Genomic DNA, 72,089 nt, shown 5'->3' on the forward strand with positions numbered 1-72,089 from the left:
ATCCTTGCGAATAAAAAGCCTCATGACCTCATGACACTTATCAGCTCCCTAATGGAGGGTGCCGCCCTTATCTCCTCCCTGGTTGCCCCTTCAATGAGGCGTACTTCTACCATACAAGGTTAGCTCCTCCCATCCAGTCTTAACAACAACCAGTTGTTTTCGCAGCCTCTTATCCCTTTTACCTATAGGGATTATGGTTACGAGACTGCACCCTAAGTGGGGGTTTCTTCGGGCCGAGTGCAGTATAAGCCAAGACTTGTCAAGAATGGCAAGGTACGCTTCAAACATCTCTGGGACTCTTGACTCAACCGTGTACCTCGGCGCCTTGATCAGATCTGCACTCCTTGGGAGAGTCCTTATTACCTTAGTCGCCCAACCCAAGTCATATGCTTAAGTTGAGAATCCAAGGTGCCTCTCCCGGATGGGCTTTATTGACCCCAAATCTCCACGACTCAGGTTCCGGTGGCGGTGTAGCCTTTCCCTGATCCATGCAACAGGTACCCCCTAATATGAAGTACTTTAGGTCTTACATTTGCCTCTTGCGAAATTTTATTCGCGAACTAGGGTGTACGCCATAAAGTTTCGCCCCTTTCTTTTATGTCATTGTTCTGTGATTATCTCTGCGAAAATTTCGCACATCATGATCTTTTTTTGATATGAGTAATCTTGCAATTATTCTTTCAGAATCCATAACTTCTCAAAGCTTCTTATGGATAATATCTTTTTAAGTACAACCTGTTCCATGGTCTGTCTAATCTATGACCAACATCTCTTCCTTCTGGATCCATTAATCTATAAGCTCCTGTTCCAACTATCTCCTTAATGATGTAAGGTTCATCCCATTTTTTCGCTAATTTTCCACCATTTTCTCGCTGATATATTGGTGTTTCTCACAAAACTAAATCTCCTGGTTGAAATTCGCGTATTTTGACACGTTTATTATATTCTCGGGCTAATATTCGCTGATAATTCTCCATATGTTGTAAAGATTTTTCTCTTCTTTCTTCTAATTCATCAAGTTTATTTAAAATCAAGCCCGCACTAAGATTTTTCTCCCAAGCTTCTCTTTTTGTTGTCGGAATAACAACTTCTGTTGGTAACACCGCTTCAACTCCGTATGTTAAACAAAAAGGTGACATTCTAGTAGATTCTCTTCTAGTTGTATTATAAGCCCATACTGCATTATGTACTTGTTCGCACCATGCTCTGTGATGTCCTTCCAATTTCTTCTTTAATATATTTGCAATTATTTTGTTTGTTGCTTCTACTTGCCCATTAGCTTGTGGATACAAAGGAGTAGACTTTCCACATTTTATCTTGAATGCATTAAGTAGCATTTCTATAATCTGTCCTTCAAATTGTTTCCCATTATCAGATACCAACTGTGTAGGAATTCCGAATCTGCAAATGATATTTTCGAATATGAATGTAGAGATATCTTTGTCGCGAATATGCTGTACTGCCTTCACTTCTGTCCATTTTGTGAAATAATCTGTTACGACTATTAAGTATCTTCTTTGTCCAGATCCTGGAAAAAATGGCCCCACAATATCTAAACCCCACTTTCCAAAAGGCCACACACTGGTTGAAGATGACAATGGTGCTCCAGGTGCATGTATTTTCTTTCCATGACACTGACAATCTTCGCAACGTATTGATATTTGTTTTGCATCTTCATGCATGTATGGCCAGTAATAACCTTCCATTTTTGCTTTATGTGCCAAAGACCTTCCTCCACTATGATTGCCAGCATCCCCACTATGTAACATTTTTAGCACCTTTTCTCCTTCCTCTCGTGTCAAACATCTGAGTGATGGTCCATTAAAGGATTTTCGGTATAACAACCCATCTCTTAATTCATAATTCGTTGCATGGCTTTTTAACTTGTGTGTTTCCAATCTATTTCTTGGTGTTTCTCCTTTCGCCAAATATGCATGAAGTTCCATTCTCCAGTCTGCGATATTGTTCATTTGTTCTTCTTCTTCATTGTCTATTATCATCACATCCACGTATTCTTCTTCTTTATTGATTGATGGTAACAGAAGTGTTTGTATTTTTATGCATCTCGCAGTTGGATCTGTCATCATGCTTGAGATGAAAGCAAAAGCGTCTGCGAGTCTGTTATCCTTTCTTGAAATGTGCCTCCATTTTATTTTTGGGATTTTCGCTGAAAATTCTTCAACCAGCTTCTTGTATTTCTTCAAGGATGGTTCATTTGTAGTATACTCTCACTTTATTTGGCGAATAACTAGCTGCGAATCACTAGTGATCCTGGCATTTTCTAGTTTCATTTCTATTGCGAATTTTAAGGCATGTATCACAGCTTCATATTCTGTTTCATTATTAGTGGATGCAAATTCCAATCTGAATGAAAAAGCCATCTTTATTCCTTCTGGAGAAATTAAAACAATTCCAACTCCATTTCCTTCTCCATTTGATGATCCATCTACCAATATCTCCCATCCATTTGGTTCTGTTAATAAATCTTTTGGATCTCCATGCTCTTCTTCTACATCCATCATTTCATCTACTGCTTCATCTTCTTCTAAAGGAAATTCTGCCAAGAAATCTGCAACAACTTGTGATTTTGGTGAAGACAAAATTTCATATTTAATATCAAAGTGGCCTACTTGTGCATTCCATCTCTCCACTCTTCCTGATCTTTTAGAATTCTTCATCACTGATTCAATTGGTACTTTTGTTAATACCTTTATCTTGTGTGCTTGAAAGTATATGCGGAGCTTAAATGATGCATAAACTAATGCTAAGATTAACTTTTCAATCTTTGAGTAATTCTTCTCGGCAGTATTAAAATTTTTGCTAATGTAATAAATGGGTTTCTCCACTCCTGCGTCTACTCGCAATAACACAACACTTAATGCATGCGACGTCGTTGCAAGATAGATCAATAATTCTTCTCCTGATTCTGCTTTTTGTAAAATAGTTGTATTCATAAGATGTTCTTTGATCCCTTGAAAATCTTTTTCACATTCATCAGTCCATTTAAATTTCGCACCCTTCTTGAGTATATCGACAAAATATTTGCATTTGTCTGATGATCGCGAAATGAATCTCCCCAACGAAGCTAGAAGCCCATTCAACTTCTGTACATCTTTTATTGTTGCTGGTGTTGGCATGTCACGAACTTCTTGTACTTTTTCTGGATCAACCTGTATTCCTTCCTTTGATACAATGTAGCCTAAAAAATTTCCCGATGCAACTCCAATAGTACACTTCTCAGGATTCAATTTAATGTTATACTGCCGCATTTGTTCAAAAATCTCCCTCAGGTCTTGTACATGGTCTTTAGCTTCTTTACTCTTTACTAACATGTCATCCATGTATACTTCTAATGTTTTGTGTATCCATTTTGCGAACACCTTCTCTACCATTCTTTGGTATGTCGCTCCCGCATTTCGCAAACCAAATGGCATTTTCGTGTAACAATATAAACCTCTAGGGGCGAAGAAAGCAGTATGTTCTTGATCTTCTTCAGCGAGAGGGATTTGGTTATACCCTTTGTACCCATCTAAAGATGATACCCTATCGTTTCCCGCTGCGGATTCCACCATTTGAGGAATATCTGGTAACGTAAAATTATCTTTGGGGCAAGCTTTGTTTAAATCAGTGAAATGTATACAAATCCTGATTCCTTTGTTTTTCTTTGGGACAATGACCATATTCGCTATCCATTCTGGGTATTTAGCTTCTCTTATGATTCCCGCATCAAGCATTTTCTGTAGTTCTTCTTCTATTTGGGAATGGTAAGTTGTTGTAATTTTTCTTATTCTCTGTTTAAATGGTCTCACATTTTTGTTAATCTCCAACTTGTGGCATGCAATTGATGGATCTATTCCCGGTATCTCATCCATGCTTCCTGCGAAAACATCTTTATATTCTCGCAACAAGTTAACAGTTCTTTCTTCTTCTTCCATATCCATTTTGGTTCCAATTCTCAATATTAGAGGTACCTCTATAGTCCCAACGTTTATTTCTTTTGTTGGTTCTGCGGCAGTGTAACTGGGTTTAGGTTCTCCCATTGGTGTTGGTTCTTTTATTGTTTTCATAGGTCCTTCTCCTTCTTCCGAAATTTCGCTGGGTATTCCTTTGCCTTCTTTTGCCCTTATCATATATACTCTAAATTCTTCTTCTTTCTTTGCTTCCTTTGCTAACTTTCTGCGAAATTGTTTCTTTTTTGCTTGTCCTTCATAATGCTTTACTTCAATTTGATGACATAATTTCGCATTGTCAACATCTCTTCTGATTTCACCTATTCCATTTGGTGTGGGGAATTTAATACATTGATGCAACGTTGATATCACAACTTTTATCGCATGTATCCATAGTCTTCCTAATAACATATTATATGGCGATTCCATATCCACCACGCACAATGTTACATGTGTTTCGATTTCTCCAAGTGGAATTCGTACCACTATCTCTCATTTAGGTTTTGTTGTGGATTTTCCAAAGCCGTGAACAAAATATGTTGAACTGGTCATTTCTTCATCTTTAAATCCCATTCCCCGGAATGCGTGATAAAATATTATATCTACTGAACTTCCTGTATCGATTAAAGTTATGTTCAATATCCATTCTCATTTGGATTTTGTCGTTGTCTCCTTCTCTTTTCGCGTAATAGGCACTGTGATAACCAATAGAGATGTGTGGTTCAAATTTTCTTTTGGTATTTCTGCCGCCATGAATGTAATTTTTTGCTTTTCCCAATCTTTCAAGGGTGATGTCTTTTCTACCGCCATAACTTTCCTTCCTTCAAAATTTCGTTTATGTATTCTTCCTTTGATGTTTTCATGGAATTCATTAACCATCGTTTTTGTTATCATATTACACTCCAATCTTTTGTCATCTTCATTAATTCTATTCATCTTTCTTTTAACTGGTTCACTGATTTATTTAATCACTTTCTTGATTTGAATATTCTCAACAACAATCTTCCCTGTTTCTAGCACCATTATGTAGTTGCAGGAAATCCTACACTACACCCCTCATATGATTTCATTATTAATCAACTCATTTTTAGGTTTATACTCTTAATTTTATTGATCAATCTTTGAATGATCTTACAAGAAAAGATAAAGAAATCAAGAATGATCTCTGCTCTAGATTTTCTCTCTCCTATTTACTTGTTTCTTACTCAAAAAAGATCTCTCCTCTTTCTTTACAACTTGAACGACTATTTATAGGGAAATACATAGTGGATGACAGCTAATCTGTCCTTTATTTTCGGGTATGATCTGTAACATTCTCGCAACCTTACAAATATTAATTTCGCAAGCTCTCTAATTTTCGCAGGACTATCACATCTTTCTCGTGATCTTAGCTGACGTCATTTATTATATTCTTCCTGAAATTGTTCTGCGACGCTGTTGTATTGTGTTGTTGATAATTTCGTTGAAATGTTGTCGTTGCGAGATTCTGATCCTACAATATTTGTTTATATAATTGAAAAATTACAGATTGTGCATAGTTCAATCGATTGGTAAATCCAACCTTTGGTTGTTGATTAAAATTGTTTGACACTTGAACATTGGTCTTTGGTACCGTTGAAGTTGTTTCTCATATTAATAAGGCTCACGGATTCCTATCTGTTTGATTTTGTTGATTACATTGAGAAACCGAGATATAACTCTTGGATATATTTCCTTGATTGAGTCTGACTGTCTAGTTGATTTTTTTGGAATTATATTGGAGTTAGTCCATACAGATTGCCGAACGAAATATTGGGCGTGGTTGTTAGACCCCCACATTTTCAGTTTCATCTCAAACTTTTGTTGCGTTAAGAGGAACATTGGCCTAGAGCCAATATAGCGCCAAGTATGGTGCATCTCGAAGGCATATTGGCCAAGGGAAAATTCGCATCATCATAATGCATCCGGTCGGAACATGCTGGTCGAGTTACTGTACAACTATCATGGTTGTATATGTCGGAATTGGCTTAAGGCCAATATCGTACCACAATGGTGCATCAGGCTAGAGCAGGCTGGCCGAGATAGTTTATACCTATCATGGATGTAAATATTAGAATTGACCCATGAGTAGATCGGAAACACATCCATCATGGCTAGACATTGGATTTGGCATATGGGCCAAAGTTGAAAATAGAGTCATTATGACACTTCGTGAGACTTGGTCGAGACAATGTACAACCATCATGGTCGTACATTACAGTTGGCCTAACCAAATGTACAACTATCATGGTTGGTTATTCAGAAGTATATGGCAACGTCCATAAATGTTGAAGTAAGCACCTCAAAAATGTGACTTGGTGAATGTCACTTTCCTCCCCAACTTTAAGTTGTAAAAACGTCTTAAAAACATATTTTGGGATGGGTAGTTGGTTGAAGGTGCATATGCGGACCATGCACCAAGTACGCTTCATAGCTAAGCCGAAAGAGCATAAATGATGCCTAGGCCTCATTCATAGATGTGTAGCCTTTCCAATGAAATATATTAAGCATGGGAATTATTATGCCATGCCGCGGACTCAATAATGCGCAACCTTTATGCATTTCGACGGAACGGCCTACACTGACTAGGCCATTACCACTATTGCTTGGCCACGTCCTTGCAACACAAGTCGGCTTAAGTTGTTGTCCATCCGTGGATGAACTACGGTCTGTGCTTGATCCCTTTAGAGTAGAGAAGGGTGCGTAGGCAGCCGCAATGAGTTGCAACATTGTCGGTCCAGCACTTTGTCGCTCATATCATCTAATTGCGAGATGATTGTGGCATATTGGCCTCTCATATCATCTGGCTCGGTATTGCCGATGCAAGAGATGATTTTGGTAAAATTAATGAGACAAGTTGCATGCCATTCAATGGATGCTCATACTTCCTATCAAGCTACACAGAGTTGGCATATGCACCAATGGCGCATTGGGCATGTCCAAGAGAGTAGGCTAATCGGTATGCTAAGTAAATAGGTAGAATGCGGCCTATAATGGCCTATGCGAAAGTTCAAGGCATGTTCTATGCCTAGAATGGACTCGAAATCCAGTGATGCATGAAATAAGGCATCGAAACTATCCTCAATTGCTTTAAACCCTTCGTAGAACAAGGGTAAGTTGGAACGTGTGGAAGCTAAGTTAGCTGCACCATGCTTTTCGAGCATGCTTGTAAAGGAAAATGAACGTGCATTTTCCTAGTTTTAAGTCCCAGATTTCGGCATCAGAGTGGCGCATCGTGGATGTTATGGCTAAATTTCCAATCCGCTATAAGTAATGATTAATGGTTCCCCATCCAAATTCTTTCATCCGACAGGGAAATCATACGGGGAAATCCTCTTTCTCGTTATCCGTTCATTATTGTTATTTGTTCATTATTGTTATTAAAACCTTCGTTAGTAGTTCTGATAATTATAGGAAGCTAACTAGTACTGAGATTGCAAGAGCTTCACCTAAAATCAATCATCTACTTTTTGCAGATGATTGTTTGTTGTTCAACAAATTTAATCTTACTCAAACAAGAAACTTACTTCAAGTAATTGCTGAATTTAGTGAATGTTCTGGTCAGGTCGTGAAATTAAATAAACTCTCAGTTTACTTAGCAACAGTCTCGATCCATATGTTTGCCAAGACTTAGCAGGTATTCTTCAGTTTAACAAATAGATATTATGGGGAAATATTTGGGTCTTCCATTCTTTTTAAACAGAAACAATGAGAATCTTTTTTCTGTTCTTATTGAAAAAATAAAGGAAAGTTGGCTGATCGGAGAGATCTAATTTATTTGAAGCTGGTAGAACTGTGATGGTAAAACATGTTCTCAATGTTTTACATGTTCATCACATGTTTTCTTTTAAACTTCACATCAACTTTACAAGCACTAAATATTCTGTAATCTAAATTTTGAAGAAGGAAAAGTATTATTAGACCATTGCTCGGTTGAACCCACCAAGCGTTGGTATGTCACGTGTGGCTGTCAAGTTTAGTTCCAAAACTCGAAGGTGTTTGATTTGATAATTAGAGTCAATTTTTTTTGGGTAAGACTAGGATTACACATGAAGAACATGAAGGCATATCGGCATCAACGAACACATCATCCTTCAGTTTGGGGTTAGTAACAACATACTTGACTTGTTTCAAATCTATCTTTGTTCTTTCAAGTCAATATTTATTGAAAACATGACATACGAAGTAAAGCTTGTTTACTTATTTCTGGTACTGGTGACTTGGTCATTATACTATGATCAAAGTATCAAGGAATGATATACTAGTTGTTTTATACAACTTGAGTATATGGAGTTACGAAGTATTATTTATCTATGGACTTCGTGAAACGACATTACACTAATTGGTAATTCGTTATTATTTAGTGTATTGAATTTCTGGATTAATTCAATCCTTGTAATTATGATTGAAATAAATTTCATAAATATAGTCTAAGGAAGTAAACTTGCGAAACATTGTTTTGTAGTTGAAAGCGGATTCAGGACCGATCCTAAGTTTATGACCGATCATGTACCGATCCCAAGTTATGACCGATCCAGTACTGATCCCAAGTTAGGACCGATCCTGACAGAGTTCAAGTCCAACTAAACATTTTCAATATGTTTATCATCTTCGGGTTTATACAAACATCGATATATACATGGATTGAACTTGGAATGGTCATAAGATATCGACGTAGTGATTTTAACATGTGCCACACTCTTTTTATATCTTAATGTTCAAGTATTTTCCTTTGATACTCAAGGCAAGATCCTGAAACCAAAATTTCAATTTATTTTAGATATTTGAAAATATATGCTTACCATGTCCCAGAGGTTTGCATATCTCTAGTTAGTATAATAGTAATATAAATGGATGTATATATGCTAGCTAATATTAGTTGTCAACTAAGAGTAATTTCAGTTTTTGAGTTGGAATATAGTTGGTATTTGTTAATTTCGAAAATAATATTCTATGCATATCTTTGGGAATTTTAGAAATTGGCAATACCTTGTTTTTTCCTCAAGCCTTGGTCATAACATTATATATAGTAGAGCTTGTATTTTTACAAACTCATCCCTATTCACACTACCTAACTGTTTGTGTGGAAAGACAACTCGTTGATAGAGGAGAGTAATCTAATTAGGTGAAATCTCTTGCGTTGGCTTTGTTTAAAGTCTTCTTTGATATCAAGAAGATTTTTGTAGTATCATTGGTGGGAAACTAGATCATACTTGTTATTCTATGATCCTTCTATTCTGATATAAGGCCTCTCAAGTTTTTTTATGGATTGACTATTGCATGCAAATCTAGTGATTCAAGATCTGTAGATAGAACTATTGATCATCCAACGTTAACAAACTCCGTTCTATGTGCGATCGACCAATAGTGAAATCAAGTTGTTTGTGCACCCGGTTACTCTAAAGATTCAAGGTAGAAGACTTAAAACTTTTTCTTCTTCTGGTTTATGGTATTAATTTGTGATACTTCATGCACAATGATTCTCAAAGATCCAAAAAAGTAGTTTATTTTGATAAACTTTAAGACTTTTTATAAAGATCGAACAAACTGTCGAGTTGATTCTCATTGTAGATTGCTTGGATAGAGATTGTTCACTGAGATAAATTATTTTGATAATCTTTGTCTTGGTTTGATCTTTGATTAGAAGTTTATATTGATAAATAGAAGATCCTTTATACTTTACTTTATCTCTGATCATTGATGGATTTGGAAGATTGATAAGTGAGTCGGTTAATGCAACAGACTTAGTCCTTTTGTTGTTTCGGTTTACGATCCAAAAGAGTTGAGAGCGGAAGTCTTTATAGCAGGTGAGGCGACTCAAGATAATGGACCTTGTCTTGGGATTCACGTACGTAGAATAGATTGGTTGTAGGTGCAGAGATACTAAAGGAACTGAGTAACTTTGGGTACTTTACTTGGTCTCAACTATATGAAGTTGTGGTAATCAATTTGTATAATAGCTTAAATTTTGAGAGTACTTAAAATTGAACTACGTCCAGGGGGTTTTCTGCCTTGCAGTTTTCCTCGTTAGCAAAACTATTGTGTTTCTGTATTAAGTTATTTTAATTGTAAAAGTATTATACCTAAACTCGTATGCTTGAAGACCCTTGGATTAGAAAGATATGTGGGGTACTAGGTACCCTCGTCTCTTCAAGTACTGACAATAGGTTTGACATAATTTCCTGGAGAAATTTATGCAAAAGCAAAGAGGATAGATGGATGGGTTTTAAAGACTTACATCGAAATTATGTACTAGGACTGAGGATATTTGGCCAAAGGATTTGGGTGCTAAATATTATCCAAAATGGGATGTTTTCAGTCATATAATCCAAGAGGAATCATCATATGTTTGGAAGAGTGTTAGTTCTTAAATTCCATTCATTCAAGAGAGTAGTTGTTGGTACCTTGGCAATGGTTCCAAAATAAAAATATGGATTCAAAAGTGGAGCCTAGATTTAAACTCTCCTCTTTATCCAAAGACATATGTTGTGAATCCATATAAATATATTCTGGTAGAGCAATTATTCAACAACACTGAAGATGGATCGAACTTAGAGCTTCTGCATGACTTTTTCTCTCATGAAATAGCTAGATCCATCTCTCAAGTAAGCATTCATCCCAATTTTCCAGACAAGAGAAAAAATGGACACTTTACTGTTAAATCAACTTACAGAAAGCTCAATTAGGAAAAATTCAGAAGTAATACTCCTACTTCAAATATGAGAAACATTTGGAGTCAGTTATGAAATCTGCAAATTATGCCAGGTGTCTTAGTGATATCCTGCCAAGAGAGTAACTTTATTATGCTATCAGAAATACATACGTGTCTTGCATTTGGATGATAGGAATGCAAGAGTACTTTCAGATAAAATTAGCAGTTTAGTGGTGATGGAGAATAAGGTAATTTATTGCTTTTACTGTTATTCATTAGTTGATAAGCATTTTGAAACTGTAAACCATTCTGAGGTCATGAAAAATTGGGAAATCTATATTCTTTAATTTTGTTTATTTAGGATTGGCTTGTAATCCTTTTTTTATAAATGAAATGAAGAGAACTAGTTGGAGCCAATCATACAGATTGTAGGATCAGAATCTCGCAACGACAATATTTCAGCGAAATTATCAACAACACAATACAACAGCGTCGCAGAACAATTTCTGGAAGAATATAATAAATGACGTCAGCTAAGATCACGAGAAAGATGTGATAGTCCTGCGAAAATTAGAGAGCTTGCGAAATTAATATTTGTAAGGTTGCGAGAATGTCGCAGATTATACCCGAAAATAAAGGACAGATTAGCTGTCATCCACTATGTATTTCCCTATAAATAGTCGTTCAAGTTGTAAAGAAAAGGGAGAGATCTTTTTTGAGTAAGAAACAAGTAAATAGGAGAGAGAAAGTCTAGAGCAGAGGTGATTCTTGATTTCTTTATCTTTTCTTGTAAGAACATTCAAAGATTGATCAATAAAATTAAGAGTGTAAACCTAAAAATGAGTTGATTAATAATGAGATCATATGAGGGGTGTAGTGTAGGATTTCCTGCAACTACATAATGGCGCTAGAAACAGGGATGATTGAAGATTATTCTATAAAAAGTTGAAAATTAATATTGAGATTTGTGAAAATTTAGAGTGATTGATTAAGAATTTTCCATAATTTCTTGCAATATTGTTAACATTGAAGAAATGGCTAGAAGAAGAAATACATCCGAACAACCGATTACTGTTAGAAGAAGCAAGAGAATTGCTGGGAGAGAAAGAAGTGAAATGGGAGAATCTACTAGAATGAGAAGTAATAGAGAAAATCAAATTAAACCACCGATTCAACAAACACTAGTTCAAGGGAGGAATACAAATTATGATAGGGTGAGTATACACACTTGGCAATCAAATTCGGCAGAAGAAGTAGAAGAAGAGCAACAAAACAGAAATTATAGACAGGAAGAGAGAAATCAAGAAGCAGATGAAGGAATAATTCATGGAGATGAGGAAATTGGAGCGTTAGAAACATTGAGACGAAGAATACATGAAGAAAGAAGAGCTGAGACAGAAGAACGTGCAAATCTAACAAGGCAAAATCACGAATTAAGGATGGAGAATATAAGACTACATAATAGAAGATCGAGAAGTATTACAAAATCATATTCAAGATCGACTAGAAGAGAAATGAGGCGAAACTCACCCACAATCAATGCTGGAAACAATATTCAAGAAAAAATATCAAATCCTAATGAAGAATATCGCGAAAATAGAGAAAGAGTTGATGATCGTTACGTTCCACAGAATGAAACTTTTGATGATGGGAAAAATGGTGGAAATCAAGAGAACGGACAACGTCAGGGACGAAATGACCAAGATGGCGAAGGAAATCGGGAGGAAGGAAGAAGAATTTTACATGAAAGAGAAAATCAAAGAAATCAACAGACAATTGAAGAAGAAATTGAAAGACATTATGCTGAACAAGCACGTTTAATCTGCGAACGTGAAAGATTGAGAGCGGAAATGGAAGAACAAGATCTTCAGGAGACAATTCTCCAGAACAATCACGACAATCGAGGAAGAAGGCGTATACAAAACCGGAATAACGGTAATCTCAATGAGGAGTATGATAGAGTACAGAGGATGGCTGAAAGACAGCGAATGGAATTGATAAGAAATGAACAAAATCATGGAGGAGAAAACGAAAGGCATCATCATATGCGAATTCAAGATAGAGATGAGTAAGAGAATCGCAGAAGAAGACGAGATGAGGATAATGAAGAAGAAATGCAAAATTTCGTGAGAGAAGATAGATATGAACGCAGAAGAAGAGAGGCGAAATTAAAAAGACCAATAGATCAAGATTCAGATGTAAATAAACAAATCTTGAAAGAATTAGAAGAAATGAGAGGAATGCTAAATAATAGAGGAGAAGTATGCAAAAGACAATTGGATGAAGCAATAGAAGAAGCTGCGAAAACTCCATTTACAAGGGAAGTACAATTAGGAGGAATACCACCGAAATGCAATTTTCCCACATTAACCAGCATTTTTGATGGAACAACTTGTGCAATTCAACACATTAAAACCTATGTGAGGTGCATGTTACAATGGGAAAATCATGATGCCGTATTGTGCAAATATTTCGCATCCAGCTTAACAGGAGAGGCATTAAAATGGTTTGAAGGTCTACCAAAGAACACAATAACATCCTTCAATCATTTGCAGACTACATTCTTGGGGGCATATATAAGTAATAATTCCTCGCGACCTGGTATAGAAGATGTGTTTGGATTAAAACAAAGGATTGGCGAAAGTTTGAAGCACCTGACTAAAAGATGGAGAACTATGTGTAGCGAAATGGTTGGCCGTGTAGATGAGAGATATCTTATATTATCATTTATCAATGTTATATTTGCAACAAACCTATTGTATGTCCAAATTTTCAGAGTCAAGAATACGATCACAATGACTGAATTGCGAGAACTTCAAGAAGAATACATTGCTCTAGAGGAAAGGCAAAATGAAATGGAATCATATCCAGTTGCGAACACCAGCTCACAAAAAGCGAATACAAGCTTATTACCCAAGCTAATAAACACAGTAGCGAATACTTCGCAAGTACAACAAGAGAAGGTGACGAGTAACAATCAACAGAAACTGGTGGCTATGGGAAGCCGAGATCAAGAAGAGTATGAAAGAGAAAGAAATTTCTACAATCGTGGTGGAAATAACAAGATTCAAAGACTCGATCAACCACAAGAAACTTATGGAGGTCAAAGACAAAACTATAATAGAGGACAAGGAGGTCACAAGGTAGTATGGGAAGAAATCAAGATGCCACCTCTAAATGCAAGTGTGGAGAAGATATGGGAAGCTATAATCTTGATGGAAAATATACCAACACCATGGAACATGGGAACGGAACCACCTCCAAACCACAAAAGCCATGAGTTTTGTTCTTATCATCATTTTCATGGACATACAACAAATGATTGCAGAAATGTAAAAAGAATTATTTTGAGAATGATAGATCAAGGAAAACTAAACGACTTTCTGGTAGGGCATCCACAATCTCAACCACTGCCACCACCACCAGAGCATCACAAAGTGAATACGATGAAAAAGAAGGAAACATTCTTCATAGAAGTTGGTGCAAAAGCAAAAAAAATCTATTTTGCCACTCTATCGTACATTCATATAAGACAATTGAATATTTTCATGATAATGATTTGAGTAGAGTTTTCGCAAGAGATAATGATGGAAGAGAAATTATGAATATTGCGAAAATCTCGCCACTAGAGGAATGGCAGAAACAGATCATTTCTTTTACCGTAGAAGAAATTCCGTAAGGAGAAGAGGTGCATGACAATCCATTGGTAGTAAAATTAGAAATTAATCCAAAACCGAAAGAAGATGAGGATGATGAAGCTGAAGATTCATGGGCAATTAATAGAATTCTAATCGATACTTGAAGCTCTGTGAACATTTTATTTTATCATACTTATAAAACCATGGGTGGAAGAGATGATGATCTTATACCATCAACATATAAGATATATGGTTTTAATGGTACTGCTAACAAGCCTAAAGGGGAGGTTACTATGCGAATTCCATTGAAAGGAATATCTTCCGAAATCTCATTATGTGGCGTTGATGTAGAATCACCCTACAGTGCATTAATTGGTCGACCTTGGCTACATGGGATTCTAGGTGTAGCTTCAACTTTCCACCAGTGCATCAAATTCCCTCACCCCAGTGGTGTAGGAATCATAAGGGGAGATTGGGTTGAAGAAAAGAGGTGTTACGAAACTGAGATAGAATCTTGCGAAGGAAGAGCAAACAAGAAGGAAAACTGGCGAAAAAAATCAAGGATACACAAAGAAGTGAGAGGTTGATGGTGGATGCAATCGAAAGGAAAGGAGAAGAGATGTTGCGAAACTAATGCTAGCTCAGAATAAAAATGATGAACATACCACTACCAAGGAAGCAGTAACAGAAAATAATAAAAAAGCAGAGGATGACAAAGGTAATAAAAACAAGAAATGTATGAATGATTAAGTTGTTGCGATACTCTCGCAATAAGTAAAATTCTCAAAAATACATTTGATTGAATGGAAAAATTGAGATTGCGAAATTCAGATACAATATGATGATTTGCGAGACCCTCGCAGAGATAATGAATTTTACAGAAGACAATCAGAGAAAAATGACAAAAAAGAAAGGGGCAAACCTTTATGGCGTACACCCTAGTTCGCAAATGCAATTTCGCAAGAGGAAAATGTAAGACCTAAAGTACGTCATATAAGGGGGTACCTGTTGCATGGCTCAGGGAAAGGCTACACCGCCACCGGAACCTGAGTCATTGAGATTTGGGGTCAATAAAGCCCATCCGGGAGAGGCACCTTAGATTCTCAGCTTAAGCATATGACTTAAGTTGGGCGACTAAGGTAATAAGGACTCTCCCAAGGAGTGTAGATCTGATTAAGGCGCCGAGGTACACGGTTGAGTCAAGAGTGCCAGGGACTTTTGAAGTGTACTTTGCCATTCTTGACAAGTCTTGGCTTATACTGCACTCGGCCTGAAGAAAACCCCACTTAGGGTGCAGTCTCGTAACCATAAGCCCTATAGTTAAAAGGGATAAGAGGCTGCGAAAACAACTGGTTGTTGTTAAGACTGGATGGGAGGAGCTAACCTTGTATGGTAGAAGTACGCCTCCTTGAAGGGGAAACCAGGGGGAGATAAGGGTGGCACCCTCCATTAGGGAGCTGATAAGTGTCTTAAGACGCAAATGTCATGAGGATTTTTATTCGCAAGGATATTAAGGCTTGTCATATTTGTGCAACAATCCTGAAGAGGCAATAATACAAAAGAAAAAAGATAAGACGAGATCAATGGGTTTTCGCATGAAAGTGGGGCAGGAATATTTATGCCTGTCATATTGTCGCAACATTCCTGAAGAGGCCATGATACAAAAGGAAAAGTTAAGGCAAGATCAATGGGTTTTTGCATGAAAGTGCAAGGACGTCCTGCGATTTTGTCGCAATGACAAGAGGTGGCATAATAAGACCTTTAATTAGGAAGGCAAAATACGACCACACAGGAATGAGATTTTGAAAATAATCAAAATTCACTTCGCACAAGATTGCGAAATTGAGACATAAAATAAGAAAAAAATTATGAAATTTCTCATTTGGATTCAAATAACAAAGGCAAGTATGGGAATGTATGAAATTAGAAAATGTTATTTGTCTCCATATGATAGATTCACTCAAAGATTCAAGAATTAACGATTATATTGATTAACTGTATTGCAAAGAAGAATTGTTTTAATGAATGCAGGTCAAAATGAAAGAAACACAAATATACAGAAAGAAGAAATAAATGTACAAGTATTACAAAGAATCAAAGAAAGAAATAAAGACTACTTCTTAGTTGATCCTTCATTATCTTCATCATACTTGTTCCCTTCTTTGTCTGCATCAGAATCTTCATCACCATCAGAACCTCCATCACTATCAGATTCTTTATCGTCAGCTTCGCTATCAGAGATAATCAAACTGGGAGTATTCTGTGGGATTTCTTCCAAGAGACAAGGATAATCAGAATGTGGGATATTATGATCGTCACAAACCATTTGGATAGTTTGATTGCGAAAATGCATAGCATCATTCTTAAAATTCGCAACAGTGATCTTGATTTGATTCTTTAATCTAGAATACTTGTTGTTGCGAGAAGAAAGATTCTTTGCGAGTTCCTCCTTTTCAGCTTCGAGTTTTTCAATCTTTTCACGATATCTATTTTCAGAATCTGCGAGCAACAGACAATCAATTATTAACTTCATGAAAATTCATAAGAAGCAAAAGATTAGTAAATAAGAGCAGTTAGTAACCTTCTCTGTCAGAAATCATATCTCTAATCAAGGTTGTATGCTCAACTTGGAGACTAACATTTACACCTAAATCTTTTCTAGCATCATCTAAGATTTTCGCAGCCCAAACAAATTCATCCTCACTACTTATAAGAAGACGAGAACGAATTTGATTTTCCCTTTCGCAGAGTTCGATGTTCTTGCGGTTAGCTTCATCTCGTTCAAGTTGAACTTCAAGAAGAGCCTCTTGGAATTTCGCCAAATCCTTGGCACCTTGATCAGAGATGCGATCCTTATCATCTATGAGACCGCTAATTTTGGTTCTTAACTCATTGGTTTTCTCTTTAGAATCAATAAGGAGACACTTAAATCGGTTGGCTAAGCCTAAACTAGATCTATTGTCAATTTCTAAGAGGCGAAATTTAGGTCTAAGCTCATTTAGAGAAAGAGATGAAATTCTATCATTTGAGAAGCTATTTAAGGAATTGTTAAGACGCTCAAGAAGGGTATCATTATCCAAGGCATTAGGAAATGAACGAAGAAGGGTAGCTTCATCAGAAAGACCATAAATGTCTGCAAAAAGGATCATTTAAATAAGATAAAACAACAGGATGAATGAATGAAGGGAAAAGAGAAAAGTAACATACCGTAAAGCTGATTATTAGCTTGCTGAAGGCTAGAGATTTTGTTCTTATACGAAGAAGAATCAATTTCTAATTGTCTATTTTTCTCGCGAAGACCTTTAATTTCAGCTTCCAATTCTTCATTCTTTGTGTGAAATTGAAGATTCTTCTTTTCAAGATTTTCGCGTCTTCTCTCTAGGTCTGAGGCAACAACAAAAGAAGCTTTTCCAGCCTGCGAGAAAATATAAAAAATATTAATATAGAAATAAATTTTGAGTTATGACAATAAAGAAATAAAGGGATAAAAATATACCAGACTATTGAGGGAATGCAAGAAGTCGGGAGTCACTGATCTAGAAACTACACGAAGAGAACTATCACCATCCAGTAAAGGGTAATCGCAAAGTCTAGCGAGATCCTTGCAGGTATTGGCGAATTGGATATCTCCCATTCCTTGCAGAGAATCAGAAAAGAGGCCAGAGAGCTTAGCCATAGAAGATTCAGGTGGAAAATCTTCACTTGCGACAAGATCATCATTGTCCTCATCATCCTTGTCACTTTCGAAATTTTCTTGAGGAGGAATATTTGAAGGAGAAGAAGAACGGACTTTCCTTTTCTTTGAAGGAGGAGTAGTTAATTTTTCTCTGCGAAGAGCACCTTTACCTTTATCATCAGTCTTCGCAACATCAACAGGCTCTTCTATTTCAGCCATAATCTTCACACACACAGATAGAAATAAGAAATGGAAGCAATAGTATACAGTTTAAAGTCATAAGAGAAAATTTCTTACCTCATCTGTGTATGAGCGAAGAGCTAACAGAGTACTAGCTTTCCCAGTCCTGTTATAACTATCTTTCAGTTTCTGGATCTGCGGAATGTCGCAAGAGTTGGCGAACAGAATAATAAAAATCAATAAAGAAATATAAAGTGAGTTAAATGGGAAGAAACATACCTCTTTCTCCTTCTCGGGCCAAGAGAAAACCCAAGGTTGATAAGCAGCGAGATTCGCAGGAAGAACATTTGACCCAGCAATGTAGGGTCCTTTTAGCATTAAAGGAAAAACACACCATTTATCATCTTTGGATTGGCGAGGAGTTTTTTTTTTACCAGAATGCCAGTCAATATCTTGCATGAGAATTTTGGCTTCATCAATGTTATCTTTCCTTTTTAAGCGAATACCCCAGCGATTATTCTCTTTCTTCATGGAGATAAGTTCATAGTTCTCAAAGAAACTCGCTACTGTGTATTTCTCAGCAATTATCTCTAGGTTTGAGAATTTAGGATCCCTAAGTTCTTTGGAGTACAGAGATCCTCTACCAGCGCCACGGTTAGCGAACTCTAGCATCAGACGGATGCAGTCCCCACTCAGTTGGAATATAGCTCGCGAAAATCCCGAGTGAGCGAGAATTTCATAAAATAAAGGAAGATCTGGGTTATAAAGAGGAATAGGGAGACCTGCGAGAATCCGACCTAGCGAAATTATGATTTATTGATCATCACAATACTGATCAGAGAAAAGTTTGATAGAAAGAATTGATTTGGCATTTTCACCAGGAATGGTGGAGAGTGTGAAACCTTCATCAGCAAGATCTTTTTGGACATCTTTTAAACTCTTCTCATGTCTATAACCACTTGGAGCCATATTTGAATATAGAGTATGGGAATGAATAAAAAGTAAGAGGATTGAAGGGGGAAAATTACAGCAACAGAACTTGCAGAAGAATAACAGAGTTGCAGAGATGAGAGAATGAAAATAGAAGAGAAAGTAAAAAGAAAAGTGGAAACAAGAGTAAGAAGAGTATATAAAAGGAGATTTTTTTTACTCGAAGAAATAAACACCATTAAGATGAAAAGACGTGAGCGGTTGGAAAGCAGCGGTTACAGAAGACGTGTCAAGAAACAAATGGAAGAAAGAATACGTGTGATAAATGCAGAATATGAAAAGATGAACAACTGCGGCATTTCTCACATCATTCTCTACTTTGCAGAGAAGATATGAGAATAGGCAAGATGTAGGATCAGAATCTCGCAACGACAATATTTCAGCGAAATTATCAACAACACAATACAACAGCGTCGCAGAACAATTTCAGGAAGAATATAATAAATGACGTCAGCTAAGATCACGAGAAAGATGTGATAGTCCTGCGAAAATTAGAGAGATTGCGAAATTAATATTTGTAAGGTTGCGAGAATGTCGCAGATCATACCCGAAAATAAAGGACAGATTAGCTGTCATCCACTATGTATTTCCCTATAAATAGTCGTTCAAGTTGTAAAGAAAGAGGAGAGATCTTTTTTGAGTAAGAAACAAGTAAATAGGAGAGAGAAAATCTAGAGCAGAGATCATTCTTGATTTCTTTATCTTTTCTTGTAAGAACATTCAAAGATTGATCAATAAAATTAAGAGTGTAAACCTAAAAATGAGTTGATTAATAATGAGATCATATGAGGGGTGTAGTGTAGGATTTCCTGCAACTACACAAATATTTGGTGCCTCCCAGATTTTAGGACTTTGGTTTTTACCCCCAATTAAAGAGAGTTTCCTAAGGTCAGGGAAGTTTTTGGATTGGAAATTCTTACAATTGACCTTTTCAAAAGAACTTAAAACAGTTAACAAATTGTCTACTATGGGGTTCGTCTTCCAGGTTGTCATTCTTTGGCCACCTTGCAGGGTGTTATTTAGGTTTATGTTATTGCCTAATAGATTGAAAGTTATGCATTTCAGCATTGACGCCCACTGGAGAGCATCCTGAGCTGCTATGCAATCGCCTTCCTCTTTACTTTGAGCTCTAATTCCTCTCGTGGATCTTCCAATTGTGTCTCATGATGGCACTGTAATGGTAACACCAACACTTGTTAGTCACGTAAGAGAATTAAGATTGGACATATAAGCAAAGGTCACATTCAGGCTACGAGTGTTATCATCATCTCTAGTTGTTTTATTCTCTAATATTATTGGCCCTAGTGGAGATTCTCTCTGATAGGTTCAGATAGTTCATTATGAGAGTAGTTGTGGCTTAAGGATTTGGTTGCATCTTCTGGAAAGCTACATCATATCTGGATTTCCAGACAAACCAACAGAGAGTAGAAGATATAGTCTCCCAAGCTCCCCAATGAGTTTGAGGATGGTTTCTGGAAAACCAAGAGGAGCACCAGTCAACTAGAGAAGTAGAGTCTAGGGTGGAGGCATTCAAGTTTAGGGAACAAGCCAAAACAGCTCTGGTAAAGCTGCATTGCATTAGTAAATGTTCTCCTGTCTCAACATGAGTCATGCACATCACACAAACATAGTTAATATAAGGAATGTAAGTATAAATAATGCCCACTAAAAGGTAAAATATTTTGTTGCAATTTCCAAGTGAAAAAACTGATTCTTGGAATAACATTCATATCCCAGATTTTCCCTGCTAAAGTGTCTTTTTGATGGAACTTTTCTTGTCTAAGATGTAATATAGATATTTACTGGTGAAGATCTCCCGGGGGTTTTCCAGCCACCTTAGAGTATCCACATTATCTATGTTGGGTTTTATACTGAGGATTCTTGTTATAACATCCCAGTCAAAGTAGAGTTGGAGAATATGGATGTTCCAACCAGTATCAGACATGAGATGAGTGACAAGGGAGATCCCACTGTCACTTCCATCCCAGTTCAGAGTAATAGGTTTCCCTCTAAGTCTAGGATCCACCTATCTTTCCATATGTGAACATTTTTTCCATTTCCAATTTCCCAAATATTATTATCTTTAATCAACATTATCCCCTTATACACCCCTTTCCAAGCCCAAGAGGATCTTGTGTTACAGGTGGTGTGGAAAGGGTTTGTATTGGGATAGTATTTACCTTTCATATTCTTAGAGTACAAAGAATCTGGCCGGTGAAAAAGTCCCCACCCGTTTAGCTAAAAAAGACATACTAAAGTGGGTAAGGTCCTTAAGACCATTACCACCCTTATCCTTGGGTTTGCACATATCATTCCAGTTTTTTATATAAAAACCTTTCCTCCCATCATGTTTCCCCCACCAAAAGTCTCTCATTATAGCAGTAGCTCTCTGAGTAACCTTTTTAGGGAGGATAAAAGTAGACATATTATAAACATGTATAGTTTCTAAGACAACCTTTGCCATAATACCTCTACCCGGTGGAGATAGAGTTTGGTCATTCCAGCCTTTAACTCTGCCCTCCATTTTAACCAACATATTGTCAAAGCAATCGATTTTAGACTTATTAGTAAATAGGGGCCCCTCTATTTATCATCAAGTCTAATTTTCTTTACTTGTAAGATGTTGATTATCTCTCTACCAAAGCTGTTACTAACATGAGGGGTGAAAAAAATACCTGACTTAAAGAAATTGATCATTTTCTCAGACGTCTTGCCGTAGTCATCAAGCAATTTTAGCAGGTTGTTACTTTGGGTAATGGAAGCCCTGGTAAAAATTAGGCAGTCATCTGCAAAGAGAAGGTGACTGATAGAAGGACAGTTTTTATGAATTCTAAAGCCAGTTATGAGTCCACTTGACTCAGCATGGGCTATAGTCCTAGAAAAGGACTCCATACACAGAATGAATAAGTAGGGAGATAGCGGATCTCCTGCCTTAGAACTCTAGTAGGTTTGAATCTCCTACCACGTGATCAAAATAGCCGAAGAACTGGTACTTATGCACTGGTAAATAAGGTTGCACCATTCATTATAGAAACCCATTTTCTTAAGTGTTGCAATTAAAAAATCAAAAACTCTCATTCAACTCTATCGAACGCCTTATACATATCAATTTTTAAGCCCATGAAGTTATCATTCTTTTTCTTTTTCGTCATAGCATGAATTATCTCATGAGAAACAAGAATGTTGTCTGAGATAAGCCGTTGTTTAACAAAGGCCGATTGAAAGGGGGAAATAAGCCTATCAAGAAGGGTTTTAACCTATTAGCAATGACCTTAGAAATAATCTTATAAACAATATTGCATAAATTGATAGGTCTATAATCACCTGGACAAACTGGGTGAAGAACTTTAGGAATTAAAGAAATGAAAGTCTGGCTAAGTTGAGTTAACATGTGACCACTAGCAAAAAAAGATTGGAATGTTTTTATAACGTCAGAACTAACAATAGACCAATTTTTTTGGCTTGTAATCCTTAAGCTTTAAAAAAAAAATGGAGAGAGAAGGAGCGGAAAAACCCGCTCTATCTTGAGAGAAAAATCTTCTTCGTTTCTGTGGATTTTGATGGAGTGCGATTATAGGAGAAAAAGAGAGGAGGTTTTAGATCATGGATGGAGTTCTCAGCTGAAGTTGCTAGTTGGTTGACTAGAGTTCTGGAGGAAGCAATGGAGGTAGGTTGTAAGAAGAAACGTTGGCCATTGAGAGAGGGAGAATCTTATTTCCTTTGTGAAATCAGGGAAAACGAAGCAGGCATATATTTAAGATTTTCAAGGATCCGAAGAGGGGACGCTGACAGATCATATGCTCTCTGCATTCCTGGTGGAGATTGTGGATACTATTGGGCAGTTTTGAGTAAGGAAATTAACAGACTATTGAAGGAGAATAATCTGATCAAAAAACCTGCTCAGCCTATTCCAGCAAGATCGGAGTTCACAATGGTTTTACCGAGGAAAGAACCAGTCAAGCAATCCTATGTAGGCATTGTTCGAGTGGAAGGGGACGTTCGTTGGCAGAAAGTAGCAAGAGAGGTGAGACGGCAAATGGAATGGGATTTTTTCATTGACATGGAGATCTTGGATGAGTTCACTGCAAGAATAGTCTTGGATAAGGACTATTGGCTTGATTTATGGAGGCCTCAGAAAATCTTCGTTGATATGGTAGTGGTACATATTACTCAAGCTAAAGGAACTGAAGGGGGTCATTCAAAATCATTCCCAGAGAAGAAGAAGTTGGCCAAGGAAGTCCAAGGAGATATCACAGTTAGGGACAAAGTCATACCATTACAGGCCATGGGGAAGTATGGAAAATGGCTAAAAATCATAGGCATCCCAAATAGATTTTGGATTTCTAAACTTCTTAAGAAGGTGGGAGACATGCTAGGTGGTCTGATGGAGATTTCCACGAGTTCACTAACTTTGGCGAATCATAATTTCTTCAGTATCAAGGTCAAAGGAGACTTTGCAATGATACCAGCGGTAATCATGGTGGAAGATGATGACCAAAGATGGGTGGTTACAACGGAATGGGACTTTCAATTCGATCCAAAAAAAGGGCTTCAATGGAGAAGTATATTAGACTAATTAATGAGTTTGATAACAGAAAATCAAATTCAAAAGATATGACTCCTCTTATTTTTGGAAGTAAATCGATGTCAGCTGCTGAATCAAATACTGAGTCAGGAAATGACGGTCTGAATCAGCGAATCGTTGGTACGGATGGTGGTTTGGGCAACACGTCATCAACTTCCTCGCCTAACTTGGGATCGAATGATAATTTTCCTAGAGAGGATGATCGGGCAGGTGATTATTTTCCCTCTAGCTCCAGAGGTATGAATGATGGGGGTTTCATTCAACCGGCTGTGAGGAAGACTATTAGATCCTCCCGTGAGAATGTATGAGGTGTTCATTCTCAGAGGGATGTTTTGGTTCCCATTGAAAATAGATTTCATGATCTAGAAGTGTGTGGAAGTGAAGATGTAGTTCCCAACGCAGATAAACTTGAGATTATTGACAGTGTGATCGCTGCTGAAGCAATTGGAACACTTGATTTGATTGGGCGAGAAGTGGATGTCCCCAACAGTCCTGTGGTGCCAAGAAACTTAGGCAGCTCTGATTCTTTACCTCTTGGCAGTAGTAGACGTGTAGGAGGATTACCTGCTACTACAATGGTTGATGAATCATCTTTGGACTTGTGTGAGAATAGAAGGTTTGATTCCTCAGTTAATTCTGACGACCTTCAAATGGCCTTACATACAAATCAATTGGATGGTATTGTGGTTCCTGCAATTCCGGTGTTGGTGCACAGTTCATCCTCACTCTTTAATGTGGTGGATGATCAAATAATAATTAATTTGGGAGATATCCAAGGATCTAAGATAGATTCAAATGAGGTTATCTTTTCCACCTCCAAACTGGTAGTGGAATTATGTTGCATGATGGGTGGTATTTCATCCAACGAAGAGGTGAAGGCTAATGTTGTTATTGAAAAATTCTTATTCAAATACAGAGATAGGTATAAGGCCATTGCTGAAGGTCAAAAGGTTATCAATAGCTGTGATTCAAACATTTCGAATTCTTAAACTGACGAGGAAGAAAGTGACGAAGTAAGCTCAGGGGATAAAAAATTTTCTGATAAGAACTAAGATTCTTTCTTTAAACATTAGAGGCATGGACGATTATGGCAAACAAATTGCTATGAGAGATTTGATAGATGAGCATAAGAGTATCCTTTGCTGCATTCAAGAGACAAAGATGACTTCAATGTCTCATTGGTTTGTCAAACAATTGTGGTATGATTCAGATTTTGAGATGGAGATGATACCTTCACAAGGAGTGGTGGGTAATAGTGGAGGTTTATTAACAATTTGGGATGGCACGCAGTTGGAGTTGCTGGATAAAAGATTGGGTTTAAACTCAATTACTTGTCTTTTTAGATTTCGAAACAATGGCTTTAAGTTCTTACTGACGAATGCTTACTCTCCTTGTGATCAGCATAGGAGGGAATTGTTTTGGAATGATTTGGTTGATGTCAGAACATGGTCTTCTGAGGCTTGGTGCTTGACTGGTGATGTGAATGCTGTTAGGAGTGACTCAGAAAGGAATAAGGTGGGAGGAGACACTAGGAATATGAAATTCCTGAATGATTTTATTGCTGAACAGGAGCTTCTTGACCTGCCGTTGCATGGTGGTTTTTACACTTTGAGTAATAAGCAGGCTGATCCACTGCTTTGTCGTTTGGATAGATGCTTGGTGTGTACAACGTTTGACGCAAAGTTTAACAATGCAACTCAAACAGCCCTGGTGCGTACAATTTCATATCATAACCCTTTACTGCTGGACCTTTCTCCTTCCATCAGAAATCACTCTTGTTTCAAGATTGAAAACCATTGGTTGGATCATCCGGATTTTGTTAAATTGGTGGAGGTATGGTGGAGTTCTTTAGATTTTGAAGGTACTCCGGGGTATGTTCTATTTAGAAAACTTCAGAATTTGAAATTCTTTATTAAGAATTGGAGCAGGGAGACATTTGGGAATGTGAGAAAGACGGAGGATGAGCTAAAGGAGAAAATTAACGGGTTAAACATTGTTGAAGAGACTGCAGCTTTAACTTCAACTCAGCATGAAGAAAGGCTAGCTTTACTGAAAGATCTGGAAAGGGTGAAGATTAATAGAGCTAGAATGGCGTACCAAAGAGCGAAAGTTAAAGGGGTCAAAGAAGGAGATAAAAACACACATTATTTCCATAAAATTGCAAGTGGAAAAAAGAGGAGGAATTGTATAACGAAGCTGGAAATCGAATGAGTGGATGTCTTTAACCATGTTATTAAGAATGAGTTACATAAGTACTATACTGGCCTATTTACTGCAGATTCTCCAGTCAATCCCTCTTTCGAAAAATTGCAGTTCAAGACAATTGACGCAGAGCAGCAGTTATGGTTGGAAAGATCTTTTGAAGAGGAGGAGGTTGTTAGAGCTATAAAACTTTGTGGAGCTAACAAAGCTCCAGGACCCGATGGATATAACCTGGAATTCTACAAGGCTTGCTGGGATGTGTTGAAGAAGGATGTTATGGCAGCTATTAATGAGTTTTAGTAATGGGAAGTTGGATTGGAGATTGAATGTCTCTTTCTTGAAGCTCATACCTAAGAAAGAGGATTCTGCAACTGTGAAGGACTTTAGGCCGTTAAGTTTGATCAGCAGCTTCTACAAGATAGTGTGCAAGCTTCTGGCGGAGAGAATGAAAGTAGTAATGCCAGGTTTGATTTCTAATGCTCAGGGAGCTTTTGTTAAAAATAGACAGATTTTGGATGGTATTTTGATTGCTAATGAGTTGATAGACAGTAGATTGAGGCAACAAAATCCAGGGATTATGTGTAAAATCGATATGCAAAAGGCATTCGATAATGTAAGTTGGCCTTCTCTCTTCTCAATTTTGGCAAAGAACGGATTCGGTGTGAAATGGATTCAATGGTTGCGGTGGTGCGTTATTGATGCACAATTTTCAATCTTGGTTAACGGAAAAGCAACTAAGCTAATCAAACCCTCGAAAGGAATTCGTCAGGGTGACCCTTTGTCACCCTTCCTCTTCTTATTGGTTGTTGAAGTTTTGTCTTTGCTTATTAATAATGTTGTTGCTCAAGGAAAGATCAGCGGATTTTATGTGAAGGAAGGTGGAACTGTGGTGTCGCATTTGCAATTTGCAGACGACACAATGATTTTTTTAGATGTATCTTCAGTGGAGGTAAGAAGGCTCCTTGTTATTCTGGTGGTTTTCGAGATATTAACGGGACTTCGTCTAAACCTGGAAAAAAACACAATGATAAGTATAGGGGCGGACCAGGTGGTGAATGTATTAGCCTTGGAGTTGGGTTATCGAGTGGAGGTCGTTCTAGTTACTTATTTGCGCATGCCCATTGGCTCCAACAGACGAAGCGAGTTAATCTGGGAAGTGATAATTCAGCGAATGCAGAAGAAGCTGGCGTCGTTGAAGAGAAGATACCTGAACAAAGCAGGAAGGATTGTTTTGATACGGAGTTCTTTAGAAAGCTTGGTTGTTTATTTCATGTCACTGCATCACATGCCAGTTTCAGTTGAAAAGAGATTAAACACGATAATGCGAAAGTTTTTATGGGGTAAAGATGAGGATCGAAAAAAGATGAGCTGGGTGTTGTTTAAGAAAATATGCAAACCTAAGAAGAAAGGTGGCTTGGGAATTCGTAATTTGAGGCTTGTGAACAAATTGTTGCTAGCTAAGTGGCATGTCAGGTATTGCAAAGAGAAGATGGCGTTATGGAGAAGGATTGTTTGCGAAAAGACGAATGCAGAAGAGAACTGCTTGATTCCTTTGCAGGTCAAGGAGCCAGTGAAAAGAAGTATGTGGTTCGATATTTTAAAGGAGAACAAAACTTTCTATGATTCTGTGACTGTGCAGGTTAAGAATGGTGCAACTCTTAGGTTCTGGCATGATTGGTGGTGTGAGAAGAAAGCCCTCAGAGATAAATATCCAAGGCTATACAAGATAAGTGCACAAAAGATGGCTATGGTCGACATAATGATTCAGCCTAGATGGAACTTTCAATTCAGTAGAGAGTTGGACCCGGCAGAGAGTATAGACCTTTTGGAGATAAAACATGACATAAGATTTGCAGTTTTAACTCAGGGCGAAGAGGATTGCTTGGAAGATACTGTTTCAGCAAAACAAATCTACTTGAAGCTTACGGAGACAAAGCCAGATTGGGAGAGTCATAGAATTCTGTTGAGCAAACAAGTTCCTCCAAAAGTAATTTTCCTATTGTGGTCATCGTTATTGGAAGCTATCCCAACTAGATACATGTTACAAAGCAGGAGAGTGGTGATTCAGTCTAATATATGTCTATTTTGCAATACGGCCGTGGAAACTTTGGATCATTTATTCATCTATTGTGATGTGATAATGCAGATTTGGGGTTATTTTATAGCAGCAATGAAGGTTGGTTGGGTGATGCCAAGGCAGTTTATCACACTCATGCATAGCTGGAGGTTGGAAAGGAGCTCTGCTAGAGTCAAGAAGGTATGGCATCTCATTCCTTTTGCGATCTGCTGGGAGACTTGGAATGAACGTAATAGAAGGGTTCATGGAGGAAGAGCAAAGACGAGATACGAAATGGAGGTGGTCGTAAAACAATGGGTTTACTTATGGAATTCAAATACAGACACCTTTAAAGACTTCTCGATATCTCAGGTTATAAACCATTGGGAGGATGTTATGTATATGTAGTTTCCTTTCCATTACTTAGCTGTGATGGTCTTTTGACCTTGTAAATATTCTGTACATATTTTCTTTTTTTCAATATATTCTTCCTTATTCAAAAAAAAAAAAAAATCCTTAAGTTTTGTTTTTTGTTTCTCCTTTTTCATTTTTATTGGAGATATTATTTCTATTTTCCAATGATCCGGGACTTGAAATGTTATTGTATCCCAAAAGAGAAGAATAAGGCAATAAATATTCTCTCTAAAATAACCGGGACAAAAAAGAATAACAAAAAAATGGGATGGTTTACCACCTAATTGTATTAGGTAATAACTTTTCAACTATATGAAAAGTGTAACTTTATTCTAATTAATTTTTCGTTTCGAAGCATGCTTTATTCTAATTACTGAAATTTCCTTTGTATCAAAGAAAACAATGTTTACACAAATTGAGGTCAGAATGGAATTTGATCCGCATCCGAAACTTAGTTTTACTCATGTTCAGTTGCAGCGCAACAACCTCTATTTTTCTTACTTCCTCAAGTTATTTTTTTCTTTTATCTTTTATTTCCATTTGTTGTACTTGCCTATTTTGGCTTTGTCTATCTATTATCGGTCTTGTTTTCCTATTTGGCTACTCCCAGGAGTTGTGGTAGACTTTTCACCTTTTTAAAGACTTTGCTTATTGAAAATGTATATATATATGAAGCTGGTCTCACATAAATATTTATTAAAATCATAAAATCTTAACATTCAACCCACACAAACCCAAACAAAGCAACCAACATCTAATGATTAGTTGGCCCTTTATATTACCACTAAGCTTTTCAGGGAAAGTGAGCAACTGAAAATGAAGCTAGCAAAGCCAAAACCTTGTCATTTCTCATGTTTTTTCTCCCCTAAATGATTAAAGTTTAAGGACACTTGGGTCTCCCTTCTTTAGTCTTCCAGTTGTTGTAACATGGACATGTCTGTTTGTTCCCGAAGGTTCCTGGTGGTACACAGAGGCATTTGGAGCAACACTTGAGGCAATAAAACATGCATGGCTTTTTATGTGATGTTGCCGAGCAACGACTTGTGCATTTCGGCTGGCAATCTGAGTATACAATAAACAGTAAACAAGTTCAGTTCTCTCGCATTCGTTGCTAAGTAACTGGTGATCTCAAATTCAAAATCAATTAGAATATGCGATATGATATGATCCAACATTGTAAAATATTTCAGCATAAGGAAAAAGGCAGAGCTCGTGTAGATCATCTGTTTTAGTTTTATATGCAGTTTGGGTGGTCGTTGATGGCCAGAAATGTAAGGTTGAAATTTGTCTAGGGGCTATGTTGGACTCAGTTTGACTTTGTCAAAGATAGCTGATTTTAGGTCCCCAAGATTCAACAAAATTTCAGGCACTCTCTTGGAGAGTATCAGCACAGCAGTCAAAAACATACCTGAAGGACGAAGTAACGACAGCCCATAACTCTGTGATTCAACAACAAAAAAGAAATCAACAAAATGAGCTAAAAATATAACAAGTTAATGAGTTAACGTAAAGAGTAAAAGCGCATGTAATGTATATCTAGTAAAGCAGTAATAAAGTCGTTGAGTGCTGATATCAATAATGAAAGTAGAATACCTCAACCGCATGAGATAGCAGAATTGTTGCAAGTAAAAACATAACGCACAGAGGAAACAATTGAGAATTGGAAGTAGCTCTTCTTGCCATTTCTCTCTATTTCTAATCAGCTGAGATCTCTTTAGATGGGAGTGAGAATATTAGAACATTAGAGCTACATTTATAGTGATAAATCTTTACTGTTAATGATTAGAAGATGTCTCACGGGCACTAAATCAAGAATAGTAAACCGTTGTCTGTGGCAGATAATTAGGGTTAAAAAGTCATGTAGGCTAGTAGGGTCACAATTACAAAAGGAGAAAATTACCGTTGATATAGGCGCGTATGCGGAGATTTTAGTTGATTTTGTTGGTTGGCTTGGATTATGGCCGGGATTATGCATTATTCTTTCAAGCTATGATGACGAGTCATGATTTATGATCATGTTCCCTTCTCATCTGTGCATGGAAGTGACCTGAGTTCGAGACTCGCCAGTATCAAATTCTTTACGGATCAAATAAAAAAAAAGAAGTAAGGTTTACCGATCCAACACTCAATTTAATCAGATTGTACGTAAATTTCGGAAAAAAAAACTAATCGGTTCAGCCGAATACCCCTAGTGGTCGTCAAGAATAGTGGTCACAAAATATAAGAGTAGGTAACTTTGATTAGCATTGCATTTCAAAAGTAATATTTTGGCAGTTCTAATTATTACGCCCAACTCCTAAGATATTTTGAGTGGATGTCTTCTTTCTTTTTCTTAGTGCAACTGTTTAGTAGTCATGGTTTGACCCTCGATTTTTTACAATATCAAAAGCAAATTATACTGTATATGTTGGGAAAAAGTTTCAAAGTGGAAATGCACAAGGTACACGTAAAAGATCCGGAATTGGATTTGACTGAATCAAAATTTTCTTTCATAATCGCCCATTGGATTAATGAAGAGTAGTTTCGCCAAGAAGAGTTTTTCTGTACATTTAACGAAAATGATGCAAAAATATAATACAAGCATTTTTAATCATGGAGCATCACAATCAACCACTGTGAAATGCGAACGACATTTAGTTTTCCATTTAACTAACTGAACCCAAGGGTTGGTACAAATTTGCCAAGAGGACACCTACCTACAATGGGAACCGAATTTTCCTTTGCTTTTTGGCACCATTTACATTTTGTACAGACTTAGGAAAAAAATGCTTGAAAAATCCCATTTGTGTTTCTGTCCGTTCAAGCACATAGAAGAGATAAGGCAACAAAATAAACAGTGAGAAAGAGGAGAGGAGGAGGGAGAGAATTGTATCAAACTAAACATGACTTCTTCACTGAGCCTCTCAACTGCCACCAGGTCTCTACCCTCTCCATCCATCCCTCACAAAACCAAGCTTTCTCGCCATCTCTCTATAACTTGTAAAATTACACAACAAAGTGGCAAGCCAAACAAGATACAAACCTTGATCAATCAAATTAGTTTGAAACCAGCGGGGATATTGCCCAAAAATTCAGGTTTAGCGATTCAAATCGGAGCTCTTTTAAGCATTGTAAGACTAAAGTTCACTTATTGTTGTTGTGGCTCCATCAAAGTTTGGCATCTTAAAAAGTCAATATATATTGCATTAATGAATATGTGCAAATGCAGGTTGAGCAACCAGCATTAGCAATAACAGGTGTTAATAACGAAGAAGAATTGTCATGGATATTGATACAACTAGGAATTCTTGCATTTTGGTATTTCCTTATCATGCCGGTATGCCAGCACTTAAATGTCAATCAATTATGGCAATTTTGCTTTATGTGTATATACATTGAGCCAAGTTGAAATAGTTTAACGATGAGACATAATCTGTCTATTGCAGCCTATAATAATGAACTGGATGTGAACCAGATGGTATAAAAGGAAGTTCGTGGAGATGTATTTTCAGTTCTTGTGCACATTCATGTTCTTTCCAGGGTACAAATTCGACAGCTTCTTTTCGCTTCTATGAATTATGATGCCAAACTAATTACACTCTTATTTGAACAGAATCCTGCTTTGGACACCATTTCTGAACTTCAGGCAACGTCCCCAGGATCCAAACATGAAATATCCATGGTCCACGCCTTCTGACCAGTCTTTAACAGAGTGATTGAATGGAAAAAGAGGCTGCTTGTATGTGCATACAATGTCTTGTGTCACTTTGTATAAATACATATAACATTCAGTGTAAACTCTATTGTTTTTCTTCTTCCAGTGTCAGAAGCCAGATCAATAAGCTCGGGTAGATATAGACATGACTAATTAGATTAATGAAACAGCTTCCTATGCTTGAAAAGTACAGTATATTTATTCAATTTCCACTTCTGGGAATTCCCCATTCCCATGCCTACATTGCCAATCGGGCATATTTTTACTGGGACTCGTTTTGAGTCTTTTTTAACTCGGGTTCTTTAGATATTACAGATCTCGCATAATTCAGTACTGTGGAGATTCATATCCCTCTCTCTAGAATTCGATTCCCATCTGTAAAAGAAGGTAAGGTTTTTCGTCGTCCCAAAGATTGCTGACGGTAAGGCATTCAACGTACAAGTTCTGAAGGCATCTTTGAATGTTTCCTTTGAAGCGAAAAGCATTTCCTTTCCAAGAGGATTAATGCTAAAATTCCCTGCATCCCTTGTAGTCCGTCTGGCCCTTCCATAGATGAAACATTAGTTTTCCTGAATTGTTTGTACAACTTTTTTGATTGAAATTTGTATAGAGAATAATGCTCATAAGACAACATGAAGAAAAAAATGAGAAATATGTATTAATGCTCGATGTTCTACATTTATCATTGACAAGCCTTTTACACTGCCTGGAGAATTAAGGCTGATTTAAAATAAGTGACAAAGAAGTTACAGCTGTTCAAGGAAAGAAAATACAGAAGAAAAATTGTTCCAAAAAAGCTAGTCTCAACTTAGATTAAAACATGTCAAGCAATAAGATGTGCTAAAGGAAAAACAGCTTGATTTAACCTAACAGCTCTCAATAAAAAGCTGATCCCAGGCTTAGCCCAGGTTTATACTAGTTTGTATAAGAACAGAAACAGAGTTAGTATAATATAGAAACTTTTGTAAGCCACATAAGATAAAAGTTCTGTTTTTCTAAAACAAGACGACACTTTGTCAAAAAAAAAAGAAGAACAAAAAAGACAACTAAGATAACATGTCCATGAAGGAACTCGAGTGAAAACTGGGTAATGTAGCTATCTTTCATTTAAACGGATCCCAGGTTACCAAGCATAACTTTAATCTTCTCCAAGTCCAATGATACCATCATCTCTGGGGACATCACAAAGGCACCAACAGCAACTGCAACAAGTGCAACGGCCATGCCTTTCAAGCATCCATGGTTTCGAGAAGTTCTTCCTAATAAGACCTTGCAATACTTGTTTGCTTCCCGAATGGATGCATGCTGGCTTGATTTCTCTGCATCGGCAAGCTCTTCTTCATTCTGAAATCAATTGAAACAATCTTTTAGATATGATATCATGCATAGACTTGAGTGGAGCCTTAAAAAAAAATATGTATTTTACCTTCTGCCTGAAACTCTTAAGAGCCTCCCTCAAAGGATCAAGAGATAAATGTTTAGCAGAGTGCTCCTTCCATTCATTTGCCAGCCTTTTAAGAACGGCAGCACTTGCTCCTACATTCTCCAAGTACACTTTTTCCTGTAGTCGCACATATGCACATATTTTAGTGAGCCGGAAACCTTAGGGAAACTAAAACGAAAACACTATTAAAAGTAAAAGAATGATTATGAAGCAAATTGCTACTACTGCTGAGAGCAACAAGAATTCCTCACCCAATGTTTGTAAATATCGGTGTTTTGAGTCAACGACCATATGCAAACACCAGTTGCTTCTTTAGATAATTCCGGAGCACCTGGGTAGCGAAAATTATCAGATTGCAAGCACATAATGCAGATATCCGTACAGTGAAGTTTACCTATTGAAAGTAAGTAACATTAAAAGGAAGCATTTACTCACTTTCTCCGACAGCTTTGAGTGAGAAAGTAAATATCTGCTGGGTAACTTGCTTCATTGCTTTGCTTCCAGGGGAACCAGCAAGAGCCACCTCTTTCAGGACAGGGTATACAGCCTCAAACCTCTCAGTTGCCTGCAAAAAAAAATTTATCTATATGATCATCAGGTTGTCTATATTTGGAAGTTTAGAATAGCATCTTTGAACACGCAACTACAAAACATGATTGATACTGTTGGAGATGCTAACCTTGACTCGAGCTGAGGATGCTGGAAAGGTAAGTCGCATTAAAAGCTCAAAAGCTGAAGGTGGAACCATACGCTCACCCTTTCTGACTGCGCTGTTCAACAAGATAGGGCGGGCTTTTGGGGTTGACAAGATTCTGAAACAAAAAAAAAAACATGAAAATTTTAGGTACATAATAATAATATTAGATAGAAAAAAAAAAACTTTCGACCAAAACCTACCTCTCCGCTAACTGCAGTATCAAATCCCTAGACTGGGGATTACACGATTTTGCATTGATGACAGGTAAAAAGTTATATGCCCATGCAAACATCCCAACAGCCAGGTCTCCCTGACATGCCTACACATTACTATAAAATTCAAAATCTAGCAGGGGAAGGAAATTCAGATTCATCATGTAACAATATTATTCCCGCATGTGAGTTTGTAAAGCGCACCTGAGTGGCTGCCCATACAAGAACTGGCAGTTTATCTTGACCTTGATATTTTGGGTTTTCCCTCAGAGTTGGCAACAAGCTGACAAGAACATCAGGCTTCCGTCGCAACGTCATTGCTAAGACCACAAATATCGCAACCTGAAGTTTCAGCAAGGATCAAATTCTAGTACTTAATTTACAAGCTAAAGAAAAATGGGATAACATGTACCCTATCAAAAGAACCTATGCCAGAAAATTGATAAAAGACATCAACGAAAGACCAGAAAGAACATGTTGTTACGATCTCTAATACAGCTACATGAAGCAACAACTTTAAGAGACAATTTTCATAATAGTATAATACTTTCATTTCTTGGCTAGACTAAATGAGCAAGCACCAGACGCCGAAAAAAACATCTCCACCATGAAAACCAACAACTATCAAACTGCAATTAAATCCTAGAGCAAATCTTGCTACACGGTTAAACTTGCCAGCTAACATAACTAAGCTGGTCAAACTTCTCAGCCATGCTTTGAAAAAAAAAAAATAAGGAATTTGAAAATATTAACATATCCAAAATAGCCACGTGTATAGCGTACGGATATTGTTTCCAAAAGTGACAATTGTTCAAGCATTTACAAACCATAAACAGATACATCCATATATGCATTTATGCTTGATTGCTTTGAAGATAGACTTGAGAGGCAGTGGTCCACTCAGTATGCCAAACAGATTCAAGTAAGGCTAATGACTATTGACGTAGCTAAAGGAAAAGTGAGAAGTTAGACATTCAAGCAACTACTAGTAACTCCTAACTTTGTGACCTTAGTTTTAAGCAGCAAATGAAGAAATGGATTTATTTTCAAAAGCACAAACGACAGATACCATGCAATGGAAATTAAGATTTAAACTCATCGGACTTATTAAGGCTACATAAGAGATTCCTTGGAAACACTACCGAACTTCAAAAGGTATATAACATGCAATGCAGACAAAAATATGTGAAATGGAATTTAAGATTTAAACTCATCGGACTAATTAAGGCTACATAAGGCATTCCTTGGAAACACTATTGAACTTCAAAAGGTATATAACATGCAATGCAGACAAAAATATGTGCGGACAATTTTTATCAAGCATCACAGACTACGGATAGATATGCAGTCGTATAAGATGTTTACCAAATATGAGCTATATAACAAAAGCTACAGGGAAATTTTCGTAACATATCTAGCTTAATAATATAATAGACATTGGTGCTATTTACCTGGGCCTTTGAGGAGACCTGTTGAACAGCCTTTTTGGATCCCTTGGAACCAACTTGTAGATGTGCTGCTAGGTCCGCGAGAATGCTGTCCAAAGACCACAAAACGAAGGAGCCAAGTGCCTCAAGAGATCGTTGGTTAATCCAATCAACTGATGTCTTGTAAACATCCTCGGAGATATAGTTGAGAGGTATCTGTTAATATCAGCCAAATTAATATATAAAAATCCAAAATCTCATGGTGTAGACATATATTAATTGAAAATAGATCAAGACCAAATAATGCATTAATGAAGACACCACTTCAATTTGATCAAAAGAAAGAGACCGACGACTTTTAATGACTAATCAATTCTAAATTTCCCATCTAACAAAAAAGAAAACATTTTCAATTGAAACTCACATCAGCTATCTTTGCAATTGGGGATTCCTTGAAAGTCTTTGTCCACGGGAATTGTGATGCAGCTACATTCGAAAAAGCTCTAGCGAAGTAATCCGCAAATCGCATGAGCTGGATATCTTGCTGAGCTTCATACGATGCCTAGAACAAACAATAACAACAATAACAGATCAGACCCAAACAATAAACCCTAAAAAACTAAACTTTATTCACCAAAATTGAAACGCACCGTAACATCAACAAGGAATGCAGCAAGATCTGAAGCATCAATTTTAGAAGCAGCTTCCTGAACAGTAACTTTAGGTCTCTTAATTTTCTTCACTTTAGGTTTCTTCTCTTCAACTTTACCATTCTCCACAACCTCCTCATCACTTTCATAATCGTAATCATCATCAGAACCACGATGTTGTTTCTTCGATCTAACAACAGGTTCTACATTATTCGCTTTCTGTGCTTCCGTTATACGACGACGTCTATCATCAGCATGTAATTCCACCGATCTAAACACATTAGATTTCGCACCACCACCACCATTTGCTTTTACATCCTTGGCAGCATCCGCCGCTGCAGTTTTCCTCTGACGTTTTGGATAAACAACTTTTTGCCATCCGTGATCTTTATTATTGTTATTGGAAACGGTGAAATCCTCAACATTGAAACCTGATGATTCATGATTCTCCTCCATGATTCGAGATAGATTTGTGTGGTTTTCGTGTGAATTTTCAGGGTTCGTCTGCTGGTTTTGTTTGTTGTTTTAAAGCGAGAAAGGGGTTTTTGTAGTGGCAGAGAAAAAGAAGACCTTGAGTTTGAGATTCAGAAGAGAAGTAGAAGAGAAAGGGAGAAGCAAAGGGCAGATCACAGATTCATTGACTAATTTTATAAAAACTGTCCTATCAATTTATTTTCCTGTTTTGGGGTACCCTACTGATGTGGCAACATCGTAATGGTAAATTTCGCGTCATTGGCAGAATTTATTGTATTAGGATTACGCCACGTGGCGATTAGAAAGGTTGGAGGGATATGGCTGAGCGTCTGAGAGAGTTGTTGATTCACAGACAAGGTTTAGGATAAAATTAACCTTGTTCTTAGGGAGAATTACGTAATAAGCCATTATTAATTTTTGTTAGGATTAGGAAAATTATCAATAAATTTTCCGAAATAGTATAATATCGTAGGATAAGATAAAAATATCTTGATCATTGAATATTCGATGATGCATGTAAGGCGTTGGATTAAACATTGGACGGTTTAAGAAAGTAGGAGTAGTGGATAAAAAGGAAACGGTATATATGGAATTATAGAAGTGAGATTCCAAAAAATGCAAAGAAGGTCAGGACGTGGCTGCCACCAACCAAACCTCACGTGTTTTTAATGATCCCAACTGTCACAGTCGTTGGATTCAATAGATAATAATAATGAAAATAATATTTTAGATTATATTTTGTTGGATATTATAGGGATCGGTGATAAATTTGTTGCCAAATAATGATGTGATTTACTAATTTAGAGCCCATACAGATAAATCCTTCAAAATATAAATGGAAGGAAAAATCTTGTCTTGAAGTGTGGGAAGGGAATTACTAGCTTGTGTAGACATGCGACGTATAAACAAGGGAAACCAAATTTGAGCACTTCAGCTTAGTTTTAACGTGCTGGGCGCGCGCTTATCTGGTCGACATACAACATATGGTTGCAGTGTGGAATCGGAAATCCTACCTAATTTAGGTTTCGTTTACTGAGTTGGAAAACAATAGCATGAAATGAGTTCTTTTTTTGGAACGGTATATTAACAAATGAAATTGGAAAAGATAGCATAGGAGGGCTAGCTAGAACTTTTTATCTATTTAGTCAGTTGGTGGATTTTGTCTTCTTCTCCCTAATGATTTTTTGCGAGTATGAAACGTTAGTCCTACGTCAGGCAATTCTCACTTTGCCACAAATTCATTTTGAGCATGGATAAACAAGAATAAAAATGAATTTAGCGTAACATGTCAAATGTAACATGTCATATTCAACTCGAGTTTGCATGCAAGAACTGAAGATTAATGAAAGCTACAAAACCGTATAAAAGCAAATAGTTTGCGTTAAGTATGATTGAGTTAGTCTAAGCAACAAAGTATAATGGATTAAAAAATTAATTAACGTAACTGTTATTTCGTTGTCACTTATTCACATTCACTTTATTTATTACTATGGAGCGTTGTGTATGTCGACCCCTTGATCGCGTGATCGTGTTTTCCTGTTAGCATATCAGTCGTCGGTCCCAAAAACGCCACAAAGAAAGAAAGAAAAGAAGAGGAAAAGGAAAAGGAGAAAAGTCAATGGCCAGACGCATACTAGACTAGTCAAATTAACAATTATTCAACAGTTCAACTTCATCGGGTAGTGCTGTAGTAATGCTGTGTAACGTCATAAGTCTTTGACCATGATTTTGTTTCTTATGTTATTTCGTCCACCTTGAGTTGCAGTTTGTGTGGTTGCACGACCCAGAAAATCCTATCAATTTTGTAAGCGGATGGATTTTAGGTTAACACCTTGTTTGCTTGTAGTGGACTTGGAGTTTGGGTGTGAGTTAACCTCGACTCGCGCCGAGTCAGCAGTCAACTCTGTACGTATGAAAATTAAATTGTCTATACTGATGAACTTAGGTTTGTTTGCGAACTCTATTTGTGAACTAAAGTCCCTGGATTCTTAACGCTTTAAGGTATGCGAACTCGGTTTACAAACCGTTGAGTTACGTTCATGTATTGGTTCTAGTATACGTACTTTGTACACATACAAACCAAGCCGAATATGTTTCAAATGCTTCACATATATTTCTATGAGATAGTAAACATTTGAACAACTCTCTTAAAATACATTTAGATACATTTGATCATTTATCACAATTGGTTGATTCTCAGATTGAGTCTAGAAGTGTTAGATGAAAATAACTAAGCTAAAAGTGTTCATATGGCTAACTTCGGTTAACTGTTATTGAGCCAACTCGTTATACAAGTTTAGGTACGGTTCATCCATATCTGAGTATAAGTATACTAGAATATGACCCGTGCCGTAACGGCCCGGGATTGTGTTGGTGTGACTATCAAATGAAACATTGTTAACTCATACGACATGGTAATGTTTTTTTATTTATTTTTATTTATTTTTTGCATTATTTAGTAATAAAGTTTTCTTTGTTTTGTTTTCTTTTATAAATGATGGTTTTCTTAACACACGTGATGAGGCAAAATCGGTCTATCATAGTGCATATTCATTCTTTTCATACTGATTTTTTTGCCATTTTATACAGGTTGTTAATATATTTTATATTTTCAAGACTCTTTTGGTGCTTTCCACTTCACATATCAATTTTGATGTAGAGTTCGAAACCCAAAGTCATTTTTACCGTTCTTATATTCACTATTATTCACACATATTCCTATGAATGTAGCTAACTACACATAGATCATCAAACATGATTAATTCATTGATCGTCTAGGTATGCTGGGATATTCTTTTAGCTCTATCGTACAACAGGTGTGATTCTAATATCAAACATATGAAATAAGAAGACCCATGACTTTGATGGAAGCATCATTATCAAAGTGTTACACAACAATCCATAGTATTTCTACTGCAACACTTTCATCAATAAACAATCCATTTAAAGCTGACAAACACACATGTTTATATTCGGCTCCTAATAAGATCTCCACCTGATGATGCAAATTAAAATTGCAATTTCGTTTTGAATCCTTAAATAACGAATGAACAACCATAACACCTAGTGAAATTCGCTCCCCTTTCAAGGTGAGCAACATAATACCAAAGCTTCCTTCTTCGTAGCCACCAGATGTCTAGATTTTCGAAACACATTTCTTCCATGACGGCTGTTGGATTGTCCAGGTTTCAAGCCATCCGATTTGACTATTCCAGCGAGATTATAAAAAATAAAAAAAAAACTTATTCCCTCACAAAGATTACGAATATGGAGATCTAACTCTTACAGTAGAGGCAGATATATTACACACTAACTGGACCTATTTGGTGTATTTCGTATCTGGGTCAGTTTGATCCTTGGCAGATGTGAGCAGTGACCCAAGGGAGGGACTGTTGGGGATGCTATAGGGAAAGGAAATCTTGTAACCGTGTAGCTATAAGAGTGTTTGTTTCTGCAATAGTCTATTTCAACATTCAAGATCTTTTCAAAAGCTGCAACCCTTTACACTTTCCCTCTTCATGCTGCCATTACAATATTTAGTTTGATTACATCAGCACAAAACATAGGTAGAAGTTAGATGTTCCCACAAATGTGTTTGCTTAACCGACATAAAGCTGACTTATTAAGAATTTTTTTAACCGACTCAAGGATGCCTAATTAAGTAAGGATAAATAGATGGTGGTGTACCTATCCCATCATAACCACGTCCGAGGCAGTGGTGTGGACAATACACAGGACTTCACTCACTATCCAGGGCACCAAATATGGTGTTTCCGCTATGGCCTTCAAAGCTAATAAGGCATATTTATTTTTTGGGTGGTCAGTATTTGATTGTACCATAATATTGGATTTCAGTCAAAATTATATACCAAAGTAGTAACGCACTGTGATATAGGTTCCTCGACCTACATTCCACACTCGGTACATCCCTAGTTCCCTTCTTCACCAGCCACTTTAATCGTGCAATATTTGCATCCCAAATAGTGCCACCCGTTGGCGTCAAAAATTCAGTTTGTGCCCGTTTTGATAAAAATTGGATTGAGTACCTGCATTCCAATAGGCATCTGATGTAAAAAAAAAAAAACATTCCAGTTCCACTGTGACAATATGAAGTTACGTTACAACTCTGGCTGGTCCGAACTGTACTTGTTTAGTGGGTCCCATTTAGCATAAAACAGTTGAGAAAAGGTCTTTATACTGTTGGGATCAAATGTCCAGCAGTTATTCTGAGTTGGTAATGTTATTTGACGCGTCTAGGACTCTCTGGGCTCGTTCGTCGGCTCACCCCAAGGGTTATCGATAAACAATGGTGTGAGTTTCAAAAATGCAGTAGTATGTAATCAGTCCATTATTTGTAATTACATAATTGTGGTTCGACAATGTCCTCTTGATAAGCGAAAAATGCCAAAACACTGATTCAATTCTTGATAAGCAAATATGAATGAAAAGTTCTATCTTGGGATGTATCTATAATTTGTCTAACAGGACAAAGTGAGAAGACTTTGAACGGCAAAAGTGTCATTGTCCGCTTTAGATCTTCTGAAAAGGTTTGTTATGGGTAGAAACACACGATTTACATAAAAAAATGATGAATTTAATAAGCAAAAAGTCATGTAGTCATGCTAGCAAAAGGGGATAAGAAATTATATCAACTTCTTCCTGTTAGTGAAAACTCTTCATGAGAAAACTCAAGAGATTCTCCCGCTTTCCCATTGCAAGACAACTTTATCAGCCTTTGTTGTTGAAACTGCAAACATTAGCTGCTGCAAAAGAAATCCATCATTTTAGATTCGGTCACACCCCCTAAAAAGAACCTAATCGTACATAAAAAAAACAATCACGAAAGAATAAGAGAACTTCTGTGAAAACATGATGTCAAAACTTTCTCTGAGTACAGGGAATTGGAAATTACCCATGTTAATGGTTCTTCGAATTGACTCTAGTACATAGCTTGATACAGCTTAACCTTCAGGAATCACCAACTCAAGGGGTTTAAAAATGTTTCATGAACATTTATAATATCAAAATAGAAATAAACCAATACAGTGTCGACTTACGCTAACAACAACGTCTGTATATAAGGGAAATTCAGTGGACATATAAACAAAATTGAGATTATATTGATACCTTCACAACATACCACACAGTCTTTGCGGAGATCGTCTAGGTATGCTGGGATATTCTTTTAGCTCTATCGTACAACAGGTGTGATTAGTGTTAGACAACAATCATAGTATTTCTACCGCAACATTTTCATCAATAAACAATCCATTTAAATCTGACAAACACAAAAATGTAAGATGGGTATTCCAGGTAAATGATTCACCTGAGTATGGATGTTAGCTCTTTTCTCAATATGTCCTCTACAAACAAAGATCTGCAACGATACATCCAAAATTTAGCAAAACAACTAAATCAAAAGAAACATCTCAGAAACATTTACAAATCAAAAAGTCGCATAATCAAACTTAGAGAGTGTGGTGAAGAAAGAAATTGAGAACCTTTAGGATATAACCTCTTTTGAGATTTATGTAGTAGAACATTTTCAAAGTTTGATTAGCAGATTAATCGAGCTTTTAATGGGATTATTTATTTATTTGGAACGTACGAACAATCGATGGAAATTAGGTTGAAGGAGAACTTTCTATTTGGTAATTTGAATGGGCGTGATTGAATGGCAGATATTATTTTTGGCAATTCAACCTTTGATGTGCATAACGTATGAAAATGGGGAGGAGAAGGCGCGGCAGGACGATAAAATCCGCACTCCATTTTTGGCAATTCATATAAATGGGATTAAATGGCAGCTTATCTTTAGGCGTAACGCATGGAAATTCAAGGGAGAAGACCAATATGGGACGTTGGATATGGGCGTCAAACATGGGTTGATTATCAACCACGATTTATCTCTAAACTTTTCTCAACTTTGAGAGCAAATAGTGGTCGTGGATAGCCAAAAAATACCCATCCAGAACCGTCGGATCAGCAAAAACACATTTGTGTTTGTAAGAATGATTTCATTTGTGTATATCAAGCTAAGAGCTTCTCCAATGGTAACGTGGCCAGCTTCACATGTGGCAATGTGGGAAGACATCCTTTATCTTATTTGGCAACCAATTTTCCTAACTATGAGGATATATCAAAAATATTTTTTTTTATCGGTAAAGAATTTGATGCTAGCGAGTTTCGAACTCAGGTCACTGGTATCATCACCCAGTAACTTTACCACTGGTATTTTTGAGGAGATATCAAAAATATTCTCCAACCCTATTTACGTTTTTATATAATTTTTGCGGAGTTGTCTTTTATTTTCAAATTGAACGAAGGATACGGTCTTGGATAATTCCTCTATGTTGCTCCAAGTGATGGTTAACATTTTTTTTACATCCTTCTTCCACCCTAAAGAGAATAAAACAAGTTGCACAATACCGAGTACGTGCTATAGGGAAAAAAATTGATGAGCAGTCAATTATGCAATTTCAAAACGTTTTATGTGTTTTTGCATTTGTCTTTAAAATTTGGAAATGCTTACTTGTAAAACTATGCAATAACATTCAAAAATCCAGATTGATCGTTCGATTCAATTAAATTTCGTGATCAATGATGGTTCAAAATAATCGACAAACAATTTTATTATAATAACATGGGACTAATTGGATAAAATGTATGGACAAATAGTTGATTTGTTACTACAATGAATTTATCAATCACTCTGGTGGAATACGTAACAATGAATTAATCTGTTATGGTATTGATATGGTTTGAGCTTAATTATGGATGGTGATGGATTGAAATTGAGTACATAACAGTGAATGGATTTGTTCTGCTATTGATATACTTACCTTGTTACCCTATTGAATGGATTGTTTTCACGGGAAGTCGCGTGATTGATTACCAGTAATACCAAGTTGATGACTCTGGAAAAAACGAGGGAGAAGGGAGAAAATTTGTTAATCATATTTTTATTTTTAGTTGAAACGTCAATTTTATTTAATTAATATATTTTTAATTTTAAAAATATGACTAGGATGGATATAAATCCTCTTGGTGAACCTCTGAAACAAGAGGTTGGGGAAGAGGATGTCTACCTAAAAGTATGCCATGTCACCTACTTGATGGTTAAAGAGGTTAGGGTTGGAGAATGATTCTAAAAAAATGGTAGTGGATCCTACATGAATGAAGACTTTTCTCTCCATACACGTTCCATTGGAGAAGCTCTAAACCATCTAACGACGGAGATTGATTGCTTATTTCTGAGCAAACTTAGCTTGAATCTTAAGCCAGGTTTTCAGCTAACGGTGAATATTGAATGCTTTGTTAATAAGATATCGTAGTTTTGATTGTAAGCAATTAAAATAATATATAAGGAGAAGCTTTAGCATCTGGGAAACCTAATCCCGACACTTTCGTGTATCCTAGTTGCAAACTATAGTCGATTTTTTCTTAACTTAGGTTTCTAGTTCTTCTGAAAACCATTACTAGGTTTAACGACTTAAAGACTTCGCTAGGGATTCGTGAAGCCATGTCCAACTATTTTATTTGTATTTGCATATCTTGATCTTACTATTCTATCACATTGAGTTTAATCTTCTCTAAGACTATCTCGAGATTTATCTCTGATAAGTAAGATATAAATAGTAATCACAATTGTTATTCGTCTCAGACTCTTGTGATTCCGCAATAACTTCTTCTGTATATCAGTTAGGTTATTGTAAGGTGAATAATATTCTAGGTTGGTCTTCGAGAGACATAAGACCGGATTATAAGTTGTGTTTCCTGTTCACCTTGATCTTTATGTAAAGACGGAAACCAGAAATATAATAGACTTATATGTGGGAGAAAAATTTGTTTATAAGTCTTCGACTTTGGGTTGTAGCAACTTTTAGGTTGTAAAGGAAGTCATCTATGGGAATAAAGTGCACAAGGTCTTGCGAGATTCAAGAGGCGCAAGGAACACAATTGTACCTTAATCGGTGTGATACTTGGTTAGAGCCCAACTACACTCCAGTCTGAAGTTAACTTGTAGTAGGCTAGAGCCTGTAGAGGCTTAATACAGTGTGGTGTTCAAGTCTGGACTAGGCCTCGGGGTTTTTCTGCATTTACGGTTTCCTCGTTAACAAAATTTCTGGTGTCTGTGTTATTTCTTTTCTGCATTATATTTTCTTTATATTATTGAAATATCACAGGTTGTGCGTTGTTCAATAACAGTTGATAAATCTGACCTTGTTTGTTGGATAGAACTTGATTGACACTCAAACATTGGTCTTTGGTACCATCTGAGTTATTCTCATACCAATCAGGTTCACGGATTCACATCTGTTTGATTTACTGATTGTGTTGAAAAAGAGATAAATCTCTTTATATCTTTCCTTAATCGAGTTGTTACTCTCGGGATTATATTGGAGTTTAGTCCATACATATTTCTGAATGAAAAAGTTGGGTGTGGTTGTTGTTGTTAGAGCATGACTCGTTTGAACCCACCAAGAGTTGGTATGTCAAGTTTGGTTGTCATATTTTAGTGAATCAAAACTCATGTTAAGATTCGCTTGATTATGTACTAGATTCAACTTCGTATAGGTTAGCTTGAAAGTATTAGGATATGAGACATTACAAGTATTGCGAAGTCTTGAAGATGTGAAGAAGCAAGGAGCTACAACGACAACAATCATCCTTCCACTTGAGGTTGGTGATATTTAACTTGAACTGTTTCATTCCCTAACATATATTTCAAGTCGTGCATATTGAAAACAAAATTGCGAAGCATATTTGAACTCTAGATAGACATAGTATTAAGGAATACAATACGAGGTTTATTGCTTAACCATTAAACTTTGTAGATAAGACATCGCCATAATCATTTGAATGTTATTGTGATTATGTATGGGTATGAGGTGAGGATTTAATCCTAGGAAACAATGTTTTACATGTGTTCTAAGGAAGTAAGTTCATAAACTTGTTTGTGAACCGAAAAGGAAATTTCCAGGTGTTATTGGTTTTGTTATTCATTGCATATCTTATGAACAACCAATATGTGTGATTGAGTATAACCGCTCACAATTTGTTTGTGTTCTTGGTAGAACTATTCACAAAGGCCTGACTTATGTATTGGTATGGCTTTTATTAGTGAAACCGATCTTAAGTAATCACCTGAGATGGTATGATCGGGTTTGTGATTTTATGTATGACCAAATATGGGAAAGGGGAACCAATCCTAGTAAGAGGTGCAATACATCACAAAGGGAAACTGATCCTTGTATGCGGTGCAGCAAGGTTTATAGCAGAAAGGAGAACCGATCCTATGGACATGTGCAACACGTTTTTAGGCAAAGGGGAACCGATCCTATGGACATGTGCAACGCATATATGTTAGACACCATATATATGTGAGGAACCGATCCTAGTACCTAGTCAACCGAATTTTGGAAAGCTAGTGTGACTATGCACGGTACTCACATGGAAGGTAGAACCGAAAATTGTTTTGGTAAAACCGTTAAACCCATGATTGTGATTGAATGTTTGTTTGATCAGTCGCATAGTTCTTGAAAGTCAGATGAACCACTTCTAAACTTGTTTGGAAGTGTAGCAAATCGGTTTCAAGGTTGTAAGTGTGAAAGAGAACTTACAAAGTAAGGATGTCGACATACTTTGAACACGTGATGTGAATGTTTATTTCTTTAATTGTTTAAAGTTATCCTTAATAGCTAAGGGAAGAGAATCCCAGGATCGAAACATAAGTAAGTTAAGAATCTTTTAATTAAGGTTATTAATTTCATTTCGTAGGGAAATATAAGAATTAGTAATGTGCATTTACTAATTAGATTTTCCGAGAGATTTCGATCGTTATTTTTGGACAGAGCATTTACAGGAATTATGGAAACCGAATTTGTGCTTTAATGAATATCTTGAGAATATTTTCGATTTTGGAAATTCCTTGGTTTCCAAACTTCCTTGTCTATAAATACTTGAAGTTTTCCTTTCTAGCAAACTAATCCTTCGTAACAACAGACTTCCTCTTTTGTTGTTGTTACTGGTGTAGCCGCCTATTTGGAGAGGAGAGTAACCTAATTAGGTAAAATCTCTTACGACCGCTCAGTTTAAAGTCTTCTTTGGGATTGAGAAGCACTAGCGTGTACCGATGGTGGGAAACTAGATAATTGCGGTTTATCTTTTGTTTTCATTGATTAGATTGACTAACGGTGGTTGAAATCTGATTGTACCTAGTTTGTTTATGCTTGAGAATCTTCTCTTCCGATATAAGATTCATTCAAACTAGTTCAGAGTTTCGACAGGGATCTTTAGACTGTTGTTAGTTCTACAGACGATCTTGTGATAATCCATTGTTAACAGACTCCGTTTTGTGCTTGATTGATCGCAAGAGATTCAAGTGATTGTGTGCAAGTTTTTATTGAATATTTAAGAAGATTTGAAGCCAAATAAGATATTGAAGATCTGACTTGGGTTTATAATCTTTGGTGTGCACAATACTTATTTCGGTAAAAGAGGATCCAATTAATAATCGGTTTATCCTTGTGATAGATTGGATTGATTAATTGAGTAGATCGGCATCAACACAATTCTTTGGATTAAGAGTGTTGTTGGCTTAATCTTAAACGATTACTTCGGTAATTGAACATAAGATAGATCTAAGGACCTGACGAAGAAGTTTATGTTAAGATAAACGAAAGAGCCTTTGTCCGACTCATATCACTTGGTTGAAGAGAGTTGATACCAAACAGATTTGTTGTTCCTTTACTGTTTGGAATACGAACCAAAGGAATTGTTCCAAGTACGTGACTTATTTATAAGTTGGAGGCGTGGGAATATAGGCGGAACTAGGTGAATTATAGGTTTAGTTGCTTGGTCTCAACTATACGAAGTTAGGTGTAATTTTGTGTAGCGGCTTAATCCTGAGAGTATTCAATTCTTGACAAGGTCCCGGGGTTTTTCTGCACTTGTGGTTTCCTCGTTAACAAAATCTTGATGTGTCATTTACTTTGTATTTCCGCATTATAATTGTTTTATCATAATTAAAGTAAATTACACAAACGTTAATTCATATTTACTTGATAAGTGAATCCTATTGTGTTTGGTTAAGTCCGAACCTTTTTATCAAGTAACATACTTCGTTGTTGTAATGTCTCGATCTCGTATCCATAGACGATCACACGAAGTGTGAACCGATTAGTTTTATTGTCTCGACTCAGTCCATAGACAATCATTTTCGGAGAAAGAACTTAAAGGTAGGAAAAGTTTTAGCTTGAGGTATATTTGGGTACCCTCGCCTTTTCAGTTGTACGCCCGCGTTTTCACAGTTGATGACAAATTCAAGGTTCTCAAAACCAATGAAGAGTCTGGAAAAATGTAGTTTGTTTTGTTTTCTTCTGTTTTTATCTAGGAAACTTCTTGTAAGAATTTGTTCTTATTTTTTAGAAGGATAACTAGGGTTTGGCATAGAAAAAATTCTGATTACACAAGTTATTTCCAACGATTTTCATCTTGCTTGTTTTTCAATATATGTAATTAAATTCTAAAGTTGTTGGAAGATGAACTTGCAATACGTAATCATTATTGGTTTAATTATTGCAAAGGTTTTATGAAATATATGTGCCTTTACGTTTCCGTGAATCGAGCTGATATTTCATATATCCTCAGAAGTTAAATCTATTATGTTTTCATAAACGGAGAATAGACAAACTCTTTGAGAATTTTTCTCGCAATATTGATCTACTCGTGATCACACTTTTTTGTTTTTACTGCTTGACATACTGCATAAGATTCTCTTATGTTGAGTCATATCGATCAAAATTATCTTTTGTCCGTAACTGGCGTAGAGATTATTTTAAGTCGATTTTCGGATACAAATACATGTGATTTGTTAGTGTCCAACAAAAATCCTTATTTTTTAAAAGAAAGATCACTCATGTTGTTCTCTTGGGAATGACATTAAATGGGGGAGAGTTCTTAAATGAACTTGTGCTTAATTGCTTTATCTTTGTGGGGTATGTGGCTGTGGAATTTGAAGGGGGATGCTTGTATCTTTTTAATCTCCTAGATGAGCGCTAAGTATTTATTACTAATTGATATTATCCAAAAAAGTTGATATGATGAGTTGCATTTTAACTATGTTATATTGTGAAATCTCAAAACTTCCTCCAAACCTGACGTATCTTTTGATTGTATTCATTATGATATCACGATTTTTATACCTTTGTTAATTTTATTGATAAAAAATGGGAGAATTATTTAGTAGTTGCATACTACATACATATGGTTTACGGATCATTAAGTAAGGAGGAGTGAATCAATAATCTATAGTTTTACCTATTATGCAAAAGATGTAGGCATTGATTAAGGGGAGAAACATATCACCGTAGTATTACTTCAGATTTGTTTTCTAAAGTTGTTAACGCTATGGAATCGGTTCTTCAACAACAACGATGCTGAGTTGAACACGTTCAGAATCGTTGCAGCTTGAAATTATGAAGAGTTCAAGGAGTTGAAGATGACAAGATCAAGACATGTTGGATTCAAGAAGTTGTCAAAGCTTTATTTTTATCAATTTGTATTGATAGTTTTGTCACTAAAATTGACAAAGGGGGAGATTGTTAGAGTATTGCTCGGTCGAACTCACGAGTGTTGCTATCTCAAGCTTGTTGTCAAAACTATATCTTGGTTTCTAGTCTACAATTAGTTAAGTCTCGGACTAGGATAGAAAGTAGTTGAGAAACAGTGGATCAAAACAGTCATCATTGCATTCTACCGTTTGAAGGCGAAGATCAACCGAAGATTTTGGAGAACTTCATCAACAAAAGGAAAGTGAAGATTGAACCACATATATCTCAAGTTATATATATTCACTTTCTATCATTTGATACGATTTCGCATAACTAATTAGACTAATATGCATAGACAAAAATTTTGAGTCGAAAACTAATTGTTTAGTTAACGAATTTTTCAAAATATAATGACTAAGCTTAATGAACATTTATTCGTCTTAATGAACATTTATTCGTACTTGATGAATTTCGGTTAAGGACAATTTATTGTTCGGAATCACAATCGTGATTCAAGTTTATCACTCAGAAATAACCTGGAACAATGATATGTATAATTGATGTTATTCAGGAATGTTTCGAATCGATTTAAAGAAATATAGAACTACTATTGATTCGGATACAAGACAATGGTATCGGTTTACTGGGAAAACTGTTGTATGTCTGAACCCGTATTACATGTATTCGTAAATATAGCGTAGTAGCTGTATATCGACGTACAAATTAGTGGTAAACATATTCTTATGTATATATATCATATGAAAATTTGTGTGACTCGTGAACCGGATCGGTATGCATACTTGTATGCAAACCATTTTTGAATTGTGGTTATGGAACCGGGTTTGTATCCAAACCGGTACGCGAACTGAAACAATTATGTGTTCCTGAACTCGACAGCGTTCCCAAACCGGTACGCAAACTACTTTTGTTCTGTGAAACTTCAGAACCGGCGTCAATATTAAGGTTTACAAACTGGTAAGCAAACTTTAAAAGTTCCGAACTCCGGAACTCGGTTTAGTTAAATGTTTACAAACCGGTACACAAACTATGACTGAAATGACTTGCGAACTACTATGTATTTGTACTTTGTGCATTTACTGATCATATAGATTATATTTTCAAGTGTATTTAAATTATTTCTACGAGATAATTAACATTTGATTAATTCTCTAAAAACACTAGACTTAATTGATCACATGTTTGTGACTCAGAGTTAATGTCTTATGTGTTCATGAAAATGAAGATTAAACTTTCAAGTTCAAACCGGTTAGTTTCGACTAACCTTATTGAACATAGTCCTTGTACACGGTTCGGTTATGATTTACCTAACCAGAGTGTATATCTTGTTTATGAGAATCAGATTCACAGATTCATCTAACAATGGATATTGTTTGTTTGGTTCCAAAGCTATCTTATCTTAAACCTAAAGCAACCTATGCTTTGAATATATATAAAAGCGGAACTCCAAGTAACTGGGATCGTTGAATCCTCACATTACTTTTGGTGTGTCCTAGTTGTATCTAGAGTCGTCCTCTCGAGAAACCCTTTTAGTATTTAGCGACTATAAAGACTTCATTGAGATTCGTGAATCCAGGTCCAGTTATATTTCCTTGATAACTCGTGTATCCTGTATCTTAATTGATTGTTGAGTTTACTCACTTGATCAAGATAGATAGAAATCATCAAAGTTTTGTTCGTCTGAAACTTTGTTGATTCCACAAGTTTTATACTTGTGAGGTGAAATAATCTAAGCTACACTTCGGGTAGCATGAGTCCAAATTTTGATGATAACTAGACTTTGCCGAATTGCTATCGATTTCCATCACCTTTGATCATACGTTTGGTTTTGATCATACGTTTCAATCGTAATCAAGAAATCAACTATATATATATGCTTAATATTTTGGAGGCAGATTTGGTTTAAAGTCTTTAATTGAGTTGAAGCAGCTCTTAGTTGGTGTGATGTCAGCTAAGGGAATCAATTGCGCGGAGTCCTGCTGGGATTCAAGAGGCGTAAGGAGCGCGACTGTACCTTAATCGGTGGGATACCTTTTAGGGCTCAACTACATTCCAGTCTGAAGTTAATTGGTAATAGGATAGTGTCTGTAGCGGCTTAATACAGTTTGGTGTTCAATCCGGACCAGGTCGCGGGGTTTTTTGTATTTGCGGTTTCCTCTTTAACAAAACTTCTGGTGTCTGTGTTATTTATTTTTCCGCATTATTGTTTATCTTTATAATTGAAATAGCATAGGTTGTGTATTAATCAATCATAGTAGAGACGCGGACCTAGTTAGTTAGATGCGACTTGGACATTGGTCTTTGGTACCGTCCATGAACTCTCTTTATAATTAGGTTCACGGATTCAATTCTGTAAATGTTCTAATTACAAGAGGGAGAAAGATATAACTATATACACTTTTTTTGATTGAGTTTAACTTACGGAGTTGTGTTGAGTTTGTCCGTACAGATTTCCTAAGAAAAAAAGTGGTAGTGTATTTTGGTACCCCTGCGTTTTCAACAACCAACCACAATTATAATCCAAAGTAAATTGTCTAAAATAAATACAGTAAAAACTCCATATATTAATAAACTCTATATATTAATAAAATATCATAGTCCCAACTTGGCCCAGTTATAAATAGTAATGACCTTTTTAATATTAATGAATTTTTCTGGTCTCGCTATAAGGAATTTACCTCCATATATTAATATAATCGAGATTATATTGGAAACTTATAAATCTTCTTACATCAAAATCCAAGATAAAATAAATAGTCGTCTATAGTTGTTCAAGAAAAGAATGTAACTTTTTGAATTGTTATCACATCTTTTAATTTGCAGATGCGTAAGACCTCATCAATATGGACACCTTCTTATTCAAGCCAAAATACTTTTAACTTTTCGAGCATGTTTAAAGCTTGTTGTCATGAAAATTTTAATATATATTATCATCAGGATTATTCTCCTCCACTTCTTGTCTAATTTCATCGATGATTTCTTGTTCGGTTAAAACATATACGACTTTTTTCTCATTTGGATGACTACGAAAGGCATCTATATCCATTCGTTAGTGTAGTGAAGTTGTTCAATTTGATCAGTCAATTCCTTATCTATTATTTGGTACTACTCGTGTACTGCATTTGCAACTGACGATTCACCGTCACTAGTGGTTCGAAGTTTGCAGTGTTTAAAATAATTTTCAATTATGTTGGCTTCACATATATTTAACATGATGCATCTGCGTTTACAATTCCAGCAATGATGGATATCTTTGATGGTTACAAAACATTCCCTTCCATTCGTCTCAAAATATCCTTTACGTATATACATTGAATTATCTAGAAAAAAATGCCAAAAAATTCGTAATGGTCTTTTAAGTTTATAAATGGATACATGTGTTTGTTAGAGCACTGCTCGGTCGAACTCGCAAGCGTTGCTATCTCAAGCTTGCTGTCAAGTTTAGTTGCCAAAACTATAAGTCCGGCCACTAAGGTATGCGTACATGTTTGCAAACTTGAGTGGGTTATGTTCTACAGTCGGTTTGTTCATGAACTAATACATTTATATATTAAGGAATGCAATCTTTTGCAAACCGTGGCTATAATGTTCATGATCTAATTCGAGTGAATCAAAATCGATTTTGCTTCAATTGTGTCTTGTATACTTCTATGAGAATATAAACAATTGAACAACTCTAGAACTAGTTTCATTTGAGTCATTTGAACTAGTTATAGTTAAGATGAATAAGGTTGATATGAAAGTGTTCATATGGCTATTGTTAAGCCAACAAAAGTACACACGTTTAGGTACGGTTACTCATATCTAATGAAGTCACTTTTCATTTGTGTGTAACAATCTAAGTTCGATCTAATGGTTAAAAAATATTAGCTTAAGTCTAATTAGGTTTTCATCTAACGGTGAATATTGAATGCTTTGTTACCAAGGTAACATTGATTTCAAACCCTGATTTGGAGAGTATATAAAGGAGAGCTCTAGCAACCGGGAAACCTAATCCCACACCTCTTGTCTGATACTAGTTGCGACTAGAGTCGATTCTCCTTAGGTTTTTCTAAAACGTTGTAGGTTAACGACTTGAAGACTTCATTGGGATTGTGAAGCCAGACCCAACTATTTTATATGTAATTGCGTGTTCTGATCTTGTTGTTTTATATCGTGATTGAATACTATCTCTCTAATATTGGCTCAAGATTTAATCTCTGATAGGCAAGATAAAAAGTAGTCAAAAACATCTTCGTTTCATCGTTTATGATTCCACAATATCTTGTTTTGCTACCATACGATTAAGATTATTGTGAGGTGATTGATATTTCTAGGTTGTTCTTCGGGAATATAAGTCTGGCATATCAATTGGTTCCTGTTCACCTTGATTCATCGGAAGACGGAACAAAAACTCATAGGTTTATCTGTGGGAGACAGATTTATCTATTCAATAAACTTTTCTGTGTGAGACAGATTGGTTTATCAACTCTTAGACTTTGGGTCGTAGCAAATCTTAGTTGTGGGTGAGATAAGCTAAGGGAATCAAGTGCGTCGAGTCCTGCTGGGATTCATAGACGTAAGGAGCGCAACTGTACCTTGATCAGTGTGATATTGGTTAGGGCTCTACTACATTCCAGTCTGAAGTTAACTTTAAGTAGGCTAGTGTCTGTAGCGGCTTAATATAGTGTGGTGTTCAAATCTATACTAGGTCCCGGTGTTTTTCTGCATTTGCGGTTTCCTCGTTAACAAAACTTCTGGTGTATGTGTTATTTCTTTTCCACATTATATTTGTTTATATAATTGAAATATCACAGGTTGTGCGTAAGTTCAATCAATTGTGAATCCAACCTTTGGTTGTTGATTAAATTGATTGACACTTGGATATTGGTTTTTGATACCGTCCAAGTTATTTCTTATATTCAATCGGTCTCTCAAATTCCTAATTGTTTGATTGCATATTGAATTGAGAAATTGAGATATACCTCTTTGATGTACTTTTCTCAGGATTGAGTCTGACTGTCTAGTTGATTCTCTTGAAATTATATTTGAGTTAGTCCATACAGATTGAGCGCAATATTGGGTGTGGTTGTTATACCCCCGCTTTTTCAACTGGTATCAGAGCAGGCAAACACTTTTAAGACCTTACAAGTCTGTGTTTGTAGTGATCTGACTCTATGGACAGTAGTGTTACCTCAATCAACGCACCACCAAATCCAGGGATTTCAGAAATCTCTTCCATGACTGATTTAATAAAATCTGTAGAAGAAATTCTATCTAAACCTCCACCAGGTTTAAAATCCCTTGAAGTGTTTTCGGGGCTTGAAAAGAAGCTTGAGAGCTTAGCTCTTGATGTTGAGTTATACCTCCAGAAAGAGCAAGAATCTCTTGATAAGCTAAACCAAGTTATGATGAGGTTGATCTTGATTTACTAATCAGTAAGAGCAATGCTCCTCCTCTGGGTAATCCATTTTTTTGTGTCAAACTACACGAATTACAAGAGGAGTTTAAATATCAATATTCAGACTGCATCATCTTAAAGCATGATTCATCTCTTTGGTCAATTCTTGATACACCCAGACAAGATAATAGTATTGTTTTCTTTTATGAAAGAGTTAGGACGTCTCTTTTTATCAAAAGAGTTTCCCTACGCAGTACTAAACATTAATTGCAGACACTGTTTTTACTAAGTTTTAAAATGAGACATCAGGGACTCAAATTTTTGGGTATTTCTCTAAAGTCTTTTGTAAAACTTGTAAAATCAGATTCTTGGATGTTTCTCAACTTTTTTGAATGCAAAAGTAGTTGGAAAGAAACTCTTTCTTGGTGCCATGGTGAGGCAAGACATTGTTCACCTCAACACAACTTGATTGTGTTGAAAGTGCATCCTCACCAAGAAATGCCAAGTTATGTATACGGTGAGGGAAGCATAATAATCGAGGCACACATATTATGTTGGGTATGATTTTGAATGTTTTTTAATGGTGTATAATTCGGTCGGATTCTTCTAAAAAGGTATGTCTCTAAACTTGAGCAAGTTTTATGATGATCTATGTACCTTATGTATCATTCATGTCTACCTAACTTGATTTGTGTTTAAGGTTCTTAAATGTTCCGGTTTGAAAATAGTTGTTCGGGATGTTTTGGCCTTCATGGTACACTTCAGGTATGCATACGAGTTTGCATACCAGTTTACAAATGAATTTTTGTAATAAAATCCTGGGAAATTCGTTTGCACACTAAAAATCCGTTTGCATACCTGTATGCATACTTGTCTGTAGACGTCGATATTCAATAAACTTGTTTTAGCCGTAACTTCTTCGTCCAAACTCGGAATGACCTCATTCTTTTTGCATTCTCTTACTATTTGAATTATCTTAAAAATAGAGATGAGAATTCTTAAATTTGGATGAGTTAAGATTGGTCTTTGCCTCGTCTCTTGTTTTTGAGTGTTTTGCTCCGTTTCGTCGCACTTGTTCCACTTCTCATGGACTTGGGCACTTGGATTCTTGGAGTACTACTTTTATAAGCTCATTTTTATATTTTAGAATAATTTTGTTGGTGAATCACAAAGAAGGAAGTTCAAGAATGGGCAGTAGTACGCATTGTTATGGGATTCTTGAATATCACAATCATCTTATGTGAACTATGGTGCGTGGTCATTAATGACTTTGTATGTTCTTCTTTGTTAAGAAAATATTTTTATACGCTTTGGTAGCTATTCTTGGTGTAAATCCGCACGAAAAACATTGATTCTACTCTCTAAGGACAAATCATCTTATATGTGCATTATGAGTTTGTCTTAATGTCTAGGAAACTTCTTATGAGAATTTATTCTTGTGTTTTAAGAAGGATAACTAGGGTTTGGAATAGCCACTATTGTAAGTACACATAGCTATTGCCAACGATTTCATCTTGCAATGTTTTTAGATTTATTTATTTAAATTCTAAAGTTTATTTGGAAAATGATTTTGCAGTACTAATCTTCATGGTTTTATATATTGCAACTTGTTATGGGATATATATGTGTGCATCCGTGAACTATGATTGTCCCATATATGTCAAAAGTTAAGTCTATCATATGTCATTATGCAAATATTGATAAAAGATTGAATGAACTTTTGACAACAAAAGTTAAGCCTATTATGTCATTATGCAAATATTGATGGAAGATAGGATGAACTTTTTATATACAAAGATTAAATATATTATATGTCTCTATGCAAATATGGATTAAAAGTAGAATGAATCTTTGAATATTCCGCAATATTGGTCTTTCCCTGATCCACATCTTTGTGTAAGTACTGTGTGGCTCGTAAGTTCTCTTATGTGAGCATTTCCGATTAAATTAATCATGGGTTCTCTTGTGGTTAATTTAATTGAGTATTTTGGATACAAATTCATGTTTCATGTGATTTGTTAATGTCCAAAGAAATCCTTCTTTTCTTGTGAAAGTAAGGTCGCTCTTGTTGTTCTTTCGGGAATGACATTTTATGGGGGAGAGTTCTTATTTGAACTTGTGCTTAATTGCCAAATCTTTTTGGGGACTGCGGTTGTGGAATATTGTAGGTGTTTTCTTGTATCTTTATTAACTCCTTGATGAATGCATTTAGTTTCGACTATATGATTGCATTTAAACAAAGTTGATATGTTCTCTTTTGGTTATGAAGTATCTCTATGGAAATTTCATTAGGATCCCACTACTTTTCGTACATTTGCCAATTTTTATTGACAAAAAGGGGGATAATTAATGTGTAGTTCACACTACAAATACATATGGTTTACGGATCATTATGTACGGGGAAGTGGTTTTCATGTGAGATGCAGTATTGACTAAGGGGGAGTGACACATACCACCATAATATTGTTGTCAAAGTTGTGATACAATTGGACTTTGATGTTGTGTAATAATACTATGACACTGTATAACAATGATTGAGAGATTTTGTTTTCTCATTTTTATGGCTACGGATCTTCAACAACTATGATGCTGAGTTGAACACACTCAGAATCACTAGAGTACTTGGAAGTGACGAAGATTTCGAGTAATGTTAAAGAACCAAGTAAATCAAGCATTTATTATGAGAGCTACAAAGTTTATTTATTTTGTATTCCATATGTATTGATAGTTTTGTCACTAAAATTGACAGAGGGGGAGATTTTTAGAGCACTGCTCGGTCGAACTCGCAAGCGTCGCTATCTCAAGCTTGTTGGCAAGTTTAGTTGCCAAAACTATAAGTCTTGATTTCTAGTCTACTTATAGCTAAGTCTCGGATTAGAATAGAAAGTGTAGTTGAGCATTAGATTTCATGGCGTTCATCGATTGAAGACGAAGAACTACTAAGGGGAGCTTTTGGAACTTCATCAACAAAAGGTATGTGGAGACTTGAACTCATCTATTACTCAAAAGTCTATCTACTTTATCTCCTATTTGAGACAAAAGTCGTATAGATATATAGACGTTAATTATACACATTTGATATTTCGAGTTGAGTTTAACTCGCTTACATATTTCTCAAAATATGTGTTGGTAAGCTTTCGCTTTAACCAAGTTCATCTTATATTCTTGATGAAAGTCAAAAGATGATCATGTGAAAATTTCCTGCTAACATCTTACATGATTCTTGTGAGACAATCATTTGATGTAGACTCAGAGTGTTTCGTATTGATCATTCAATCACTTGAAAATTCTTTGAAGCTAATAGTTGTGTGAGACAATTATTGTCATCTTCCGAGAATGTTTCAATGGTTGAAATGAGAGTTTAGAACAATTTGATATAAGCACAGTATGTGTACTTGCATATGTGTAATCCAAGTCTGGGAACCATGGTATATGCATACTTGTATGCGTACTGTTTGGTTTAGTCAAGGTCCGGGAACTCAGTACGCATACCGGTACGCGTACTGGCGTGAGTTTCAAGTTCCAAGACTTTAATGAGGGTATGGTATGCGTACCAGTTCGCGTACTGGCGAATCCAAACTCAGTCTAGCCGCTAAGGTATGCATACCTGTTTGCATACTTGAGTGAGTTATGTTCTAAAATCGGTTTGTTCATGAACTAATATATTTATATATTAAGGAATGCAATCTTTTGCAAACCGTGGCTATAATGTTCATGACTTGATTCGAGTGAACCAAAATCGATTTTTCTTCAATTGTGTCTTGTATACGTCTATGAGAATATAAACAATTGAACAACTCTAGAACTAGTTTCATTTGAGTCATTTGAACTAGTTATGGTTAAGATAAATAAGGCAAAACTTTGGAAAAATAGAGTGAGTCACACGTTGCCCTTAAGGCTTAGTCCTATGGTCTATATATCTAGCTGCTAGATTGGCCATCCATGTCAGCATGGGCAACCTCCTAAGTCCTATGGGATGGCTAATCTAGCAGCTAGATTAGCAGCGGGACCACCATATAACGCCGAACCGTTCGGCGCTTTAAATCTCAGCCGTTAGATCAGAAAATTTTCTCCCAGCGCTGAATGGTTCATCGTTTAGACCAATTTTTGAGCGCCGAACGGTTCAGCGTTTCAATCTCGCTGATAGTTGGACTGCGAGCACTTGCTAGGTGAGAGAACTATCAACTATCACTCTTAACTTTTTTCCAACACTTATTTTTTGATTTGCAACACTTTTTGGCCAATCTAGCACTCCAATTTAGCACATAAGGGTTAGCCTTAGCCCATAGGGGTTAGCCCAATACATTAGCGCCCGGCTACACTCAAGAGTGATGTTATATCCCTCACAGGACGGATATCTCCAGGATAAAACACCTACTACTAGCATATGTAGTAGATGCTCAACTTGAGCTTGGCAACTCCGAAAAAACCCCTAAGGAAAATCGCGAACGCACAAGAAAAAAATATAAAATATTTTCCCTTGGGGGTCCCTCTAAAATATAGAGCAACCCCTTTCCCATAGATTTTACAAAAGTAGTTAACTTCTTTATATAATGGAATAATACAACTTAAAAAGATGAACTCCCCGATGTGGGACTAAAAAGCTTATATAGTCTCTTAAAACAACTAAAAAGTGGAAACTCCACGGTGTTGGACTAATAAGTTTTTCATTCACAAAAGAAAACAATAAATTATAGTTTTTATTAAAACCTTAAAAATCATATTTAATTAATCATTTTCCAACAATACCCCACATGAATGAAAACTCAATAAAACACGAAAACACAAATAGATCTTGGTAAATCAACAACCCAATCTCACAACCCGAACTGACTGAACAGACAGACAGATCGGGCATGATGAAGTCATACTAGCCATTCCAACGTCATCTCCCACACACAACAGTGTGTTGACCCCAGGGTCATACTACGGATTGCAAAAATCATATATTATTGAGATCTTTCATCATTAGTTCCTCACAAGTGAGACTAAAGGTTCCTTTCACCGAAGTGAAAAGGCATGAACCAATGAACCCTTAGTGACCCTTAGGTCCTAAGTTCCAGCAATACCAAAACCATCAAAAAGAAAATCACATAAAAAATGCAGGAAATACCATTTTTAGGCAGAGGTGTCCATGAGGTCTTGAACCTTTGCTTAGTGAGATATTACCGGAATTACTTGCTAGAGACAGTGAACTATGTCTTGAACTGTTAGCGTTTGATGTAATTCGCGATAACAACCACGAATGATATCTCCAAGGTTGCTGCCAAGATCGTGCCGTTTTGTCCAATTTGGCCCTGGACATATCCTGTTTCTCAGAATGCTCTAGAGAATCAAAGCTCATATTCTCATAGGAAGCGGCCCCACTTGCTCATTCAGATAGGTGAGTTTCCATAAATAGTGTTACTGCTACACCCCACTTCAATCTTAAATTGAAACTATAGAACTCATTAAGACTTCTTAAAAGTCATCCTTCACATGTAGTCACACTATCACGTCTACACCATAGGGAAGGGATAGAGAATGAAATTCTCTGATAGTGTTTACCTTTACCCACCACAAATTAGTTGTCTCCTTCGAAACCTTGATATTGGGATCTCCAGTCAGCAAGGTTGAGTATTCTTCATGGCAAGTTTAATTTATGAGCTTAAGCCCCATCCCCCTTGATGCATTTCTAACTATCTCTTTGGATAAACCTTTCGTCAAAGGTTGTGTGATATTCTCCTTGGACTTTATCCAATCAATGGAAATAACGCCGATTGAGATTAGTTATTTTTAGCTTTAGCTATTATAGCTTGGCTAACACAACGTATAGATATAGCTGGCATAGGCATATGCCAGAGAGGAATGTCTTCTAAAAAGCATCTTAGGCACTCGACCCCCTCTCGTGCTTTATCTAATGCAATACTCTCAGATTCCATAATGAATTGAGCAATATATGTTTGTCTGAAAATCTTCCAAAAACAAACCCTCTTGCTAGAGTGAAAACATATCCACTCGTAGACTTAGACTCCTCTGAGTCAACTATCCAGTTTGCATCACAAAATCCCTCAAGGACAACAAGATACCTTTCATAAATCGAACAAAAGGTAATAGAGTATTTTAGGTACCATAATACTCTACTAAGTGTATCCCAATGCTCTTGTTCTGGACTACAAGTATATATACTTAACTTACTCACAATATAGGAAATGTCTGGACTCTTACAGTTCATTAAATTCATCAGACATCCTATAACTCTTGAGTATTCAAGTTAAGATACTCCATTACCCTTATTTTTTCTCGAGTCTACAAGAAGAATCGTATGGAGTACACACAGGCTTATAATCAGACTGATTGTATCTGATAAGCACAAATTCTACATAATGAGAACGACTAAGACTATAATTTTTTGATTATCTTCTAATCATCATCCCTAAGATTACATCAAAAGAGCCTACGTCTTTCTAGTCAATGTTCTCATTCAGTGCATGTTTTTAGTGGAATTAATCACATCTATGTTTGTATCAAGTATAAGCATATCATCAACATACAAGCATACAATCACACAGGCATCCTTAACAAGTTACTTGTAAATACACTTGTAAGATTCATTAACTTAAAAAATCCACTACACATTATCACATGATCAAATTTTCCATGTCATTATTTACGTGCTTATTTGAAAACCATACAAAGATTCGTTCAATTTACAAACTTTGTCTTCATAACCTTTCACTACAAAGTCCTCAGGTTGGTCTAAGTAAATTTATTTATCTAATTCACAGTTTTAGAAAAGCTGTCTTAACATCCATCTGATGTATCTCCAAGTTGTTTATGGCAGCAATATCAATTAGCATCTCAACAGAAATAATTCTCGTCAGAAGTGAATAAGAATCAAGGAAATCTACACCTTCTTTTAGTTTATAATTAGCTACCAACTTAGCTTAATATTTTTCCACAGTTCCATCTACCTATCGTTTCCTCTTAAAGACTCATTTACATCCCATGGTCTTACTCCCTGGAGGTAAACTAGCAAGTTCCCAAGTCTGGTTCCGACAGACTGAGTCCATTTCACTAAATGAAGCTTCTTACCAGAATGGGGTTTCAGTAGATACGAAGGCTTCTTTATAAGTCTGGGGCTCAGACTAAGCTAGGCATGTTATGAAGTCGGTTTCATAAGAAGTCTCAAGTCTAATTGTTTTACTTCTCTTAGGCTCAACATCAACTTCATCTTCCTTTAAAATAAGTTCTGACTATTTGAAAATAAATCTAGGGGATCAACAACACATCTCTAATGAGGTACAGGTTTAGAATAAACATGTTCAAAGAACTCAGCATCCCTAGATTTCATAATAATATTCACACCAAAGTCAGAAAAAATCAGAACGCACAACCAAAAATCTATATGTAGAAGTATACTCAGCATACCCTATATGAAGACACAATCAACATTTTTGGTTTCAATCTAGTTCTTTTAGGAAGAGGAATTATAATCTTAGTCAAACACCCCCACACTTTGACGCATTCATAATAAGGTCATCTACCTTTCCATAAATCATATGGAGTTTCATCTGATCCTTAAAAGGGTACTCTATTCAGGATATACTAGTTAAGAGGACTGCCTCTCCCCCACAAGGCCACATGTAATCCTGAACTAATCAACATGGCAATTATCATCTCCTTAAGGATACAGTTTTTATGTTCAAGGCTTCTAATTGGTTTCCAACTTCAAGTTTGTACGTCTTAAGGCTTCTAAGGCATCATCCTTATTCCTAAGCAAGTATACAAGATAATACCTCATACAATCATCTACGGAAGTTATAAACCATCTTTTGCCACAGTGGTTTTGGGTTGAACTCATGTCAACTAGGCCTAACTGAATTAATTCTAAAGGCTTAGAATTACTCTGAACATTTGTGCTAAAAGGTTTTATAGCATATTTTGATTCTTCACAGATTTCACTTTTGTGTTCAAAATCCAAACTAAATTTGGGTATGCAGCCTATGCTAGCCAGTTAAGCATTGACTTATAAGTTTACGGTTCCAAGTCTACCACGTAAAACGATCAATCACACAAAGAAAGCACAAGAATCAACTATGTTCACATCATCAGTTTTTCCGTTAAGCTTATATAGACCCAAAGTCCTATAACTCTTGCTTAAAAAATCACTGCCTAGTTACAACAAGTTTTCCAGATTCAATTAAGATCTTAAATCTTTTTCCATCTACAACAGAACAAGATACAAGATTCTCGCATATGCTCGGAACATGAAAACTTCATTCAATGTGAGAATATCACAGATATGAGCTTCTGCTCGACCTTTTCCTTTTATGCAACCTCTATTGCATTATGAGTTACTCAAAAAGAGTTTCTCGACATCCCCTATCCTCTGATAGGAGGTGAGCATGTCTCTATTTCAACAAACATTCTGGGTGGCTCCAGAGTCCACCTACTGGTCTCTCACATTGGTTATTAAAATAACTTCCGACATCATGCCACTGAACTCGTTCTAGTTTGTTTCAATTAAATTAGAATTAACTTTCTACTTATTAAGGTTTTTATGTTGTCTACCATTTACTGCCGCGTGTCCAGGAATTTTACAAACATAACAATCACCCTTAATTAAAGTAATGCCTGATACAGGTTTACGAAACATACCTTTCTTCTGAAGACTACGCTTAGAGTTGTTTGATGTTCGCTCCTTTGTCATATTTGGAAGACTTGTGTTCATCCACATGCTCCTGGTATCCATGTCCTTTTCCAATTTCATGTCACAATCTTCGTTTATACTTTGACTAGGCCAATCACCTAATACACCACATCTCACAAACCTTAGTTCCGAATCGGAAAATAAAATATGAGTTTTGAAGATAACATCTAGATCTACAAACTTCGTTTGAATCACCATTTCAAAAAACTCATGGTTACCCCATAAAAACTACTTTAGTTAACAACAAATTTCTGCTCGTCAGAATTTTTCAGAAACGTTTCTCTGTTTTGTAAAATATCAAAAAAATACTTTTACAACTCCAAAAATTCTGAAATTTTATGTGAGTAACTACCAAGATGTCTACTACATTAGGTCAAAAGGGTTAATCGAAATTCCTTCTAGGTTAAGAGATAAATTCGAAACTCTACAGCTGACCAAAAATTCGTTTTTGGTTTTTCACTTCACAATTAACATCCATGATTATTACAAATTTTAATGTCTTAAGATTGTTGGGTGCAATAATCAAAAACAAGGAAAAATCAAATAAACAAAAGTTATTGATACTTAGCTCCTTTATGATGGAAGTGATCGATTTGATGAAACGAACGAGCTCTCCAGATCTCCGCAACATCAACAAGGCAAAACTTTGGGAAAACAGAGTGAGTCACGTGTTCAACACGTTGCCCTTAAGACATTAGCGCCCGGCTGTACTCAAGAGTGATGTTATAGCCCTCACAGGACGGATATCTGCGGGATAAAACACCCTACTACACCTACTACTAGCATATGTAGTAGATGCTCAACTTGAGCTTGGCAACTCCGAAAAAACCCTTAAGAAAAATCGCGAATGCATAAGAAAACAATATAAAATATTTTCCCTTGGGGGTCCCTCTAAAATATAGAGCAACCTCTTTACCATAGATTTTACAAAACTAGTGAATTTCTTTATATAATGGAATAATACAACTTAAAAAGATGAACTCACCGATGTGGGACTAAAAAGCTTATATAGTCTCTTAAAACAACTAAAAAGTGGAAACTCCACGGTGTGGGACTAATAAGTTTTTCATTCACAAAAAAACAATAAATTATAGTTTTTATTAAAACCTTAAAAATCATATTTAATTAATCGTTTTCCAACAAAAATCACATGACGGTACTAATACCATATCTCCGCGTCCTCTTTCACGTACATTGACCATGAGGAAAACATTGTTTGTTCTCGTTGTTCACGGTTCAGCTTCCCAAATGTTTCATAGATTTTTTTTCTTTTTTCGCGAAAGCCGGACCCAGATCCCCACCCGAATCCAACCATTTGGACTGGTCCTATTGCCAGACCCAACACCACTAAATCCACTATACAACTAATCTACTACAAACCTTTACGGCAGCGGGGATTCATAATTTGCACGTTATCTTTTGAACATAACCAATACGTTGTGGTTCCAACTTCCGATGCTTCGTGACACGAACTATATATGCCATCTTTTCAAGCCCACTGAGAGTATACAACCATTTCTCCTTCACATGTGACAGGAACGTGCCTGAGAATTTTTCGCCTCCATAAATTGCAGTATCTTTATCACATTTGCTTTTTCAAAAGATTTAAAATGTTTTTTATTAGAGAATAAATCTTTGTTTACAAGGTTGGTACTTAGATCCGACTAGGTGGCCGAAAGCCGGCAAGATTTATGCGTTTCGTTTTGTTTTGTTAATACTCCCTCTGTCCCAAAAAAAAAAAGAAAAACTAAATTTAAAAAATTTCCCGAAACATCATCATGTATTCTAATGGAAAATATACCGAGTCACCATATTTTTCTGGACATGAAATAGGACTGTCTATGTAATTTTCTGAATATATTCGGTTCAATTACCAGTAAATTAAAAGTTAATTCTTTATAATCAATCAACTACGATACTCCCTCCGTCCCGAATTAGTTGAGCTAATTGGTTTTAAATTTTATCCCACAAATAATTAAGCTATTTCACTAATCAAGGGGATATTTCTAAAACTACCCTTTTAATTGATTATTGTTACTATAAGAAATATGTAAAATTTGATATGCATGTTTATATTCGTTACATAGGTGTTTTAAAATGTTTTTCAATGATATAAAGTTTACGAAAAACCGTGTATAATTTAAGAGATAAATCATTTCTAAGTTGTACTAGTTATTATCCATAAGAGTATAATTGTAAAAAATACTTAAACATACTCTCATTTTCTCCGTGTCTAAATAATTGTGCAAACTACAAGTAGCCCAATTAATTTGGGACGGAGGGAGTATTTTTTTTTTCTTCAAGGAACAATAGTTATTCAAACAAAGAAAAATATAAAAATTAAGAATGTAGCAAGATTTCCAACTCCTGATTGATTAACACCATTAAACTTTAGCCTTATATTTTATATAAATTATATACAGGTCCCTGATAATCATTTATTAGACGTAATCCCCAAATATAAATGCGACTGCGACTTGGATTTCTAAAATGCAACGATCCTTTTAAGGTACATGTGGGTGCGAACATAGGAAAGGACTTGGTTGCAGTTGCACCTTAGCCCCTTATTTACCGCGTCGCATTTTAAACATGGGTTTCGACTGCTGGACTGGCTTAGACTTCTTTGATCCATGTACCATGTACATCCGTGCCTGTTTCAGCTACTGGACTGGCCTGTTTGATTTCAGATATAGACACTTCTCGCGTGAGTTGGGTGCATTGTCTTGAAGATAATCGAGGTTTGATTCGTGCAACAAGCTCCTCGTCTATTGTTGTACTTGGGGATGTGTATTGATCAGTAAAATGGTTAAGGATTATGTGAATGACCAGATGTTTATCACTTATCCAGTTGTTTTGATGATCCTGTAATTGATGGTTGTTATTGAAACTTCGGTGTATGATGGCTTTTGTGTGGAAGAAAGTAGTGTTGTTGTATCCTGATTGAAGCCACTGGATTCTGGATCGTTACCGCCAATATGTTGCGTGATATTGTAGCAAATTTAAGTGGTGAGATCGAAGCTGCTTTTCCTGGTTGAGCCAGTAATCTAGCTTCGCACTCGTTCTCATTGCACACTGATGTTGTGCCAATTTAATTTGAGTCGTCGATTTCTTGATTAGAGTTGGAAAGTGACCAAAAGTTTGCTTATTCCAGTACCCATAAGGATTTCACTAGTTGTGAGTAACTTTAATTGAAGGTTTAAGGCAGGTTCTGAGTCGTTTTGTTGATTCCAGGTTGTGCCGACTATTTGCTTGAGTTGTGGATGAGTTAGCCAAAGATGCTCGAAATTGTAGTTTTTTTTGTCCTTGCCAATCAATTGCCTTGGTGTGAAGCAGAATTAGAGCATGATCAGATGTTATTCTTGGAGGATGAGCAACGCCGACGTGAGGGTTGGTCGTACGCCAATGTTGGGTAGCGATTTCTAGATCTAATCTTTCCATGATATTATCCTGTCCTTATTGATTATTTGTCCAAGTGTATGGATCTCCACAGAATCCTAAATCCATGAATCCCATTTGATCTATCATGTGAGAAAATTTCGTGTCTGAGCATATGTTAATTGTCTTCCTCCTTTCTTTTCTGATTGTTTTATCACTTCGTTGAAATCTCCTATTAATATCCATGGCGTTGTATTGTTGGTTGCGGGGAATATTGTGGGAAAATCCTGCCAAAAGTCTTGTCTTCCATCTGGATAAGGTGGGTTGTATATACCAGTGCAGAGCCATGGTTGACCTTGATCTGGATGTGTGATGATGACATGAATGTAACTTTGGGATTGAAGTATAACTCGAACATCTAAGTTGTTCTTCCACGTCAAACATAGCCCTCCTCTTCTACCTATCTTGGGTACTGTGGTGTGATTTTGGAATTGAAGGAAAACTATCCTAAGAGCCAGGCAAACTTCATTTATTGTTGTTTCTGGTGGAGCCGTCTAATTGGAGAGGAAAGTATCCTAATTAGGTGAAATCTCTTACGATCGCTCATTTAAAGACTTCTGTGGGATCAAAAAGCTCTACAAGTACCGTTGGTAGGAAACAAGATAATTGCGGTGTTATTAGTTTTCGATTGATTTGATTGACTAACGGTTGTTGAAACTTTGATTGCACCTAGTTTGTTTATTCTTGAGAATCTTCTCTTCTGATATAAGATTCACTCAAACTAGATCGAAGTATCGACGGGATCTTTAGAACTGTTTGTAGATCTAAAGATATCTTGTGATAATCCATTGTTAACAGACTTCGTTCTGTATATGGTTGATCGGAAGAGATTCAAGTGGTGTTATGCAGGTGTTTATTAAAGATTAAAGAAGATTTGAAGATAAAGAAGATTTCTTATTTGGTTCTCATATCTTTGGGTGTGCACGAACCTTGATCGGCTAGGATCCAACTAGAATCATACTTATTCGATTGATTATTGCGTGAGATCGGCATCACTTTATAGTTTCTTGTTGGAATTTATATCTGTTAGAGCACTGCCCGGTCGAACTCGCAAGCGTTGCTATCCCAAGCTTGTTGTCAAGTTTAGTTGCCAAAACTATAAGTCTTGATTTATAGTCTACTTATAGCTAAGTCTCGGATTAGGATAGAAAGTGTAGTTGAGCTTTAGACTTCACGGCGTTCATCGATTGAAGACGAAGAACTATCAAGGGGAACTTGTGGAACTTCATCAACAAAAGTTATGTGAAGACTTGAACTCATCTATCACTCAAAAGTTTATCTACTCTATCTCCTATTTGAGACAAAAGTCGTATAGCTATATAGACTTCATTTATACACATTTGATATTTCGAGCTGAGTTTTACTCGTTTACATATTTCTCGAAATATGTGTTGGTAAGTTTTCGCTTTAGCCAAGTTCATCTTATATTCTTGACGAAAGTCAAAAGATTATCATGTGAAAATCGCCTGGTAACATCTTACATGATTTGTGTGAGACAGTCATTTGATGTAGACTCGGAATGTTTCGTATTGATCATTCGATCAATTGAAAATTGCTTTGAAGATAATAGCTTGTGTGAGACAGTTATTCCTGTCTTCTAAGAATGTTTCAATGGTTAAAATGAGAGTTTATAACAATTGGATTTAAGCGTAGTGTGCGTACTTGCACATATGTAATCCATGTCCGGGAACCATGGTATGCATACATGTATGCCTACCTGTTGGTTTGCGAAGTCCGGGAACCTGGTATGCAAACCGGTATGCTTACTGGTGTAAGGTTCAGGTCCGGGAATCTCTGCTGAGTTTGGATGGTATGTGTACCAGTTCGCGTACTGGCGAAATCCAAACTTAGTCCTACCTAAGTGGATGATGTTCTAAAATCGGTTTGTTTATGAACTAATACATTTATATTATAAGGAATGCAATCTTTTACAAACCGTGGCTATAGTGTTTATGACTTGATTCGATTGAATCAAAATCGATTTTGCTTTAATTGTGTCTTGTATACTTCTATGAGAATATAATCAATTGAACAACTCCAAAACTAGTTTCATTTGAGTCATTTGAACTAGCTATGGTTAAGATGAATGAGGTTGATATGAAAGTGTTCATATGGCTAACTTCAGTTAACTATTAATTGTTGGGCCAACAAGGTGTACACGTTTAGGTACGGTTACTCATATCTAAATGAAGGTACATTTCATTTGTGTGTAACAAGCTAAGTTCGATCTAACGGTCGAAAGATATTAGCTTGAGGCAAATTAGGTTTTCATCTAACACTGAATATTGAATGCTTTGTCACCAAGGTAACATTGATTGCAAAACCTGATTTGAAGACTATATAAAGGAGAATTCTAGCAACTGGGAAACCTAATCCCCACACCTCTTGTGTGATACTAGTTGCGACTAGAGTCGATTCTCCTTTAACCTTAGGCTTTTCACGAACCCCTGTAGGTTAACGACTTGAAGACTTCATTGGGATTGTGAAGCCAGACCCAACTATTTTCTCTATAGTTGCGTGATCTGATCTTGTTGTTTCTATCGTATTGAGTACTATCTTCTCTAAGATTGGCTCGATATTTATTCTTCAATAGGCAAGATAAAAAGTAATCACAAACATCTTCGTCTCATCGTTTATGATTCCACAATATCTTGTTATGCTACCATACGATTAAGATTATTGTGAGGTTATTGATATTTCTAGGTTGTTCTTCTTGAATATAAGTCTGGTATATCAATTGGTTCCTGTTCACCTTGATTTATCAAAAACGGAACAAAACTCATAGGTTTATCTATGGGAGACAGATTTATCTATACAATAGACTTTTTGTGTGAGATAGATTTGTTTATCAAGTCTTCGACTTTGGGTCGTAGCAACTCTTAGTTGTAGGTGAGATCATCTAAGGGAATCAAGTGCGTAGAGTCTTGTCGGGATTCAGAGACGTAAGGAGCGCAACTGTACCTTGATTAGTGTGAGATTTGTTAGGGGTCAATTCCATTCCAGTCCAAAGTTAACTTGGAGTATGCTAGTGTCTGTAGCGACTTAATACAGTTTGGTGTTCCAATCTGGACTAGGTCCCGAAGTTTTTCTGCATTTGCGGTTTCCTTGTTAACAAAATTTATGGTGCCTGTGTTATTTCTTTTCCGCATTATATTTTGTTATATAATATAAATATCACAGGTTGTGCATAAGTTCAATCAATTAGAGAATCCAACCTTTGGTTGTTAATTATATTGATTGACACTTGAACATTGGTCTTTGGTACCATTCAAGTTGTTTTACATAATAATTAGGCTCATGGATTTCTATCTGTTTGATTATTGTGAAACAGAGATACAACTCTTTGATATATTTCCATTGATTGAGTATGACTGCATAGTTGATTCTCTTGGAATTATATTGGAGTTTGTCCATACAGATTGCTAATCGGAATATTGGGTGTGGTTGTTGTACCCCCGCTTTTTCAATATCGATTGATTGCGAATCTAAACTTGACTACTTTTGTAGTTATTGGATAAATTGATCTAACCAGGCAAAGGAGTTTATTAGATTAAACGGAAGAGCCTTTATGTATGACTCGGGATATCTTTATCTTGAAAGAAGCGAAAGAGTTGTTACCAAACAGATTTGTTATTCCTTTACCGTTTGGAATACGATCCAGAGGAATTATTCCAGTGCGTGCACTCATCGAAGTTGGAAGCACATGGATATTGAGGGAACTAAGTGAACAAGGGGTAGTTTCTTGGTCTCAACTATACGAAGTTGGTTTAAATTTTGTATAGCGGTTTAATTCTGAGAGTATTCAATTCTGGACTAGGTCCCGGGTTTTTTTTTTTTTTTTTGCATTAGCAGTTTTCCTCGTTGACAAAATCTTGCCGTGTGAATTACTTTTATTTTCCGCAATTATGTTTGTCTATATAATTTAAAGTAAATTGCACAAACGTTAATTCCATACATACTTGATAGTGATCCTATAGAGTTTGGTTAAGTCCGTACATATCATCAAGTATCACACTTTGGTTGTTGATAGACGCATTTCTGTGTCTAATTTGATCTCAATACTATATATTGTTGGCACTCGATTTTGTACTAATTTTGGTATTTTATGTGTTTGTAGGCATTTTTGGAAAATAAACATTTTTGGAAAATTCGGCTCGAAAATTTGATATAGGCACCCACCGGAGGGCACATGTTATTCGGACTCTCAGTTTTGGATAAGGGGGATTTTCTTTACTGTTTACACCCCATTAGGCAAGTACTAAAGGGACACCCATACAGGATTAGGGGGAGGTCATCTTCTTTAATTTAAAATTCAAAAGTGGCGGGAAAATTGCTTCTCACCGACCAGAATTAGGGTTCGGATTTTTGGAGGTTTTGGAGGAGACTCAATCGTCGTAATTGGTTTTATTGGACCTTTTTGGGCTTAACAGGGATGGTATAGGCCTTCAAATCAACAAACTTGGGTTGGATAATCCGGTGTTGGGTGAAACAGGGAGAGAGTTATTTCTCGGGTTTTGGTTTTGAAGTATAGTTGGCAGTTGCGTGGATATTTGGACATTGTGTATCTTGTTTGATTCGATTTGATCTTGCGAAATATTTTGGACTTAGCCAGCTCAGAAGACGCGTGTGAAAAAAGAAAAGGATATACACTCGGCAAGATAGAGGTCGAATTATTCTCGGAAAGTTTTAATGTGGCTGCTGCAAGTTCAACGTTATCTGAGACGTATACACATCTAGTTGAACCATGTTGTATTGGTTGAGCTGAAGAATAACGCGTGCAGAGATGAATTACACCTGTGGTTGGCTAAAAAATAGATAAAGAAGGAAAATATTCTCGAGAAATAAAAGAAGATTATTGGGAATTATGACGAAGATTTTCTGGATGATGCGGGTATATAAAGGGTCTAGGATTTCTTAGAGAGGGGATGGAGAGTTGGGGGAGAGAGAGAACACAACAGAGACGAAAAATCAGAGTTTCATAAACCTCCATTGCTGCTGCTGCTGCACCAAGAACACGAAGAACATAAGACCCACACTGAGCAGTCTTATTT

The 72,089-nt window shown here is 36.3% G+C and overlaps 1 protein-coding gene, 1 long non-coding RNA gene and 1 pseudogene across 3 annotated transcripts; 1 reads left to right on the top strand and 2 right to left on the bottom strand.

Moving 5' to 3' along the window:
- The first annotated feature begins 31,160 nt into the window (after nt 1-31,160).
- On the top strand, nt 31,161-32,245 carry LOC113282047 (annotated as a pseudogene).
- A 593-nt stretch (nt 32,246-32,838) lies between these two features.
- On the bottom strand, nt 32,839-37,111 carry LOC113282046. Of its 2 annotated transcripts, none has more exons than XM_026530976.1 (10): nt 36,486-37,111; nt 36,260-36,397; nt 35,860-36,051; nt 34,613-34,750; nt 34,397-34,515; nt 34,179-34,311; nt 33,935-34,082; nt 33,751-33,830; nt 33,482-33,616; nt 32,839-33,399 (listed from the first exon to the last, which is right to left on the bottom strand). In XM_026530976.1, the coding sequence occupies exons 1-10, from the start codon at nt 36,939-36,941 to the stop codon at nt 33,163-33,165; spliced, it is 1,776 nt and encodes a 591-aa protein (XP_026386761.1). In that variant the 5' UTR covers nt 36,942-37,111; the 3' UTR covers nt 32,839-33,162. The 2 variants fall into 2 exon arrangements, with proteins under 2 accessions (XP_026386761.1, XP_026386762.1); XM_026530977.1 differs by having other exon boundaries at nt 33,935-34,064; nt 36,486-37,110.
- Nucleotides 37,112-41,583: 4,472 nt separating this feature from the next.
- On the bottom strand, nt 41,584-42,152 carry LOC113280836. The gene is made up of 3 exons (XR_003325759.1): nt 42,087-42,152; nt 41,872-41,925; nt 41,584-41,722 (listed from the first exon to the last, which is right to left on the bottom strand). It is a non-coding gene; the product is annotated as an uncharacterized LOC113280836 (long non-coding RNA).
- Nucleotides 42,153-72,089: the final 29,937 nt, after the last annotated feature.

Source organism: Papaver somniferum, chromosome 5, assembly GCF_003573695.1.
Source record: "Papaver somniferum cultivar HN1 chromosome 5, ASM357369v1, whole genome shotgun sequence".
Taxonomy (NCBI): Eukaryota; Viridiplantae; Streptophyta; class Magnoliopsida; order Ranunculales; family Papaveraceae; genus Papaver; species Papaver somniferum.

What these genes read in the sequence shown, in the direction of transcription:
- LOC113282046 (XM_026530976.1), bottom strand. Translation starts at nt 36,941, where the DNA reads ATGGAGGAGAATCATGAATCATCAGGTTTCAATGTTGAGGATTTCACC. An exon ending in ACTCAAAGCTGTCGGAGAAA is followed by an intron (nt 33,831 to 33,934) that starts GTGAGTAAATGC and finishes TTCGCTACCCAG; the next exon opens with GTGCTCCGGAATTATCTAAA. An exon ending in CCGATATTTACAAACATTGG is followed by an intron (nt 33,617 to 33,750) that starts GTGAGGAATTCT and finishes GTGCGACTACAG; the next exon opens with GAAAAAGTGTACTTGGAGAA.